Raw genomic sequence first — 72,089 nt, 5'->3', positions numbered from 1 at the left:
CTCACAGGGGTCAGCATGGGCACCCTGACTGGTCTGCGGTTATGCAGCCCCATACGCAATAAACTGTGATGCACTGTGTATTCTGACACCTTTCTATCAGAACCAGCATTAACTTCTTGAGCAATTTGAGCTACAGTGGCTCGTCTGATTGATCGGACCACACGGGCCAGCCTTCGCTCCCCACATGCATCAATGAGCCTTGGCCGCCCATGACCCTGTCGTCGGTTCACCACTGTTCCTTCCTTGGACCACTTTTAATAGATACTGACCACTGCAGACCGGGAACACCCCACAAGAGCTGCAGTTTTGGAGATGCTCTGACCCAGTCGTCTATCCATCACAATTTGGCCCTTGTCAAACTCACTCAAATCCTTACGCTTGCCCATTTTTCCTGCTTCTAACACATCAACTTGGAGGGCAAAATGTTCACTTGCTGCCTAATATAACCCACTAACAGGTGCTGTGATGAAGAGATAATCAGGGTTATTCACTTCACCTAATGTTATGTCATAATGTCATGCCTGACTGGTATGTGAATATTGTATGTGTGTGTGTATACCGTATTTATATATAAAACAGTATATATTTTAGTAAGAAACCATAATACTGTCATTTACTAACTCTACTTGTATGAAGTACTTATTTTTCTTTCTGTGGAACACAAAATTAAAAGTTTAGCAGATTGTCTTGGGCTCTTCCATATAATATCATTAAAAAATAAATTAATAAACAATATTAGCTAGACTTTCTCAGCCTCTCTCAAGTGTTGTAACTGGATGATTGATTTGATCCACTAGAGGGCAGTCAAGTCAAGTCACCTTTATTTATACACTGTGTGCAGAATTATTGGGCACGTTGATTTTCTGATCATATTTCTTTTTCAGGCACATTTGACCAATTCCAAACCACAGTAATCCTAATAACTACTATTAATTTAGTATTTAATAATGTATAAGTGATATATAATTGTTAATGAAGGCTGGAAATGAAAAACACCTTATATTCAGGTGTGCAGAATTATTAGGCATGTTTTCTTTTACAGATAAATTGAGCCAAAAAAGAGACTGAAAAGTAAAAAATTATTAAATGCCCATGAGAAGGATGCAATACTATCAGTATTATCCAGTAAGAATCTGGCAGTACGTTTTGGGAGTTCATTTTAGTCCGTCCTGAAGTCCGTTTTGCACAGATGGACTAAAAATGAACCCCCAAAACGTACTGCCAGATTCTGGAAGATGAATTCTTCAAACAGTGGTACTAGAGGATGTGGTGCTGGTCCTTCAAGAGTCACTCTCAACCTATCTGTCCATAAAGCCTATAAAAAAACCTTCTTCATGTATTTTACAACACTTCAGCTTATGATTCTTATTTAGTGGAGGTCATTTTTTAGGATTCTTTACCTAACTGAAGTCTCTGAGATCCTGACACCTTGCACTTCTGGAGACTCCAGGTAGGTTGCAGCTCTGTAAAATGGTGGCGCTGGAGACTAAAGGGTTCCTGATGGTTTCACACTTAATTCTTCACCTTAATTCTTAATTCTTTTGCAGTTAACATGTGTCTTTTCTCCGCCACATGTTTTTGTCTGACCCTGCTGACCCAACGAGCATTTCACTGTCCAATGGTAATGCCTTAACTGCAATGTTTAGTATTGCATTAGTATTGCATCCTTCTCATGGGCATTTAATTTAAAAGAGTTAAATCTCTTTTTTGGCTCAATTTATCTGTAAAAGAAAACATGCCTAATAATTCTGCACACCTGAATATAAGGTGTTTTTTATTTCCACCCTTCATGAACAATTATATATCACATATACATTATTAAATACTAAATTAATAGTAGTTATTAGGATTACTGTGGTTTGGAATTGGTCAAATGTGCCTGGAAAAAAAATATGATCAGAAAAATCAACGTGCCTAATAATTCTGCACACAGTGTATAGTGCTTTTTTACAACAGATTGTTTCCAAGCAACATCACAGTGATAACAGGAACAGGTTTATTTTGGCTGTACAGCAGCCCTAGAAGAAAATAGTGTCATTGGCCAGCTTTAATTTCCGTTGTAAAAATCATTAGTTATTAATGTAGTTCATTTATCTATACAGCAGCTCTGGAGAAAACAGTGATGCCATCGTCATACAACAGAGTCAGTACAGTCAGATCAATAATATTGTTGAACATCTACACTAAGCAAGCCAAAGGCGACAGTGGCAAGGAACCCAAACTCCATCAGTGACAGAATGGAGAAAGAAAAAACAAAACTTTGGGAGAAACTAGGCTCGGTCGGAAGGCCAGTTCTCCAGGCCAACGAACCAACAGTTCTTGATTATGATTCAGTCTGCATTACAGTTCAGCAGTCTGTGATCAAGTGCATGAAATTCACTCCACAATTCTGTTCAAATTCACAGTGCACTGACTCTGTTGCATCATATCTGTGATTTTTGTTTAATCATTTAGTATATAACATTCAGTTTTTTGAAAGACCATTGCAACTTTCTCCAATAATTGAGTATATCTTTCCTTATAGGCCAGTCTTACATGCAACATGCTTTACAATGTTTCTACAGTCATAAATTATTGCTGGCCTGTGCTGAATGAGTCCAAGAGAACATAGATCAACTGTTTCCCCTAGTGAAATGTGGAAATTAGCAAAGCCTCTCAACAATATTGCTCATTGTTGAAGAGAAGACCGTTGTTCCAGATTGCATTTCTCAAATATGTCACAACTTTGAAGAGATCTTTACGTTTAACATTTTAATAATACTTGGCCTTTTCTGTATGATTTCAGCCCAAGATTCTTGATTCTTGCTTTTGCCTGTTTTCTGTCTCACACACAACATCATTGTCCCAATGAAAGACCTCTTTTGAATGTGCCCACTCTCACATTCTCTAGGCTGGTAAACTACCCACTCTCACAAACATGTGTAATGGCTGCCCAAGTGTGTGAGATTTCGTTCTGCTCTCTCACTTTTCTAATGACTCGATGTATACCTCACTGACAAAACAAAAAGTTCCTTCCAAAAAGAACAAAACCTCCAACTTTGCGATATTTCTGTTTATGATAAATGATTTAAAAGATTTGCATGACCGCTGATGTCAGGATATTTATAAAGAGAAAGAGCTTAAGGTCATAAAAGGCAAAAGAGATATATACTAATTTCAGAAATTAGACAACAAATATATTCCCCTGTAACTGACAGAGAAGTAAAAATCCTCTAAAAATCCCTGTTCCAGCGATGGTGATGTATTGGTGACATAATGCTATTAGTCAGTGTGTTAGAATTAAAACAAAAAAAAAATCTAATTTATGAGACCTTGTCATCTTTAATCAAAAACAGACACTTCTCCCTCTAATAGCAACTTCTCTGATGACGTGCACCAGCATGAACAGGACAATAATCATTCCCTTTTAGAAAGCGGCCACTCACTTGAGATCGCAACAAACGACACTTCAAATAAAGATGCAATAAGCAATTTCTGAAAAACGCTGTTAAAAAAGGGAATCTGACCAATCTTGTAGCCAGTATTGGGGGTATCAGCAGTATGGGGCATAAACACTCATGATGAGGAGGAGAGAGAGTGAGCAAGATGGAGATTTGAAGAAAGACTGCAGAAAGAGTGATGGCTGAGTAGGGCTGGGCGATAAAATGATAACGATATGTATCGCGATAGACACGTAATCGATATCAATAAAAAATATCTTCGTCTGAAGAAAGCAGAGGTTGCGAAGCAAGTTTGGTTGCATGGACAAAGGCACTCACTCTCTGGTAACCTAGCAACGTAGTGAGTGACATGCTAACAGCCAATCATGTAACAGTATCTAGTTTGGTTGCGCCATATCGCTGTCTTGTCTTGGATTCTTCAGTAACAAACCCGGCGTGGAGTGATAAGTGGAAAATGAGTGCCGCAGCGAGCAAGGAAATTATTCATAAAACAGGAAAACAAGTCAGCTCGCCAGTATGGCAGTTTTTTTAACCATAGTCAGACTAAACTTGTTTTACCACCTTAAGCCTTGTTTATACTTTCGTCTGGCTCTGCAGCGCGAGCCTCCGCTGACTGCGTGTGCGCCTCGTCCGTTTGGGGATGTGTTTACACTCGACGCGCTCGCCTTTATGCCATTCATTGAAACTACATGGAGAGGTACTCTGCATCAGTGCCTTATGACAAAGCATCTAAATGGTAGAAATAACGGAGGCACTGCACCTTAATGATAAGAGATACTTGTTAAGTGTTCCATGGTTGTGTTGACATTTCTGCCTTTATAACTGAGGGGATTATAATCAGAGGAAGGTCAAGTTTAAAATAAAAATGTTTAAATGTAATATATTTTTTTCCAGGTCCTTATTTTAAATAGGTCCTAAAACTATCAATAATTATTGATATCGACCGATATGAAACACTTATATCGTAATACAGTTTTCAGCCATATCGCCCAGCCCTATAGCTGAGAGACATTACAAAAGAGAAAAGCTCAGAGGAATATCACTAGAAAAAGAAGGGTTATAATCAGGCAAGAGCTTTAGAACCCGCGTTTCTTCTCCATAAGTGAGTAACATTGGTTTTGAGTATGTGCTGCTGGTGACTTTATGTTGCTTCGCTGCTATGATAAAGAGACATCCACTTTTGCATGTTCGTGCATTTTGGTGGCGGAGCAATGAAGGGAGGGCTGTGTTTGTTTGGGTTGATTTCAAATATCAACAGTGTTTAACAATGATTCTCAGAAATCACTTACTGCCCCTTTAATTCTCGAATCAAGCCCCACCCTACATTTTTTTCACCTTCAAGAAGTCGTTTCACATTTGGATATACATCACAATAGGGAAACAAAAACACCCGATGCTCATTCTTTATTCATCATTTTATAGAAATGCTATAGTCTAAGGCACCTGACGTCACAATTACAACTTTCCAACTTGGACTTGAATTCACCATAAGATACTATGAGTCTACAAGCACCTTTTTTTACCAGTGTTTTTGTTTTTCTTATTAGTGGTGTTTTCTATCCAAACTTTCAAAAAACTTTTGTGATCGCACTAACGATTTCTGCCTGAAGTACTCTAGTAGTTTCACATTTAAGAAGTGGCCTGAGCTATTTACAGTATAGGGGCCAGCATCTCATTCTGAATCTTTTGAGGGCTTTTTGACTAAATCAACCACCTAGCAATACACTTAAATGACTTGGAACACCTCATGAAGTGCATAGCAATAACTTGCGACCAACCAAGACACTCTAGCATTGTGGGGGCTATTACGCTTCTTCAGATAGTATAGTTTATATTTAAATTTGTCATAAGATACTATTTCACAGTTTAACCCTGTAAAGCCTGAAATATGAAGTAATAGTGAGAAAAATCTAAAGGCCCCTTCACGCCAAGAACGTTAACTATAACTATAACTAGCATCCACACCAGCGGACAACATTGTTCTGTTTATTCTAAACACACACAGTTTTGTTGTCTGTCGCTTTTTAAAGCAGGAGGATAGATTCTGATTGTCTGTCAATGTTGATTCTCGGTACCGTTATCGTTGTGGTATGGACTCTGCTATTCTTTTATATTTAAAACAATTTTAGAACAATATCTTTATCGTTATAGTTATCAACCTTGGGGTAAATGGGCCATAACAGGTAATAATATACATTTAGTCAAAATCTTTGAAAAAAAAAAAAAAAAAACGTGTTTTTTGTTGAGAATCATATTTTACACATAAGGCTCATAAAGTATGATATATGAGAATATGGAGCCCATGTTGAAAATAAATATTAGATGTCACGCTGTATCTCCCAATAATATGTCTAAGTTAGATGATATTTAAGACATATACTTCAATGCAACACAATGATGATTGAGAGATATAGAAATAAGTGTTCCTCAAAACCCTGATGTAGCAAATTTGATACTCAAAAAATTATGCATGGATAATCAAATAAATATGTTGCTTCAATCCAGCATGTTCATCTTAAAATATTACTAACAAGAGTTAGTTTTAAAATAAAAAAAAGTGTAACACAACCTGCAAAAATAGTGTAAACTATCAGACAACAAAGCATGCAGTAGATTGTGTACAGCGACATTTTGATCATGTCGATAATTTAGAGGCCATCGAAATTTGTGTATCATATATGACACAATATAGGCTTTACAGGGCTAACTTTTATTATGGGACACTGGGTGTCACTATGGACTTCCAAATGCAGGGAAGCAGAGAGGGGTGGGGGTGCACGTTGTTTGCATTCCCAGAGCTGAACAGGAAAACAGTCAGGAAGCTGCGCTGAGGCTCAAGCCAAAGGCTCAGCCAGGAAAGGAGAGGCGGCAAGTGCTAAGAAGGACGCTGCCTCAGCCAACACCTCTACCATTGTGTCTGATTTCGCTCCAAACCAGGACCAGCGCCATCTATGACTCATTCATGTAGATTTAAGCAGTGTTTTAAAATGTCTCTGTTTTTTTTGTTTTTTTTTGTGTATAGTCCAATATTCATGTTGATGCTCCAAGGAACAGCTCATAGACAGCACAACAGTAATACTCTCAGAGTTTCCTTGATTCACTCAGGGTTGCCGTCGCAAAGTAGATTTTAATAGTGGAAGAAGAAATGGGAGAAAGATGGGGAACGTATTCAATCTTTCTGTGTTTCCTAAGAGACTTATTTTCATCTATAATTAAAGTCAGAATGAATACATGAATGTTTTAGCCCTACAGGAGTATGTGCTCAGAAATGTCGTCCCAGGCCTCAAGACATCATGTCCTGCTCGTTCTGATGTAACTAACCAATGCTGAGGTGACAAACCGCTCCATGTCTAAATCAGACTGGCTGCAGAGATCATGGAGATCTGTCAGCAAACGGAAAACTTGTGGCAACCAATCAGAAACCACAGAACTTCCTCTTGCTCCATAGAACCCAACGCCTACGTGATAACAGCGTGGCGGCTGCTGTTGCATCCGCCATCCATCTGTCTCTTTCGTTGTTGTCATTATTACTTTTTAATTCAGCAGCCTCGTCATTTATACTTTTCATATCTCACACACTGATTAATAACATTATGTCACTAATACATCACCATCGCTGGAACAGGGACTTTTAGAGGTGTTACACTTCTGTCTGTTACAGGGGAATATATTTGTTGTTTAATGTCTAATTTCTGATATTAGTATATCTTGTTTGCCTTTTATGACCTTAAGCTCTTGCTCTTTATAAATATCCTGACATCAGAGGTCATGCAAATATTTTCTTTTTAATCAATGTATGACTAACTGTCACATGAGACAGTCAGTGGGCCATGTGTGTGGGAAGGCCCCCTTTTGGCATTATAAGATAATGAGATTTTTAAAGGGTTACTTCAGTGATTTAGCATTAAGCTTTTTATCAGTAGATACCCGGTAGTATATTCAAATTATCGCACTTTCCCTCCTCATGTCCCCCTGAGACGAGAGAATTATGCATTTTATTTCTGGAAAAAATCCTCAGATGACGCAAATATCATCATTTTGCGTCATCTGAGGATTTTTTGGCCAGAGGCTAAAGACTACAGCCAGTAGAAGGAGCTATTTCTGCATGTTTTCAAGAATGTAAATGCGCTTGGCTCGACCTCGGGCATTCATAACGGAGCGGTGCAGAAAAAAGTGAGTGTTTCAACTTTTCAATGAATTCCTATAAAAGTTTAGTTTCCATATGCGATCTGAAAACGTGCCAGACTGGACACGGGTCGTGAATGACTGCCAGGCTTACCTCAGCTCTGCTCTTCGCTCTCGTGATGAATGAAATATGACTCTTGCTGCGTTTGTGTCGAGACTTTCGTTCGGCTCACTCACACTGTATTGAAAAGACACGTTCAGTTTTTAATTGTAGTGTCTATTCTCTAACTGAACGAAATGATTGTATTACTATGAAAATCAAAACCAAGGTGGGGTGGAGCCGTGGTGGGCAAGTGATAAACCAGTAGCCGTGGCTTTGGGAGTGGCCTCGTTGGGCAGAGAAGGAGTGCATTCTGGGAGTTGTTGTCTTTCATCCACATGAGACAAAAATACATTTTCTGTCTTTTCTCAGTCTAGAAGGCACCAAATTCAAAAATAATTTCACATTTCTACTACATAAATGACCCAGTTTAAATACACATTCATCTTCCCAGCGCCTTTAATGTTTTGGAAATAAGTCTTTTATGCTCACCCAGATTGCATTTATTTATTAAAACAGTAATATTGTAAAATATGAAAGTCATTGAAACTTTCTAAAAAAAAAGGCCAAACAGCTAGGGTACCTTCTTCAATTTAAGTCCATAGGATTTTTATCCATCTTATCAACTGTGGATAAAATATGTGATCCTTGAACGTGAACACTCCAAACATTTTCAGTTTCTGATTGGCTGGTTGAAGCATTAATATTGGGTAACAGCGATAGTTCAGTAAGCGAGAGAGTAAGTAGTGTGATTAGAGGCAGCTGGACAAGATTACCTACTTCATCTGGAATTTACACTGGGAAACACGCGGGAATGATGTACAGTATCTCCAAGTTCCATGCTTTCAGCTCTCTTCCTCTCGGTCTTGGAACGCAACGATGGCATGGCCTCTTGGAAAACCTTGATGAATACATCCCGACCTCCTGATAAACACACTCACCAGTGTTTCAGAATGGACCAGCAGAGCCAAGCTGTTCAAACACACACACACACACACACACACACACACACACACACACACACACACACACACACACACACACACACACACACACACACACACACACACACACACACACAACACACAACACACAACACAATTCAGTTAGTGAGACCTGGCTGGACATTATGTTCCACTTGTGGTGTTTTTGGACAACAGTAGTAGCAACAGGAAAGCATAAAATAATTCCTCACAGCAGAGTTCTAAAACCCATCCACTGAAAGGCAAGGCCATATTATGTTGAAGTATTCTTTCTTTAGTGTTACAGTGTGTGCCTTAGTTTTAGCAAAGACATTTCCTTTCAGTGTTGAGATGGAAAGCTTTTACTACTAATGCATGCGTTCGTTTCTTTTAATAACCAAGTAGAAACGGCACCATTCACGAGGCACAAACAGACGTGCACAAGTACACAATGTCTTCCTTCTGATCTCCACAGGGCGATATGTATCTTTGATCTCTTGCAGAGAAACAATACACAGGACAATACAGAGTCACCAATAAACCCACATCGGGTGCAAATTCTACCAATGTGTAAATTCTATAAAGACTTTCTATAGTATTTCCTTTAATTTTTTGTGTGTGCAATCTGTCGAAGTAGTTTTGGGTGATGCAAATAGTTTTTTGGCACCCTTTTTCACAGTTAGTCTACTATCTTAAAGACTATCTTAAAAACAAAAAAACTTAAAGTTTATGTGAGGTATTTGTGGTTTGTAAATCTATTTTAAAATCAGTAATTTTGATCAGTTTTGATAATGAACATAAGGCGCTGTTGCTATGTGGTTGCCAACTCAAGCGAACAAAAAATGTAAAACTTACATTTCTAGCAACTTTCAATTTGGAATAGCATACTATACTATTTATGCCCAAAAATGGCATGGAAAAACAGAAAGCGTAATATCCTTGTCATAATGAGGACATCAAAATTCAAAGAATAGCAATATTTGCAGCTCCTTTTAGTTTGTGATTTGACCTCCAGCTCCAAAACAATAACATCTACACAATTTTTGCATTTAATGAGGAAGTCTTTAGTCATTTTTTAAAAAGTGAGCTCAAGCTACCTACTTATCAGTGCTGTTATGTCAAAAAGACTTCCTGCAACAAGCTGCTTTCCCTTCCTGCTGTTTCTTTTGGGACTTTCTATAAAAAGCTTTAAGAATTGTTGTGAAATTCCCATCTACGTAACCCAAGAATTGACACATATTTTCCACATAATAGGCCAGATAATAATTACTATTGGTCAGATGGCTTTCCTGTCCCAAAGGCTGTCATGGAAATAGTCCTTGAAATTATATTGGCAATCAATATAATCTTGTAACCAGGTGCACACTGATTTACCAGCACCAAACAAACATTAGTCACAAGATGAGAGGAAAAACGGTTGAAATGGCGGACAGATGGTGTCCACTCGAGAACTGACGTCTATGCTGATAACCACGATCAGAGAGGTTCTGTCATCATAAAACCTCTGAAAATGAGGAACTAAGTCTGTGGCCAAAATACAGGATGGAGTTTAATTTAGATAGTCTTCTGTTTAAAAGCCTGACAACGGCCTCTACATCGTAGCTTCAGTTATTTCACCTGTACACACCCAGACACACAATCCTAAGTGTATTGGCTCACAGCCATAGGGTTTAATGTGAATGGAAGAGCTTCCCATTTTGTTAGCAGGTTGCTCTTAATTCACTGAGAGCGGATGAAGTGCAGCTGTCTATACTTCTCCAGTTCTTAATCTCTGCTATCACCAGACACGTTATAGTCTGACTGACCATTTTGCTTCACTGTTTCAAGAGGAAAGACAGACAGAAAGGCTGGGGAGGTGGAAGGAAGGAGTACCATCCATTAACAAACATTTACACATCTATTACAGCCTGAGTATATGCAAGGAACTGAATAACAGCTTGCGAAAGTGTATGAGAAACATTACCAAACAAGCAATAAAAGAAAACTACATTATTATCCATTACAGTCAACAACAAAAAAACAGAGATGGCTTATTCTCTATTGGCATTAATAACAAAGCTGCACCGAGGCTTGTTTTGTGTTCATTTGTTATGAGGCCATTATTTACTCACCTGCTATGGTAGGCAAAGTCATATTAAACCTTGTAGACAGAGGGAATATTGTCTCATCTAGGCAATAAGCTGGAAGTACTACCCTGACCATGTGTGTGTGGAAAGAGTGAGTCTGCAGAACTTGGATGGTAGTTAGGAAAGTGCTTTATGTTGTCCTCAGGCATGACAGAGGCTTTCAACAACACCTCCTTTACATGTTAATGTGCTCAATGATGTTCACACATTTACTTTTGCAAACTGACAATGAACTAATGCAATCTTTCATTTCAGTTGGCAACTACATTTGGACAGCTTTGCCAAACCTGCCACCATGCTACAATAGTGTTGTAGTGGTTGGCAGAGCATTTAAAACAATGGTTCTCAACCAGGGGGCCTAAAAACTTCCAAGGGGGCCTCAAGATAACTTAAAGGGATAGTTCACCCAAAAATGGAAATTACCCCATGATTTACTCACCCTCAAGCTATCCTAGGTGTATATGACATTCTTCTTTCAGATGAATACAATCAGAGTTATATAAAAAAAATGTCCTGGCTAATCCAAGATTTATAATGGCAGTGAATGGCAGCTCAAAATTTGAAGCCCAAAAAAGTGCATCCATCCATAATAAAAGTAATCGGCTCCGGGGGGTTCATAAAGGCCTTCTGAAGTGAATCGAGAGGTTTGAGTAAGAAAAATATCCATATTTAACACAATATAAAGTAAAATATCTAGCTTCCAGTGGGCCGCATTCTGTATTTAATTTACAGAAAAAGCGTAACTGGCACGACAAGGACATCGGACGCGGCGAAAGCGGTAGGGCTGTGCGATATTGAAGAAAAATGCGATATGCGATATCCTTGTTAAATAATGCGATATGATATTGCTTTAAGTGTGTAAAATCTATTTAAATTATTTACAAACTGAGAAGGATACCATTTATGTGTTTCACATTCTTTCTGGGAACAGAAAGCATCGCTACAACTTCTGAAAGTGACCAGCAGTGTTTTAGCAAAAATTAATGACACAAATCTGACAATATAATTTTAACATCAATGTAAACTAACAAAAAATGTAATGCCAATATTTAAATACCAAAAACTCTTTGCTTGACTTGGTAATATATAGTTATATCAACCTAAAACTTAACATCAAGAACATCCATGTAAACAAAGACACCTGAACTAGGGGTGGACGATTATTGTTGTTATTTTAATTTATCTTTGTTATTAAAAATAAGAACTAAAAACAGTAGCCTTCACATTAATTAAATATACACTGATACATAATAAAGCTACAAAGGTTATTCAGCCAAGAGCAGTGAGTGATTTTCTCTTTTTCTTTTGTTGTTTGACAGACAGTGGCAGGTTTACTGTGTTAGCAGGTTTACTGTATTAGCAGGCTGTCACTTTAAGACATAACGCACAGATCCTATTGACACGCATTCGGTTTCTTTCCCCAACTGATATTGTTCACTTGAAGCATAATCGACTGTGTTTTCATGAATACTCATCAAGACAGCCATTTTGACACAACTGTGTGTGTATTTGACAGTTCGAGTGTGTAACAATACACGAATAAAAGAACGGCTTGTGTGCACGTTTCGGTGTGTGTGTCAGACAGCGCGAGACTGCAAGGAGGTTTTTTTCCCGCAAGTTGTGTTTAATAACTCTTTTTAACGTCAAGCAAGTCACATAAATAACAGTCGTTCATTCAAGTCTATTCTCTGCTATATATGCATCGACCTAGTAGCCTATTAAAATCATTCAGATATTGCGTGCTCTTGCGATATGTACATTTGCGATATTTCCATAATTTCCATATATTGTGCAGCCCTAGAAAGCGGTTTGAACTGCGAGACACTTTCTGTCTAATGCTGGGTACACACCAAAAGATAATCGGGCTGATTTTGGGCCGATTTCCCCCCTTCCGACAATCCTAGCTATGTCCCGATTATCTTGATGGTTCTAAAGATGTCCTGTGGTGTGAAGTCCTGTGGTGTGAAGTGTGTTAAGAGTGTCCGAACCTGCTCGGAAGAACGTTGGAGCCGTCCCAATCGAGAATCAGAAATCCTGATGTGTGGGGGGAACCCCGAGGACAAACGCGCGCACACTCACGAGTTCTGTTTAATTCTAACATATCTTCAAACATTCCCTAATAACATCAAATAGTCATGAACTGTAAGAAACTCAACAATTATAAAAAAAAAAACATAGCAGTGTGATTTTTTTTTACCATTACTCACCTCTAGCTCACTCTGTAACATGTACAGAGTCAGACCATGTTCCCGCCGTCTCCACGACTTCACCCAAACCCTTTTCTTTTTTATGCGAGAATTTTCTGTGATTATCATTCCAAACAAACCAAATCTGTTTGTGTGTTGTGTGCTGTCTTTGTCACATAATGGCACACCACACACTATAGGAACAAAACGGTTAAATCTAGGATTATTTGTCCTCATGATTGTGGTCTATCACATTTTGAAAATCTTATAAGATGTAAAAAATCTTTTGGTGTGTACCCAGCATAAGTTGAATACGGAAGGCGGTCCGCGGGAAGCTAGATTTCCCCTTCGTTCAGTCACTACGACGTACGTTAGTGACTAATGGTTTCGCTTAGAAGCCAATTACCTTCGAGGAATTTAACAGCCCCCAATGGCAGTGCCAATGCCATGGGCATGAGGAATTTGCATGCGTAACTCCGCCCCACCTCGTGGGTATATAAGGAAGTATGCTGGCAACATCGCATTATGTTTCTGCTTTGGAGCCAAGAGCATCTCTTCACTCCTACAAACCTGAATTCTGAAGTCTTCTCTTCAGTCTTCGAGACGAGCGGTTCTCCAGGGTGTTGGTGTGACGGCGCGTTCCAGCGATCTCACATTGCCTGCCTGCTGATCTGTGCAGTGATCTGCAACAGCTGTGTGTGTGTTTCCCTGGGCGCTTCGGCACTCTGCAGAGCTTTCCTCTCACAAAAAGAGTTTGCGCGTGGCACGTCTTTTTCAAGACGGTTCGCCCGTGCACTTCCGGGTGAGATCGATCTCCGTTGCTGTCTATGGGCACATTCACTGCTCGACGTGTTTGGGCTTCAGCACGTTCTGGCAGTGTTTGTGGATGCGTCATGTTCCCACTGTGGGAACGTGACCATCGCGATGTCGCGGTCGAGACTCAGTGATCTCCGTGAGGAGAGAGAGTCCCCTCTGCCACACCCCAATCTACCGTCTCCGAGAGAGGTGGTACTTTGGCTGGTGGCCAGGGTGACCTGAGGGCGGTGCCGTGGTATTAAAGACCCCGACGATCATTCCTCGGGCCACGCCCCCCTCTCGCACATCGCTTGCCGCGACTGTTGGACTGAAACAGCGGCCCGTCTCTGATGCCTCGTTCGTTTCTTTCACACTCCAGATAGCAGTGAGATGTCGATCGCCGCATCCCAAGGTGGGCTGGAGTCCTTTGGGGATGACGATTAGGTTGTGCTCCGCCTCCGGGTGTGTCAGCGCTGCTTGATCCGACCTAAAGTTGACAGCCATTTTATCTCGGGCAGCCGCGGGCCTCGCGCTTGTGTGGAACTCCGCCCTGTCGCGAGCGCTCGTGGTTGCGCGATTGGTTTTTGGGGGCGGCACCCGACAGCTGTTGGGCCCCGCCCCCAATGCCTTTCGCTCCCGAGGTGCATGAGGAGATCACGCGGTCCCGGAAGTCCCCGTGCTTCCCGCGACCGTTTGGTGGCCTCCTCCGCCTTCTCTGCCCTTGATGGGGCCGCGGCCCAGGGTACACTGGGGCCCCATCCCCCCACTGTTGAACTCTCTGTTGCGCACTACGGTGTCCACAGAGGGCTTTGACGTGGCGTGGTGTGTCTGTCCTAAGCACCCTCCCAAGCCTATGGGCTTGTCTACTTCGGTGGCATGGTCCTGCAGAGCTACGGGGCAGGCCGCCGCCCCTTTGTACATGCACAAGGGTGGAGCCGAACCAGGGCTCTTCTATGAGCTGCGTGCCGCCACTGATCCCGCCCCCCGGGCGGTGAAGGTGGCCACACGCTCCCTGGGTCGGGCGATGTCCACAGCTGTGGTCCGGGAGAAACACCTGGCCTTACCTGGTGATGTGGAGGACGTTGAGCGGGCCCGCCTCCTCAACTCGCCCATATCCCAGACTGGCCTCTTCGGCGGTGTGGCTGAGAACTGCGCCCAACGGTTCTCGGCCGCCCGAAAGCAGACTGAGGCTGTAACACGTACTGCCCCGGCGGCCAGCTGCTGCACCGGCCGCCGGCTCAGTCGCCTCAGCCCGCTCACTGCCGAGGGCGCCCTCCCCCCTCCCGCCCGGCCCCAGCAGCAGCCTTCACCTGGGCCGCGCCGTGGCGGTGGTTGCAGGATGGCGCCCAGTCCACTCTACAGCCTGGTTAAACGCCTCTCTCTCGCCAGCCTCCTCTCAGAGCAGACCCCAGTGGAACGTGCGTCCTTCCCTAGTCTCCTCTGTCAGGACGCAGCCGTTAACCGTGCCCCCCCACCGGGACGCCCAAATGCCTCCCCCTTCCCTGGCTTCAGGTTCCGGCACTGTCCCGCTGGGTCGCGAAGACTGTCAGACGTGGCTACGCGATTCAGTTCGCGCAGGCTCCTCCCTGCTTCCGGGGAGTCCGCTGCACTATGGTCGGGGCCAATGCCCCTGTCATGCGTGTGGAGATTGCCACCCTACTGGCGAAGGGTGCGATCGAGCCTGTCCCTCCAGCCGAGATGAAGTCCGGGTTCTACAGCCCCTACTTCATTGTACCCAAGAAAACCGGTGGGTTACGACCGATCCTGGACCTAAGTGATGGAGCAGTAGATCTCTGTGTTAGCAAATCTGCGCCCGAGAGTGACTCATTATGGAGCCAGTCGTCGAGGTAGTTCAGGATGCGAACCCCGTGCTGCCGGAGAGGCGCAAGGGCTGCCCCGACAATCTTCGTAAAGACACGAGGGGACAGAGATAGGCCGAATAGGAGGACCGCGCACTGATATGCCCGCCCCTCGAAAGCAAACCGTAGGAACGGTCTGTGTCGAGGTAGGAGGAGACGTGAAAGTAGGCGTCCTTCAGGTCGATCGCTGCAAACCAATCGGCTGGACGAACGCATTCGAAAAGGCGTTTCGCTGTCAACATCCTGAACGGAAGCCTGTGGTCGAACTCTCTCCCCGTGGTCGAACCTCAGTTTTCTACGGACCGGAGTGTCCGGAGTGTCCAAACATTCCAGGCATATTGTTATGTCAACAGATGCCTCATCCACGGGCTGGGGTGCCATGTGCAATGGACAAGCAGCCGCGGGCTCCTGGACAGGACCCCAGCGCCTTCTGCATTCCCTCAGCGCCTTCCTGAACCGATACCTTCACAGGCTTCCGTTCAGGATGTTGACAGCGAAACGCCTTTTCCAATGCGTTCGTCCAGCCGATTGGTTTGCAGCGATCGACCTGAAGGACGCCTACTTTCATGTCTCCTCCTACCTCGACACAGACCGTTCCTACAGTTTGCTTTCGAGGGGCAGGCATATCAGTACGCGGTCCTCCCATTCGGGCTATCTCTGTCCCCTTGTGTCTGGCAGTCTGGCACGCTATGGGTCCCAGTGACTCGGGCCTGCTTACAGACTCTCTCCCCATGGTCGAACCTCAGTTTTCTACGGACCGGAGTTTCCAGGCATATTGTTGTGTCAACAGTGCCTCATCCACGGGCTGGGGTGCCATGTGCAATGGACAAGCAGCCGCGGGCTCCTGGACAGGACCCCAGCGCCTTCTGCATTTCAATTGCCTCGAGTTGCTGGCAGTACGGTTCGCCCTGCACCGCTTCCGAGCGTTGCTGAGGGGTCAATACATGCTAGTCCGGACAGACAACACGGCCACAGTAGCGTACATCAACCACCAGGGCGGTCTATGCTCCCGCCGTATGTCTCAACTCGCCCGCCATCTCGTTTTATGGAGTCAGAAGCACCTGAGGTCCCTTCGTACTGTCCACATCCGGAGAGACCTGAACCATGCAGCCGACGAGCTCTCACAGGTTCAGCCACTTCCTGGAGAATGGAGACTCCATCCCCAGACGGTCCAGCTGATTTGGGAACAGTTTGGCGACGCACAGGTAGATCTGTTTGCCTCCCACGACTCTTCCCATTGCAGCCTGTATTATTCCCTGACCGAGGGCATGCTCAGCACGGATGCACTGGCGCACAACTGGCGGCGGGGCCTACGCTTATATGCGTTCCCCCCAGTGAGCCTTCTCGCACGGGTACTGTGCAAGATCAGGGAGGACAAGGAGCAGGTCATGTTGGTCGCCCCGAATTGGCACGGCCAGACCTGGTTCTCAGAACTGCTACTCCTTGCGACAGCCCCTCCCTGGCCTATTCCTCTGAGACTGGACCTCCTTACTCAGAGACGGGGCACCCTATGGCACCCACGTCCAGCATTCTGGAAGCTCCACTTATGGCTTCTGGACGGGACGCGGCAGGTTTGAGTGGCTTCACTTCCGCTAGGGCAGAGTCTACTCGACACATCTATGCGTTGAAGTGGAACCTCTTCGTCACCTGGTGCTCTTCCCGCCCAGAAGACCCCTGGAAATGCCCGATCGGGTCCGTGCTATCGTTCCTCCAAGAAGGGTTGGAGCGAAGGCTGTCCCCCTCCACCCTTAAAGTGTATGTGGCTGCAATATCTGCCCATCACGACCTCTTGGGGGACAAAAAGGTAAGTCAGCACGACCTGATCATCAGGTTCCTGAGGGAGGCGAGGAGACTGAATCCTCCTCGCTCTCCTCTCGTTCCCTCTTGGGACCTCTCAGTAGTCTTAAGTGCTCTGCAGAGGCCTCCCCTTGAGCCTTAGCGGTCGGTTGATATTAAGTTCCTGTCGATGAAGACGGCACTTCTGACCGCACTGGCCTCCGTAAAGAGGGTCGAGGACCTGCAGGCATTTTCGGTTGACGAAGCATGCCTAGAATTCGGGCCGGCTAACTCTCACGTGATGGCTGGATATGTGCCCAAGGTTCCTACCACCCCATTCAGAGATCAGGTGGTGAACCTGCAAGCGCTGCCTTTGGAGGAGGCAGACCCAGCCTTGGCATTGCTCTGTCCAGTACGTGCTCTCCGCGCTTACGTAGAGATGACGCAGTGTTTCAGGACCTCAGACCAGCTCTTTGTCTGTTATGGTGGAGAGCGGAAGGGAAGAGCTCTCTCAAAGCAGAGGTTGTCTCACTGGATAGTGGACACCATTGTTTTGGCTTACCAGCAGCAAGGTCGACCATGTCCCCTTGGTGTGAGGGCACACTCCATCCGGAGTGTGGCCTCCTTTTGGGCTCTAGCGCATGGCGCCTCGCTAACAGACATCTGCAGAGCTGCAGGCTGGGCGACACCGAACACATTCGCCAGATTCTACAATCTCAGAGTGGAGCCAGTGTCCGACTATGTACTCGCCTCTACTAGTGGACGGTAATGGACTAGGCTCAGGTGTCTTCGCTTGCTCGCCATTCCACTCCACGGACTGGATACGTGCAATATTCTCCTCAGGTGAGCTCCCTGAGAGCCCTGAGTTCCTCCAGCACTGTCGACGCCGACATCAGTTCCGTCTGCCCTTTCGAGCCCAGACCCTCATGTCCGGCCAGGTGCCCCGTGTGCATGGTTCTCCTCTGGCGACCCCCACACGAATATTTTCACAGTAAGCCTCCTCAGTGAGCAGGTGTCTTTCCCTTGGCAAGTCCCTGCCACCCCTAGGGTTAAAAATCCACCTTCGGCTGGTACCCTAGAGTTTCCCATAAGCAGCCCTTAGCGGGTCATATTTGTACTCTCTAAGTACTCCCCACGGGTAGGCATCTTGGCATTCCCACACTGGGATATGCTCCCAGTGTGCCTTGGTATTCCTGTGATAAGTGGGAGTCCTTCGGCCCTATATGGCGGGATCTCACACTTACGCAGGGCACTAGAAGACAGCTGAGTGGCGTTGTTATATTGGAACCCCCATTCGTTAGTCACTAACATCCGTCTCCGTTCCCTCCTCAGGGAAAGAGGGTTACATACGTAACCGAGACGATTTTACTTTATAAAGTTTTAAATATGGATATTTTTCTCACACAAATGCATTGCTTCGCTTCAGAAGGCCTTTATTAACCCCTCAGAGCCGTGTGGATTACTTTAATAATGGATGGATGCACTTTTTTGGGCTTCAAATTTTGGCCTGCCATTATAAAGCTTGGATTAGCCAGGACATTTGTAATATATAACTACGTTTGTATTTGTCTGAAAGAAGAATGTCATACACCCTCACACCAGTAAACGTATCATCAGATAAGATGGTAATGCAAGAGGGAGGGGGAAGTTATTTCAATTAAAGATTACAAGTGCACATGAATAAAAAGATAATTTATAATAAATACTGCAATATTACATAAAAAAATTCTTTTTTAACTTAATTGAGTTACTATTAACTACATAAATGCAAAAGGATCAGCGTAGGTGAACTGACATTGGAGACAATGGCATTGTTTCAAAAGATTCAAGTGATGTACAGACTTGTTTTATTCTAGGGAACTTTTAACGTGGAAAGGAGTTTTTACTTTGATTTCAATCTCGAAACATTATGTAAATAATGTCCTGTGAATCCCCTTCAAATGGGACTACTAGATAACACACAAAAACTTTTCTTTCTCTGGAAAGAGTCACTGTCTCTTTTTCAGCAGGCAGCTTTGCATTGTGATGCATTTCCTGAATGATCTCTCTGCCACATCCTGTCTGCACATGTGACTTGAGTATCTGTACTCTCTCACTTGTTCATGTGAGCACGCCAAGATGCCACATACATCAATCCATTCAACTTCCTTAGCAACATGCCACAAAATACATCTGTGGACTGCTACAATATTCTTTTGTACTTTTTTGTCAGCAAAGAGTTGTAATGATTGTTACCGTTTCTCAGTTAATATTTAATATTATTTGGAATATTGGTATCCTATAATTGCTAAACAAAAATTAAACTCTTATTATAGGCTACTTATTTTGTGATAATCTTTTTTTAGTCAGTTTACACAGGGTCAAATCAATTTTGAAATATGTTGAAGAAATATTACTAACACAATTATTGACAATGGATGGGGATTAGAAAATCCTCTTTGCTCTTCTATATACTTATGTCTTTAATAATCATATCATTTAGATATTGGCCATTTGGAGGGATGTTGCTGCATAAATCTGTAGCCTACACCCTTGAGACACTTGGCCCCGGCCAAGAAGCTCTAAAAGAGACAGTCTCTGGGTTTCAACCAGACAGACACCCACATTTCATTCACTTCCTGTCAAAATGGACAAATTATTCTCACATCACACTGATCAAGGGTCAGTTTCGTCTATACAGAAGTAGGTTTGCTCTTATAACAGTGTGAAAAAGCTGTTGCATGCAGTCAAGGTATTAGAATAAATTGCTGCAAAAACAAAATAATGTATGCATTCTGGTCTATTTCTCGAGTTATTATATAACACGCTCTAATTAAAAACATGCACATGGACACAAACTGTTTTGTGTGAATGTTGAAAAACACAGAATTCGGCATGCAGTCAGTTCAGAAAACCGGAATATCGTCACTGTCAGTCTCTCGAGTTTTGCATGTCAGTTGTAACGTCTGGGGAGAAAAGACGTTGTGCATAAACTGAAATATGTTGTTTTTACTGTAGGTACTGAATCGCCTCATGACTTTTGGTGGCTACTGACGCCCCCATATTAGCAAGCACACTCTTCAAACACCGCTATATAGTTTAAGATTGACTTTATGGTGACTATTGACCTCATTCATTAATGACCGCAAACAAATAGCGTATTTATGTGCAGAGACTTACGATTCCGTGCAAACTTTCCACCGAACAACAGTGGCATACCCCTCGAGCTACTCTTTTGAAATTAAGGGGCGCGTGCCTGCAGGTAGTAATTTGGATACAACACACACAAACATCTCCAAATAAGGGCATTCCGCACAATTTAATCGGCCTCTCGCTTGCTTATTTTTGCGCACGTGTAGATTGAGATTATTATGATTATTTATTTAATTCAGATTAATTTTGCGAATTTGAATATTAAAATTTATGATTTTCATCACTAGTATGAAAAACATTATAATAGTACGAATTTGAATCATAAAAATGTTAGCACAAATACGTGTATACGCTGGGTAAATTGGATGAGCGTTGCTATGTGGTTGCTAAAGTGTTCTAAATGGTTTTTAGCACATTGCCTTTGTTGGGTGTTTGCTTACTGGCCCAAGTAAAGGAGTCCACTATCAAGTCTCTGACATTGTTTTCTGGCCAATATATGTGCCTCAGGTCAGGTGGCTTCTTTAATGCAAATACTGTATGAGAAGGGGGGGAAAAAAACCACACACACACACACACACACACACACACACACACACACACACACACACACACACACACACACACACACACACACACACACACACACACACACACAATTTCAAGTATCAGTCCACAGCACACATGGAGCAAAACAAGTTACATATCAAAGTTTACTTTTTATATAGTGGTTTATAAAAAAAACCTGAGTAAAAGCAGTAATAATAGTGACGCTTACTTTAGCAAACATCACTAAGATATAAACACACTCTAGTGTGCCATCTCTACCAAGCTCCCATCTCTCTTGCTGTGCTAATTACATGCAACCCACTGTCAGCCCATTGTTTTGCCCAACCATTAAATGGCCCATTCATGGCTTTGCTTTAGGTCCCCTTGTCTTCAAACTAATTATGCATTCACTTTTTTTTTTTTTTTTTTCAGTCGTCATGACTTGAAATGACTTCAGCCTTCGAAATCTGCTCAAAAACCCAATTACGTTTTCAGCTGACAAGTTACCCACACACACCCGTCTCTGTAACTGAAGACAAAACAATAGCTAATCAAGACACAGGGAGTTATGCAGTACTGACACCAGCGACCATCCAAAGAGGCTCTGACGAAACGGGCACCGGCTGTGAAGGCAGACAAAAGGGAAACAACGTAAAGAGAGCCGTAGAAAATAGAAGGGGGTTTATTTTGTGACCTGGAAGGTCAGGCGCTACACTGGGATGGTGATGCGGTTTGTGTCTTGTCAAAGCACCATGGGGGAATGTGTTTGTGTGTGCAGGCAGAGGGCAAGGGTTCAGCTCTGACCTAAAGGAAGAGAATTGATGCTTGGAGGCCTGGAATCCTGGGGTCACTCTTTAGATGCACATTCCAACGCATATTCCTAACGGCGATCCATACATTTCCTACAATGAATTTGTTTGACATCACTGAAGGTCTCAGAGTCCAGCATTAGAGGAATGTAACCAGCCCCTTTATACTACAAAACACAGTCTCTGCCCCATAGGAAGATGTTGTTTTTGAGGTTAGGAAAGCACATTAGGCTGTTGCCGGTATCGTAAGTGCAAAGAAAAACATTCTGGGAAGAAATCAAAGATGTCCACACAATAAGAGCACTTGTGCACAAAATGGCAAGGAATTTGTCGAGTGGACTTCTGGGGAAAATAACCTGAGCAATGTCAATGTGAATTCAACATACAAAAGAACAAAGTAGAGAAATTATAAGGGAAAAATCTTTATTTTCAATCTATATTTTCAAAAAAATAGAAAAGTTATTTACACATGCATGCCAAAAAGGCACGTATTAAATATCCTTCAGGACCAAAGTATTTTCAAATATAAATGAACAAATAATAACAAAAAAAAATCCTTCATTTTGTACATCTTCAAATAACAAACAAAAAACTGAAAATAAACATTAAATAAATAACTTAAACATTAACACAATATGTACAAACATTTGCTTCTTGATTTAGATGAAAATTGTGCACCAGGAAATAAAGTTAGACAATGTTAATAACGTTTAAGGAGTTGACAAAGTGATTAAGACAAATCGGTTGTTTTTTTTTTTAGTCCACATTTTCAGCTCTTGTTAACGGTTAAATTACTGGTTATAGAATTTTAAACAATATTCCAGCAACAAATAGAAATACATCCACATCTACTCAGCATTTTAGACAAACATTTAAGTTGCCTAACCAATCTTGTGTAAATGCTTTGTATTCAGATTTTAAAAGTAAAGACTTTGAAACTTTTGGCACTCAACTTAAATGACTTCTAAACTGTCCAAACATTGGAAATGAACAAGGCTCTCATTAACAGGCTCTCAAAAAACACAAGATAAAAACACTTTTATCATCACTAGATTCTTTGGTTTATCTCGGCCTCCAATTTTGGTCTTCAGTTTGCTTTTTTGTATGCATTTCTCGCTTTAAACCTTTAGTCTTTGGCTAAGTGATTTCAGTTCGTTGTAGTTTCTCACAGTTTGCTTTCCTCCTCTTCCAGTGGTCGGTTTAGTCCGGGAATGTACTTCAGCAGCCTCCGCCTGAAGCTCTTCTGTTTGGGTTTGCGCTGCAGTGTGCTGAACCCTCCGCACTGCTGTTTTTCTCCATTAGGCACTGAGGATGACGACGATGCCGGGCCCCTCATGTAGCTGCGTGTGCTGGCACTGCGGGTCAGGGTTGTCTTGGCAGTAGCGAAGAGCTCGCTGGCAGGTCGGATGAGCCGCGGGCGGCCACTTTGAGTCTTCTCTTGGTTTGAGTCGAGCTCGTCGTTGCTGGCGTTGTTGGCACGTTCCCCCTGGAAGATGCAGGTTTGGTAGAGTGGATCGTCCTCAGCTGTGGCGGCACTGAGGTGGCTTACGCTGCTGCTCGTGCTACCGGTGCCACTTAACGCGCGCATGGCCGCGGGGCTTGGAGCTCCCAGACTACCGTACACGCCGGCCGACTCCAGAGACTCGTACATAGCCACGTCACTCATTACGATGCCTGTGAGATTGAAAACAGAGAGCTAAATTAACCCAGGTGGACAGGGTAAAAACAAAGTTATCACCATACTTCCCCAGTTGACTGATTATAATAAGAATTGCAAACAAGTTTTTCTGACATGTCATGTTTAAATATGCAAATAAGGCATTATCTAATTTATGTACAAATTTGCACAAAAATCTGAACATTGAATAAAGCCAGGTTAAAAATTCTTGATTAAATTTATTGACAGAAGGCCTTTTCTCACAGGGCGTAACCCCAGGAATGAAAACACAATTGGAGTGAAGAGGAGACCATTTAATTCTTACCTTTATAGCATATGAATACCCAGGATTATCGTTAACCCCAGGTCATTTATATTATATATATATATAGTAATTTATGCGATAGAATAAAAGTGTATTTTGCATGTTTTCTTTCCACTAGTCTGAAAAAACACGCTATCGTTAACACGTCTTACGTTAAAGGAAAATGACTCACAGTTTTAAGATTTTATTAATAATTAGTCTTTAAGAGATCCTACATTGTAGTAAAGTATTTAGTTTGAGCTTTGTTCACACCGGAAAAATACTATGTGACCGCTAAATATGTTTCTCTTCATTTACACTCTTTAAGTGTGTAGCGCAACATTGGGCTTACAGGAAGTGTTTAAAATACATGCAGAAGTGCTCAAATGTCACGTCCAACCTTTACACGCTATTAAAACAACCTCATAAGAAATTGGTGGCTTATTCAAAGGCCTGGGTTAGCAAGATTGCTATCATGTGCTAAAACTCACCATGCACGAGCCGCTGTTCTTGCACCATTAGAGATCTGTATTCATCCCATTTCTCATGGAGGGTTTGCTAGAAAGACAATAGACACAGTAAGAGTCATTCCACGTGTCATTTGGCTGGTGTGTTCATTTACTTTTTTCCCATCATCATCATAGAGAATAGGGAAGTGTGGTCAGTGAGGTTAGACTTAGCTCTCAGTTCTCTATCGCTACTTCTCCCATCAACAAGTCATCACATTTGAACGAAATGCAGAGTTCTTTGTTGTCTGTGTCCATTTTTAAATCACAATTCTTTTCGTAAAGCTAATTTGCTGATGGAATGAATGAAAAGATGGTTTGTCATGTTTGAAATTGTGGTTGAGATTGGTTTTATCTGTTATTCTACTGAATCTGGAAAAAAAAAAGGAAAACAACTCATGGAAGGTATTTTACAGGGATGTACCCATATTCAAAGTCAAGAGCAGATCATTATTTTCATGTTATGGGAGATACCATTTTGACTAAATACATAAAATATTAAAAACTGTTTTAAATCGTACAATTCAATTTAGGTAGCACAACATTACAATGTACGGTATAAAAAGTGAATATTAATTTAAAGTTTGCAAAATATTACATTTAACAGTGTTATAAATTATAAAATTAGTGTTTTTAAAAATTAACTTTAAGCGTTATTTATATGCTATTATAGTTTTTATTATTGTTTTGAATTGGCTTTTACATGTTCAGTTTTCATAACAATTTGTTTAATTTATAGTAATTATAATTGCTACAAAATAATTTTGTAATTTTTATATATTTTTAATAATTTTACTGTAAATTCATTTTGTTATGTGAATGTGCAATTTGTATTGTTTTTTATTAGTTATATTAAGCTTAAATTATTTATTTTTTTATCCACAGTTATTCATAGTTTTAGGAATTTTAATACTTCAACTGAAATAAAAAGATTAGGCTTTACAATCTAATATTCATTTTATTTTATTCAAAATGTTTAATCGTTCCTGTTAACAATAACAACACTGAAGCTGAATATACTCTAAAAGTAAAACAAGAAGTAAATTAGCATTCAAAATGAAACATTTAATAAAAATTATTACAATATATTGTGCATCCCTATTATTTTCCCATTAGCCATTTGTTTAATTGTAAGATATCAGACTTATCTACTACTCCACCGGTTGACTTTAAATTCGTTTTTTTTTCAACCATGACAAAGGCATGTGTGCCAAAACATGTTGGTTTTAAGTTCCCCAATCAACTGTAAAACTCTACCCGTCTAGTTACATTAGTTCATCAGCTCAGTTAATATTATAACATTTATGAAAGAGTTTGTGCATGCCTCAAATACAACTGAATTCAAAAGAGCTAATATGTCACGAACATGTTCACCATCACCATGAATTAGCTCCTCTCAAAAACTGCACCAAAATTACACCGTATTCTTTTTGTAGTTAGACTTTATAGCCTAGGCATCTTCTGAGAATGTCCTGAGGAATGTGAAAATGCGCGGTGCTTCTTTTCAGCTGTACCGAGGTATGTGAGGATTAAGACTGGACGGTCATTGGAACAGGTGGGGTGTGAGAGGAAACAGGTGTGATCAACACTAGTGTTCGGTGCCAGACCGGGGCAGCTGTGTTAAAGCTGGGCTTACATTACAACACTTGTAAACGTCTCAGTATACGAGACGACACGCTGCTTGATACATGCATGTCGGTTTGCATGTGGTTCGAGAGACTTACCTTTAGATACTGCAGTCGGGCTTCCAATTCTGCTTTTCTAATAGCGTTGCTGTAGACCGTTTCTAGCCTAGACAGGAACAAAATAACACAGTGTTGCATGACAAAGTCACTTCCTAAACTGTGCAGCATTACATGTCTTCAAACCTTTAATCTAATAAACACACCAATTAAAATCAAAGAGCTCTTTAAAACTGACTTCAGACCACAACGTGTCTGAATATAAACTTAGCGGTAATACAAAACTCCCCTTCCCCCAAATGTATATGATTTCAAGACCGGCATGGTGATATGGATATGAAGTGGGAACCTCTTTTTACTAGGCTGCTGTAAACTCTCTCATTTACAGCATAACCCCATGTTTCAAAGTGGAAATAATTGTGTTAAAAGCCGTGGAGAGGGAAGGCATAAATTGCCATGCATTCATGTGGTTCACATCCACACTTTATAAATGGAGGTTCATTTTCACTGGCCTTTCATCTTTTATTAAACACGAAATAAAAGGGGGAAAGGAAAGTGTGTTTCCAATCACGTAATAGAAGATCTACTTCTTCAAGCTAATCAGAAAACACCACAGGTATGAAATAATTTAGTTTCAATTTAAACTTTATTTGACTATTTTTTGAAAATGTGACTTTTGCTCATTTACAAAATCAGACATGGAAGAACACTGAACATCTACATACCTAATGTTGTTGCCTGATGATTTAATGAGCTGGACGATTTCTTTATGGCGACAGCCTTCCACAGAAGCGTCGTTCACGCTGGCAATCGTGTCTCCTACAAACCCAAGAGAAGAGTGTTCAACGGAGAACAGATTTGATTGGAAACTGTCTACAAAAAAATAATGTGTGTGCTGTGCTGCCTTAAAGTGATAGTTCAACCAAAAAATGTAATTTCAGTCATGATTATTTACTCGCGTATGTATTTTGAAACCTGTATTGACTGACTTTCTTCTAAAGGAACACAAAAGAAGACACTTGTTGCAGAATGTCCCGTTTCAACACAATAATAGTGAATGGTGACCACAGGTGCTACGCAAGAGTTCAGAGGAAACATTTTCAGTGAATACATTCAGTTTTAGTCTGTTACTCACAGAAAGCTATTGTACGGCTTCTGAACACTTAAAATAGTGCACAAGCTACTATTATGGTGCTTTATTTTAAACTTTTTGAAACTTGATGTCACATTCACTTTCATTGTACAGAAAAGAGAAGCGTAATCATTCTGCTAAACACCTCCTTTTGTGTTCCACTAGAATAAATGATGCATCTTCTCACATGACAAATCAACGCAAAATAACACTTGATTTTATTCGATGTAAAAATGTTGCTTTTTCTCCATAATCAACTTTTGGTTGATTTTGGGACACATCTGCCGGGGAGGGGCTGGGCTTCACACATCAATATGTTATGAAACCATTCTTTTTCTCCTAGGAGAGTTTTGGGTTCTCTTGTCTTAGAGCGATGAGGTCATGTGCCTTTGAGACAGGCCAAAGACGACAATAGCGCAAAGCATGCAGGGAATGCAGGAAGCGAAACCAACACACACGCACAGCAACTCTGAGCAGGAGTTCCTCATTACTACTGATCTGACATCAGTTTATCTATGAATCGTAATTGTTATATTTCGGACTTAGAGAAGATCAACTGATCCAAGGACAGAGCAAATAGGTATTTTAGATGCAGAAGTGTTTTTTCTCGTAGAGATTATAGAAAAGAATGCAGATTCTGCATGTATTAAATTTCCAGCAAGTAGTAACATTTCATAAAAGCCTGAATATGGCATTATAAGACAATGACAAAGATGTATTTTTAGAAAAAAACTTCTTGTTTTACTTGTCAATGTGTTATAAATAAACTCAAATACTCTAAATAAAGTTGTTTACAAGTTTCTATAAGGATTAAACTACCACAAAGATGCAAGTTTACATGCGTGACGAACCGGACAACCTTTGTAGCACACAAAGCTTTCAAAATTCATGTTTGAGATATAATTAATTTATTTAATTCAACAAAATTAGTTTCTTTAAGTAATGTTAACCACAGACCTACTGTTCAAAGCAAGTAGGCATTAAAGTGATCAGTGACAATAAAAGACAAATAAATGCAGCCTTGGTGAACAAAAGACTTCTTTCAAACATTTTAACGTAGCTCAAAAAATAAAAAATGGCTCAAAAAATGCTAAAATTATCTTACTGAAACTAATTTATCTAACTAACAGCTCCATTTCCTTTGCCTGGATGAAAGACTTGTGCAAGTACAATAAGAGCTCAAACAAAAAAGTGAACAACAGAAATGTTTAGGGGAAAAAAACTTGCAGATTAAAATAGAGATTGTATATAAACATGCGGCCCACAAAAAGCCACAGTGACTTGACTGTATCCTGTTTTACAGTTTGACAGAATAAAAATCAACCGTCTACGTGGGTGCTGAGCTGTGATATTTGCTCTTGCTTAAACTGTAAGACTGTCCTGCTGTTGACAGATTGACGAGATCTCCGAGTCAGAAACCAAGGCATTTGTAAGCCTTCTGAAATATTACTCCCGTTCACACAGACTCATTTTACTACAAAACAGGATGTTCAAGAGGTGGATGAAGGAAACTGATCCTTGTTATTGCTTTGAAAATGTACTCCCTTTGACCCCAAGGACCACTCTGAATATTCTAGTCTCTGTGTCAAATGCTGGTTTAGAGCGGGACTGAATGAGCAAACATTAAGGGTGGTGTTAATGTGAGCACACTTACCGACTTTAAGGCCTGCGAGTTGGGCAGGACTGTCTTCGTGAACTTTGCAAACAAAGGTGCACATCTCCACCGAGTTCTCACTCTGGTGATGCAGTCCGTATGTCTGCAGGCACACACACACAAAAAAGGGTGGTAAACAAAGCTGTCTACTGTGCAGAGAGTAGCTATTTATAGATATGCATTCAGATTATACTAAAGTAAACAAAGCGGGTCATTGACTAGCTAGCAAAGGTGTGCCATTTTCTTGAATAACGAGGTTTGTTGTTCGACGTAGCATTGCTAAATCAGGTCTGATAGCATTTCCACAGTGGCTTAACACCATCATGTGCTTCACAAAGACTGACTGACAGACTCAATGGTTTAAGGGAAGCCGAACGTGAGGAATGGCTCCAGGTGGTTCACTTGTATGCAAACATCCTTGATAAACAAGGGACACCGAAACTAGGCCATTTGAAACGCCTGTGTTTTGTTGTCATTTCAATGTTTGAACTGTATATGAAGTTCATCACCCCCCAAGCCATCTGGCTTAGGCTAACAAAAAAATTTGGCCAATCAGCATTTTACATTTGTTGACCATTTTTTGAGCGCTAGCAAAAGACACAGGGTGTTTACCCATTACTTCTGTAATGTGGAGCTTCTGTAATGGATAATGTGTGTTTTAAGCTGTAAATGATGTAAATTAAGCAAAAAATAAAAGTTAAAAAGTCATATTTTAGCAATAGCAATAAAATGTAGTTTGCACCAGTAAGATCTTGTTCAGTCGATCTATTCTGCAATAAAACAACTGAAGTCAGCTTCAGTGGACTAGCACTTGGATCGCGGTGTAAACTGTGAAGGATGTTAAGTCTCTGTAACATATCATAGTGGTGTGAGATATTTTAGAGAAATACACTTCAAATTCTATGAGTTAAGAATACAATGCACCTCTACACAGCAAGAGTTTAAAACGGAGCAGGAAGAGACTCAGTGAGATGTCCATAATATGCAAAACATCAGCTTCAGTTTCCACCATAACTGTAATCAGTAGCTCGTGTCAAGACGCAAACGCTGATATACTGATGCCATTTGAAAGGGTCGTTTGCATGTTAGTGCCTCTGGTATCGGTGGTATCTTTGGTTTACTGACGTGCAGATTCAAATGAGCGTCTCAATTTGCTGTTAATTTCCTGGTGTGCAAAGCCATAATTTTTTTTGTGGGGTGCAATGTTTTCACCAGTCACCAAAGAGACGCGCTGTGGCTCTAAGACGCTCTCATGATCTTCACTTTCACAATGAATGATAATTTCTTACGTGTGTAAAATGCGTAGGAACGCTTCATTTGATTGGTTTTGAGGATGACTGATGTTGGTGCTCATTTCCTAAAATGAAACCCAAAAGTGTTGTTGAGGTTAACAGCTTTGTGAGTGGAGGACACTGTTAAACCTCATTTTGTCAAAAGAAAAGGTGATTCTGACTAAACTTTCGATGACTTCATGAAGACTGTTCACCCAAAAACAAATATTCTGTCATCATTTACTCACCCCCTGGCTGTTACAAACCCCTATGATGTTCTTTCTTCAGCAGAGCACAAAAGATGAGGTTTTAAAGAACGCTCACGCTGCTCCTTACCATTACAATGAAAGTGAATGGGGACTGAGGCTGTTAATCTCCAAAAAGGCACCATAAAAGTGGTCCATATGATGGGTGTGCTATAGGGCTGCACAATATATCGAAATATCACAAATGTACACATCGCAAGGGTACAAAAAGATTTTAATAGGCTACTTCAACATTGTGAAAAGTGTACGTTTTAGGTTGACGCATATAGCAGAGAATAGACTGGGTACACGACTGTTACTTGCTTGATGTTAAAAAGTGTTATTAAATGCAATAACTTGCGAAAAACAACAACTTGCAGTCTCACGCTGTCTGACACACACCGAAACGTGCGCACAAGCCGTTCTTTTTTTCGTGTCTTGTTACACACTCAAACTGTCAAATACGCACAGTTATGTCAAAATGGCTGTCTTGATGAGTATTCATATAAACACAGTCGGTTATGCTTTAAGTGAACAATATCAGCTATATTTTAAGTCTTCTAAACGCATGCAACAGATTTATGTGAGACACATACAAATACAAATTCAGCCGATATTCTTGCTTGACAGCTAGTCACATGTCACTTTCATTGTATGGAAAAGAGCATTTCTGACATTCTCGTTCTGCTACAAATAACTTATGTAATATATTACAGAAGAAAGAAGGTAATACAGGTTTCAAATATCATGAGGATGAGTACAGAGAAAAAAACTCTTCCAAAACGATCACTAATTTAGGAGGGAAAAAATGCTAAGTCTATCTCTGAAACGTGAATCATTTGTAAAGTGTTTTCAAATGTTTGGAATCGCCTGCTTCCTTCCTCTTCCCACACGCTCCAAATGATTACACAAGTCTCTGAGACACCAAGCGCCTCAGGAGATGCAAAGTACAGACATATTTACATAGTAGATACGGCCAACCGTATCCCTGCTGCTAAGAGACTCAAACAATGTTGTCTACAGCACGCCATCCCAGAAAACAATTCACTTCTTGATATGTCGCCTATCAGGTGACAGAAACTTGATGTCATATCCTGTACTTGAGGACAAGGCAGGAAAGGAGGGGTCCTCCATCCTGAATCTGAACTATTATATTAATAATAAATTACAAGACAAGCTAAGACAGTCAATTAGGTTCCCACACCGAGATTTTTGATTCTGTCAAAACTAGAACCGGGTTATAGGTGGATAGCTAATACTTGTTTCTGTTGAAATGAGGTGCCATCCACTAAAGTCAAATCACAAGTGAGACCTTAAAGCTGAACTTAACAGCTATTTAACAATTAAGAGATCCTTCATCCAAGCCAGGTCTTGCTTTTATTTAATCCTGAGCAGCCCACCCACATGTACTTTGAGGTGACCAGGCGTCCCCCCCATTTTTGGTGTTCTGTCCCCGACTGGAGCTGTCCCCATAAATGTCCCAGTTCTACAGCTCATTCAAAACAACTCGCAAATACATTGCAAAAAAGCCCGACCAACATACAGCAGCTTGCTGGTTATAGGAGCAATCCTATAGTGATTATTTTCACCAACAGATGGCGCTGTGAGCTATGCTGACTCTACTTGGTCGCGCGCCACTACTTCATCCTTCACAAACTACAAAAACATGAATTTGTGAAAACACTGACATCATGCGCATTATGCGTTCAGTCTATAGACACACAGATTTTCTTTACAAAGTGACGTCGCCAACTACTGGCATGGCATGCATAATACAGCGCATTTAGTCGTTTCCGCGGATCCGTGTGAAAGGGGATCATTTTGACGACCTTGTCATACATACGCGAAAAACACAAAGAAAAAACTTGGCTGTTTTTAGTACATCACTGTCATGTAAACATACCCTAGGTCGCTTTAGAAAGGTTTTACATTATTTTTCACCAGTTCAGATGCTATGAATGAATTCAGATAATATCTCTCACATACAGTGACTGAGTTTCTAAATCCCTCTTACCTGGATTTCAAAGCCAAATGCTTCCTCCTCTTTCTTTTCCAGGATCACCGTTTTCCTGGAAGGAAATTCAGCAAAACAGAGGGTATTCTGTTAATACGAGCAGAGGAAAGGGCTGTTGTACAGAGACAATCTTAGTAAAATGACATTCTGGGTGGTTTGAACTCAATCCATGACCTTGACTAACTGTCAATGCTTACAAGAACAAGGATGATGAAAGATCACAGAGGAAACGCATAATCAACCCCATGATCGTGCTATTTTGGAGAATACGTCTTCATGGCGTAATAGGAAACATGTGAAAAAGAACAAAAAGAAGTCTGGGCGTGACATCTGAACAGCTCACTCTCAAACTATGTTTTCAGTATGCTTTCAGTTTCATACAGTCACACAGGTTATTTTATTTTCTTTAATAACAACGACCTTAGGGCATGAATGACTGTGCACTTAAACTCGAGATGACTTCTGTGTTGATAATAGTTGTTGACAATGAGGCAATCTCAGGATTCAAAATCATGAATACTCTGACATGACAAGACCCCTGTTTTTATGAAAGCACTCATACATCATTAGGCACTCATGAATTATGTATATACTCAACAATAACGCATACATACAGTGAAGCAAAGATCGTATCTGACCATCTGGCCGATCCAACACACACTCCTTTTTATTCACAGGTTCATTCAGGCCTCATTTCATTCATTCAGTCCTCTGAAAAAGGCCATTTTATATAAATCTGTAATTACGTTTGTTCAAAGGGGGTTATTTTTATTCCATGACACCTTAAAGGCGTGAATGACTATGGTCTGACGTTTTCATAACCGTCTAAATAAATGGAGCGTATTTTAGGGAAATAACGATGACGCATGCATGCGCCAATCAAATCTGTGTAGGTGGAAGAAAAGCAGTGGCAATCTTACCTTTGTGGTTCTGGAGACTGTGAAAGGGGCTTCCATTTTTGCAGCCCACCGTTCTGTTCAGCAAGACAGATTGATGAGGAGAAATAGAAAGAGAAGAGGAAGAAAATTAGTGTGTGACTTTTAGAAGATCTGCCATTTTGCACTTGAAATCCCCCCTGATCAACAGGTCTTTTCCCCAACAGTTCAAGCTTTAGGTTGTGCAATGTGTTCATTTCACACATATGTTGTTTAACAGCTCAGATGACAAATCGCAGTCATAACCTGTTGCAGCCTTCTCTGATCTTATTTTACCTCCAGACTACAGGTAAACTAAATCACCATATCACAAGGATGATCTAAGATGTAGCCAGATTGGCAAATACAAGTTCTTTCATGTTCTACAACAACTGCCCTACAGATGTTCTGCCTGATAACTTTGAAAAACCAACCCAAATCGCACAACGGACATAAGAATTCATTCATATTACGCCCGCTCTTACAGACGCCCATTCAATCGGGCTCTACCTCAACCCCAACAACTTCAGCTTTCCACAAAGTGCACTTTGTGCACAAACCCTCCTAAGCTAGTAAAACGTTGCCTTTCTTTATTTTTGTACTCTTTGAGAATTGTCGTAGGGTTCCCTCAATGACTTCATTTATTTCCATGTAACTAAGAGGGTCCCTGGGGGGCAGTTGGAAGGAGAAGCAAAGCTCCCCGTCGCACAATACCCTGTTGTGGCCCGGCATTCACGCAAAGTGTAGGAGTCCAGATACAGAGAGCTGTTCATAAACTTGACCTGCCCTACAATCCAAAAGCTTTAACTGTAAGCTTTGTTCACAGCTAATTTCTGCAAATTAAAATACGTTTTTAAGTAAAAGCAAGCAGCTGTCAAGGAAGAAGCTATTGTTTTTTTACCTTAAAATGAGTCATTCCACCCAATGTATCTAAAAACACAGCAACATAGTCTTAAATGGATAGTTTACCCAAAAATAAAAAAAAAACTGTCATCATTTACTCGCCCTCCAGTCATTCCAAACCTGAATGACAAAGCATTGGAGCTCAAGCCATGGACAAAAAAAAAAAACTCTCTTTTCGACTCTTTTCAAAATATCTTTCCACATAAGAAAGTAAGTCATACAAGTTTTAAACGACATCATGATTTTTGGTTGACCTATACCTTTAAGAATATCATAGCCATAACGAATAGATTATAGATGTTTTGTTTTGATTGCCACCAGACAACTACCCGGAGATATGGAAATCATATCAGACCGATTTGAATTTCAAAAGCCATTTCATTACCCATTTTTCATATCCCCCCCCCCCCCCCCCAAGTTTACTCAAGCTTTTTCAATTCCGCAGTAAATTCAGTTCCACAAAAAAGGTCACAGACAACACGGAGGGGGGCTTCACTGCTCCGGACACTTGGTCAGGTTCCATAAAATGGCTCGGCTGACCACACAGGAGGTGGACTGTAAAAAAGCAGGCCCAAAATTCAGCAGGGACACATACGAGCTGTTTACAGTTGATCAAGAGAGTCAGACCTGCGTGTGGGTGGTCCAAAGACACCGGGAAACGCTTTACACCATGAAACACACTTCAGTGCGTCTAAACCTAAGGGCCAGAACCAAGCAGGCTCGCATCTGTATGGTCAAAGCCCAGGAGAGCAACTGCTTTTGCCAAAGCAAAGTATAGTGTAGAGGCGAGCAGCAGATTAATCTCTCTCTTTGGATTTGGAAGGAAGTGTGGGAGACTTTATACTAGATATTGTCTACCTACCTACCTACCATCCCTCTCTATCCATCCATTACAGATTGGCATAGTAATACAAATAATAGAAACAATACAGGGATTTTTTAATATATGTAAAATAAAAATGTTATTTGCATTAATAATAATAATAAACAGGTGAAACATTTTTAGATATGTAAATGAAAATCAAATTTGCATTACAACAATAATAAATGTTTAATATAAAATAATTCACATAAAAGGATTTATATCTTGTTTGGGTCACTGTTTAGCTTAAAATGCTATGCATTTCTCACTTGAGATTGAATAGTTGCTACCTAAAGTTAAGTTTACAACCTTTGACCATGTGCAAACAATGAATAAAAATAAGTTTACCACTGACCACTGGTGTTTCCTGTTGTATGCACAGTGATGTCATGTCATGGCATTGCAATCTCTACTTTCTATGGCATGATATGAGTGATCGGAGTTGTATGAACAATAATGATTCAGACTCATGCAGAAATGATAAAGTGTAGTCACTAAAGCGTTGCATGACTGCTCACACGCACACATGCAAATGAGTTTGTTCAGAGGAACTGTCACATGCTGATGGTCACAGATGCACACAGATGGACAGGTGTGAATGAGCACAGGTTCTAGAGATTCTTTACATGCCAAACAAAGCGTGACAACTGCTTGAACCATTCAAGGCTCAAACATGGACATCATAGTCTAATTGACTATACTTTAACTACTTAATCCTGTAGTACTCCAGCATTGCACATTTTGAATGTCTCAAACCCAGTTCAGAGCATCAAAAAAATGTGCAGATGATATGAATCAGGTGTGTTAATAAGGGACACAACCAAAATGTGCAGTTCTTACCAATGTTGATGGCATATAAAGAGAAGTGGAGCTCAACTTGTGCGCCTTCAAACTAATCAAACTGCTGGTTCTAATTAAAGCAAACTCATCACAGGACTGTTGTTTCTGTGCTTAATTAAGGCCAGACAACATCATGAAATACATTCAAGATGTTCATGCATAGAGGGCAGATATTAAAAGAGGTTATCAAGTGTAATATTACTTCTAAAGTTCATGAAGTGTGAGTTCAGTATTAACATCTCAGCTCAAACTTGCTGGGGGAAAAAACTGGTGTGTTGGTCTTAACTAAGACCAGCTGAACACCAGTTTGGCTAGACCAGCTCAACCAAGCTAAAATCTTAATAACAGTTTTAAGAGGTTTTAGCAGGATTTCCTTAACAAACATCTGATTTTCATACAATAACTCGACTGCTGTAAAATAAATAGCTTAAACCAGTCTAAAATGGTTTGTTGGTCTTATCTGGTTTAAGATAGTCTTAGCTTGTCTAACCAGCTGAAAGTGCCAAGAACTCTTCTAAAACCACCCAAAATACCAGTTTGACCATAGGGAGGCTAAGGCTGGACTAAAAAGATTATTTTCCAGATGGGAAATTAAAAAGTACACACATATCATAACATAAAATGTATACTTGTGTGTAAACTGCCGGTGTAACTTACATGTAAACACTTGTAATGGGTCAAATGGAGGGTATCGAATCTCTAAACTAATATGAAATGCTCTAACCTTTTTAAAGTTCCTCGGTAGGGTCCCTCCAGAGTAAGCAAGAGTCTTATAATTGTACACCTCAGTGGAGTTTGAGGGTCCACGCTCCACAGCCCCACAGCTGTCCGATTTGGAGGACGTAAAGTAGATATCTCCACTGTCATGACACAACGACCCGCTGTCCGGCTCGTTTGAGTTCAGCTTCTTTACGCGTCGGAAAGTCATATTTTTCATAGTCCGCGTGTCACTCAATAAGCAAGTAACAGTAGATGAAAGAAGAGCGAGAGATGAAAAGTACTGAGTGTGGGTGAGGAGACACCCACTCGGCACCAGCCTACTTTGACTTGTGCAATAATCCACAGCTCTTGCTATTAGTCCCAGAAGCAGCAGCATCTGCGGGCAGACTCGTCGGGTTAAGAAAAGCACATGTCAAGGAAATACTTGAAAAGGGGGAGCGACCTAGCAACGCCGAAATCTTCCAAAGGGGCGGGGACACACAATTGGAGCGATGCGATTGGTCGTAATGCACAGAAGCGATGCTTTGGCACTTTAGGCATGAGTAATACCGTTTTGCAGGTATAAGTAGTATTATTTACGTTTAGTAAACTCTATCATCAAAGGTCAGTTGATAAGTACTGCGGTTTTAAAACCAACTCTCTGGTTTTGCATGCGAGTTGATAAAACTGAAACTGTTACATAATAAATGTATATTTCCAGTACATTTTATTTGTAATATAATTTTGTGTTTTTATATTAAAGTAACTTACATTTAGCCACATCATTTAACTCATTTAACTAACAATTTAACTCGAGAACCACTCGGGCCGATTCAGCCCGAGTCCGACACATGACCCACAAATATTCGACTCAAAAGAGCACGTCTACTAATCACAATCAAATAACTATAAAATGTCATGGTTAGTGAACGTTTATTGAAAATGGTGAACCTTGACTTGAAACCAAACATAATTAAGTCATGTATTCACAACATTTTAGTAAAACTTATTTGAGCTAATTTTAATATGGATATTAATTTAATATTTTAAGAAATTATATGAGTTAGTTAACTAAGTATGAGAATGTTCTCGGTTTAGTATTTTGGTGTAGGCTTATACATAAAAAAAGCCCAGAAATGGTAGGCCTAAATGAGAAAATGAACTTGAACCCGATGCTAGATCAGGCTGGTGTAAAATTATTCAAACTCATGGCGCCCTCTGGTGCTTATACGCGGCAAAACACCTTATGAGTATCAATAACATGACATAATCATCAAACATTGAAATGTTTATTCAGACAAATTCACAAAATTAATAGATCCTCTACATTCTCAGGAACAACATACAATCATAAAGCTTGCCAGAGTGCCATTAATTTTCAGTGTGCAATCTAAAACCTTTAGGATTTTGTCCATTGAGTTATCCGAAGGAAATAGAATGAAGAACTAACACTATGTGAATGTGTGAAATGTTGCATAATCAGTAATTTACACAACTGACTCAATACATTCTTGATACAATGCAATAATAATAAAATCAGTTATACCATGGATTTCGTTTCAATATATTATCTAAATATTACACCTACTACTTTAGGTGTACAATTTAACAGCAAATAAATTAGATGTCTCATAAAAGCTCTTCAGATTTTGATTTGCTAAATCTAGTCATTGTTCTGGCAATGAGCACACTGGCACCTTGGATTAAATCTTGACATTCATGATTAGTAACTGCAGTAGCAACAGAAGATTTAGGCTTAGCTAAGGGGAAAAAATCTAAAGGAAAAACAAAAAGCACTGTGCAGAAAAATCTGTTTCTAATTTTACAGCAAAGTCATTGAGCATCAAACCTTCATAGCTTTGAAATGCACATTTTTATGTATATCTACATAACCTTAAAACAAATATTCAACCAATGTACTTGGAATGACCTGTGCATATGATATATTTATATCACAGCAAAAAAAAGCATGCAAAAAAGCATGACCTACTATGCACTACATTTCTTTAAAGTGAGTGTAATTGATGTTAAGATGGGCGAGTGAAGAGTTTGTACCTCATGTAAGGATAATCTCCTAAAAACACACAAGGATTTGAGCAAGAGCTAAAACCTTAGTAAGCATTTGTTGCTAAATTTACAGTGGTTTTAAACTTTCGTTGGCTTTCGAGTCCTTGTTAATGCACACACAGTTTTGAAGCGATCCGGATCATCCCCAAGCACAGGCAAACTCTATTTCAGGTTGAAAAAGCCAGATTTGGCTTGAGGGCCCATCAGCATACTGGCTTGGTTCTTATGTGTGATTTGAATCTGAGGAAGAAAAATAAAAATGATAAAATAACACAATAATCTCATTTAATGCTGGCATGTTTCTATTTGTCTAAACCAGGGGTGTCCAAACTCTGTCCTGCAGGGTTTAGCTCTTACTTTCCTCAACACCTTTCTGGAAGTTTCTAGTATGCCTAATAAGATCTCGATTAGCTCAGGTTCAGGTGTGTTTAATTGGGGTTGGAGCTAAACTTTGCAGGACAGTGGCCCTCCAGGATCAGGATAGGACACCAATGGTCTAAACTAAAGGTTAATTACAAGTAAAATATGCTTTGTTTAATTTAGGATGACTATTCATCACTTAAATTTAAAGCGGGTCTTTAGTGATTTAGTGAACGATTCAGTATTTTTTAACAAATCCTTATAGTTATTTTTCATTACAAATCTTAATTCAGGCTTTTCAATTATAGTTGTTTTAATAAAAAAAAATGTAATAATTTAGAAACAACACTTATGATGCTTTAACACAATTTATGTCGTTTCGTTTTAGATTTGTAGACACATTTGAATAAGACTTGTTTTGATTGAGTGAATGAATCAAAAAACACTCACTGCAGGAAAGGTTCACTGAACAAATCAGCGTATGAATCTTTTCAGTGAACTGATTCAAAAGAGTCACTGGAATGACTCTTGTGTAGAAACAAAAGGTAGTATTTTTGAAAGAGGTAGACACTTACGGTACAAGGAGGCTGCATCCACGGCTCACCATCAATCTGCATGGGCAAAGGCTTCTTTGTCCTGTAAATGAGTGTGTATTTTTGAATAAAACACTTAGGTAACACTTTTAGAAACTAAAATAATGAGCGAATCATATAATGCACAATTGCTTGGGTGACTAAGCACACATTTACATCATAAGACTCCATAATGGTCGACAATGACAAATGACAAAAGAATGAATGGGATGTAAATTGAATATTTTCCTTTTGAATAAAATGCAATGCAGGGTATGCAGACTGACAGTGATGGACATGTCTGAGCAAGTATTGACTTGTTTGTGCCAGTGTGAGCTTGTTTGAAGACATCCATTGCTGACATTTGTTGGTAACTGTTTTTCTCACCTGATGGTAATCTGAGATGTTTTGGCAAGCCGGACTGCACTCTTCAGCCCTGTGTATATCTGTCCCATCTCCATGGCTCCTTCCAATCCCACCAACTCCACACGTTTATCGCTCATGTCTGTTTGGAGACAGTTTGTTGAGTGCTTTGGATAACCTTCATATCAGCATACCCCTATAATGCTTTTTGGGATATTACCATTCATGTCGTGTGTAATATAGCTTTGTGAATGTAAAAGGTCTGCAAAATTTCAAAGATCAAAATGCGCAATAAATGGAGTTATTGTCTCCCCCAAAAATTGCCTGAAACGAGTTGTCAGTCATTCCAGTTTTACTTCCTGCAGCCTGAAACGTGTTGTCAGTCATTCTAGTCTTACCTCCTGCACAAACCTAGGTAGATTTATAACAAATTTGCATAATACCTATGGACTGTAGCAGAGGGCTGGTGTCCTGACATTTCATCCTACCAGGGCTTACTGCGCATGCGCACATTAATATTGCGTCATTTAAAAAACAACACAAATATATTTTTTGTTTTAATGGTAGGTTTAGGGTAGAGGTAGCTACGGATGGTAAAGGGTTAGTTCACCCAAAATTAAAAAATTATTATCATTAATTACTCACCCTCGTGTTGTTCCAAACTTGTAAGACCTTTGTTCATCTTCAGAACACAAATTAAGATATTTTTGAGATATTTAGAGCTCTCTGACCCCTCCACAGACAGCAATTTAAAACTTTTACACTTTCAAAGCCCAGAAAGGTAGTAAAGACAACGTTAAAATAGTCCATGTGACTACAGTGGTTCAACCTTACTTTTATGAAATGAAGATAATACTTTTTGTGTTCAAAAACAAACAAAAATAACGACTTTATTCAACAATTTCGTTAAATTAAGGTTGAACCACTGTAGTCACATGGACTATTTTAACGATGTCTTTACTACCTTTCTGGGCTTTGAAAGTGTTAATTAAATTGCTGTCTATGGAGGGGTCAGAGAGCTCTCGGATTTCATCAAAAATATCTTAATTTGTGTTCTGAAGACAAACGAAGGTCTTACGTGTTTGGAACGACATGAGGATGAGCAATTAATGACAGAATTTTCATTTTTGGGTGAACTATCCCCCAAATAAAGCCTTTAATAAAGCCTCAAATCACATGAATATGATGCTGGTAGCACAATCTTATAGGTAGCATTTTTCGCTGTTGAATTGTGCTACCTACTGTTTTAATGGGAGGTAGCAAAATCTGACAAGATAGGACAAATCGACAGAACACCGGAAGAGTCTGGTTAGTGTTGTCAACATGTTGTGAAGACGCTGTTTTCTGCGCTGTGAAAGCAAACCTGAACTTCAGATATGGTAATGGTCGTATATTTTCCGACACGTCCTGTAAGCGGTAGACGAATAACAACAGACTTGGCCATCTGATCAATCAGAGCAGAGTAGACTCTCTAAAAGGAGGGGTTTCAAGAGACCGAATCCTTTATTGAACCATTTCAGAAACTGTGAGAAAAGATGTGATGCTGCAGTGTATATTATGAGAAACATTCTAGTGTTTTTTTGCCTTTGAATGCATGTAAACCTATTGTAGGAGACCTTCAAAACAATATTAGGAACTTTTAAAATAGCATTATAGGGGCACTTTAAAAGTTTCTCCCTGTATATAATGAAACGTACCTTGTGGGCTCACTTTTAAGACTTCGGGGTCTACTATGACCTCGGGCAAGTCCTGGTCCGCTTTGTCACTTTTTTTGGCTTCACCCCACAGGTTGGAGCCGCCGTGCATGCTGGGAATGTTGAGGACGGCGATGCCCTCCAGAGAAAGACTACTGAGATCCAACTGGGTCCCGCAACACTGGATAAGGCCAGAGAGAGGTGCTGGGGTCAGTTCCGTTACATTTTCCATATTCAAAATTGTTTAAAGGCAAATACTTCTAACGTGCGCAAGCAGATTTTTAAGTAATGAATTGATTTTTGCTTCATATTCTGAATGAATGCACCTAATCTGGTAGATTGAAATGGCCCTGGCTTGAGCTCTGACAGACGACTAATACCAAAAGCAGGTTAATAACAGGTGTTATCACTCTAATGCCCTCACTGTGCTCATGCTTTTTAGTTGATGCTTTTTGATAAGCTTTCAGCACAAGGGAGGAAGGAACAAGGGCAGCTGGAATGATCAATAACTCTCATGGAAGTGTGATCTTTTTTTTGTTAGGCATTTTTTTCTTACCTCAATAGTGAGACACTCCTTGAGTTTTTTACAAGATGCTGAGATTGTCTCGGACGTGGCAAATTCAAAATACCACAGTTTGTTCTTCATCCTGAAAGAAAGATGTATATGCGTGAAGAGGAAGCCACAAACTCAGGCAAACTTTTTTTTGGTTTATTTTATGTTTTTTTTAATGTTTTTTTGGTCATATGGTTCCACCCAAATCAGAAATGATCATTAAATTGGATGCAGCCAAGGCAAACTGTTTTTCAAAAAATAAATAAATAAATAAAAAAGTAATAATCAAACTATTACATGTATACACTACCATTAAAAAGATTGAAGATTTTTTAAATGTTTTTGACAGAAGTCTCTTATTCTCACCATGGCTGCATTTATTTGATCAAACATGAAATGAAACAGTAAAATTGTGAAATGTTATCACAATTTTAAAGAACTGTTTTCTATTTTAATATATTTTAAAATGTAATTGATTCATGTGATGGCAAAGCTGATTTTTCAGCATCATTACTCCAGTCAGTGTCACATGATCTTTCAAAAATCATTGTAATATACTGATTTGGTGCTAAAGAAACACTTCTTATTTTTATCAATGTTGAAAATGGTTTTGCTAATTAATTATACTTCTGATTAATTATAATGTGCCCTTGATGAATATGTATATGTATGCATGTATGAGTATGTATCCAAAAATGTATAATTTATATAAAATCCACTGTTCAGAATCAATGTGCATTGTAATGGACATTAGACATACGCCCTGTTTATGAACACAGCATAATTATAAAAGGCCAAGACTCCAAGACTAAAATTAGGTGATGGTTTTTGTGAAAATTATTAATATTATTTAAATATTACAATATTGTCAATATTACAAGAAAATATTGTAAAGGATAAGTAGACCTGTTGCCTCTGGAAGGGTTTAGTGTGTGACACGCTCACCTGCTGTTGAACTTCTGTGGATGTTTCTCCCTCATGGTGTGGAAGCGGTGAGCAATGGAGGCATCCTGTTCCAGACACAGCAAACCAGAGAGAATTGAGTAAAATAACATTTTTTGTAGGTGTTTTTTTTTCTTCACATATTATATTGGCAGAAATTAGGGTCTTGAAACTACCTTAAAGGTAATGTATTAGACGAGAGATGAATGCTGAACTGTATGTGTCTTACCACTCCAATGGAGAAGTAGTTGTTGATGATTTCGTAAGGAACAGGATCACCTCTCTCCTGACTGTCCTCCAGGGTCACCTGTATGCTCCAGCGATCCATCTGAACCACAGAACCGCCCTCAATGTCCTTCAGGATCCGGCCCAGATCCATCCCGTCATAACCTACAGCATCATAACCGTGAGAGACACTAAATATAGACATAAAGGCACATGTTCAAGTTTCAAGTTCAGCTTCTGTCCTCACCTCCTCCCCATCGAAGACAGCGTGCAAGATCATTTCCTGTGCCAAGAGGAAGCACGGCCACCGGGGGGCGCACTGGCAGGTTGGCTTTATCTTTGAGGAATTGAAAAGAACAGTTGGTTGAAAGTGAAATGAGAGCATTACAATGCTCTACTATTTTGCTGTGAGTGTCACAGAAAGTATGTTTGATTTAGTTTCTAACCTATAGCGTCAAGGATCCAGCCCACAGTGCCGTCCCCTCCACAAACTAATATTCTAAAGTTAGGCAGATCTCTGAAGAAATATAACCTGGTTTGGAAACAGAAGATCATATAGATTACCACCACAAGCTTCTATGAAAACATAAAATGTGGATGATATCATGCATTTTTCATCTTAAGTCCATTTTTAATAGTTTTGTTTTCCACAAGTTCAACCAAGTGGACGCAGGGCACAAATAAATACTTGTATATGCTGAAATAGTAGGGAATTACTTGCCCTGGACCTGGTCCACCACTGGTAAGGTTATAAACCTGCCGAGGATTCAATAAGTACTGGAATTTCCGAAGGATTCTGTCAAACACAAATGTAGAGATTGAAAACTGATTTAAAATACACATATCTAACACACAATATGCAATTAGATAACAACAGATGGATGAAATGATGGATGGATGGAAGTGTTCTCACCTCTCTCCCTGTTTACCGCCACTTTTAGGATTTACAAACACCAAAAGAGGATGAGTGTCACGAACTGGGTTTATCTGTTTGGGGACAGGAAGCTGTGCTTTAGTTTCACTGCCGTCATTCAGTACCTCTTGTCTCTGCCTGGTAAGATAGCAGAAACATAAAAGACTGTCCAAGATGTGCCTTACCTGTAGTACCTGTCCATCAGGTGTAGTGTTGTGGTCACTGTCATCACCTGAAAATGCGCAGCTGTTCTTTATGCAGTTTTGCCTCTCCTAAGTGAGGAAACAAAGAACAAAATATACAATGGATCTTTCATGTTGTTTTTAGCACAATAAAATGGTGTTGTTGTGCTTTTTTGCAGCCATAGAGCTTTGCTGGCAATATTTATGATCTAAACAAGGGGAAACCTAATATTTTTAATCCATTTGTGGAAATATTTCTTGGAATTACCGTAGATAAAAACAGTCTAGCACAGTGGTTCTCAACCCTTTTGAACCTTTTTGCCCCCTACTGTCCAACACAATATTCAAAGGCCCCATATGTAATAAAATATTATCAGAATTCTATTCTATTCTATTCTATTAATCTATATACACTGATGAGCCAAAACATAATTACGGTAAAGGTGAAGCGAATATCATTGATGATCTCCAAGGCCGCATATTAAGGTCTGGTAGATGGTACACAGCAAACAATCAGTTCTCGTAATCAACGTGTTGGATGCAGGAGAAATGGGCAGGAATAAATATCTGAGCGACTTTGACAAAAGCCAAACTGTTATGGCAAGGCGACTGAATCAGAGTATCTCTGAAATTGCAAGGCTTGTGAGTTGCTCCCGGTCAGCAGTGGTGAGAATTTACCAAAAGTGGTATGAGGAGGGACAAACCCCCACGTGGGCCCCAGGCCCTGGTTGAGAACCATTGGCCTAGCATTAAATTAATTAAATAAATGTAAATGAGTGTATTTTGCTGTATAGTATTTGCTTGTATCCATGAAATGTACTGGGTCTTCCAGAGAGACTTCTGTTTGCATTACCTTGATTATGGGATAAATTGCCCATGGTGGTAAGATATGATCTTTGAAAGGGCCACAATCACATTCGAAGGGGTCCTGGGTTGCACACTCATCATGTCTCTAAATTATGACAGTAAAAAAAAAAAAAAATGATGAACCAGAGTGAATATGACAAACTGACCTGCTTCATTAGGACACACATCCTACTTTTGATATTGAGTGATATTTTATCAGCAGTGTTTAGTTTTTTTTTTTTTACCCAACTGCTACCAAGTATATTTTAATCTCTTATCATATAATGATTCATTAGTTACTGTATAATGTACTGTAGCTTTTCAGAAAGTCCCAGTCTCACCATGGTGTGACACCAGACACAGCGTTTCCCAGTAAGGCCGTGCAAACTCTTGATCTTCTTCTGACACCGGTCACACTTCCCAGAATCACAGTTTCCGCTCACCCAGTCATGGCCCGAAATCTGCATACAAACAAATGAGATGTACATATGCTGTTTACATTTCCAGTGTCCATATGATGGCAGTACTAAAAAAAGAAGCTTATAGGAGATGCTTGAGAAGGGTCCCTTCTCTGCTAGGCCCAATATGTCAGATTTACAATAGAGCACTTTAGTGAGGCACCCTCATCACAGGGCCTGGAAAATGTTCACAGTTGAAAAGAAATAAACAAAAATTTTTAAAGATATGCAGCCCATTTTTACATTATTTAAAAGAGATGTGCTCAGGGCCTAAAACTAACTTTTTGCCCCACCTGTCAATCGCCGGTGACTTGACGAGTTTGTTTGCCCATATAATCTTAAAATATTAGGTTAAACTTATTTGGCTTGCTGTCCACTGATGAGGGGCTCGATGACGCAGCTTCAACTCGAGCTCTGATTGGAAGATTAGATGGGCTCGCTCCTCCCTAAATTCACTAAAGTTATAAAAAGTTACTCAGTCAAGAGCAATGAGTGATTGTGTTTTGTCTTTTGTTGTTTGATTAACATTAAAAACACAGACAACAGCAGAAATATTAGGCTGTTGTCACTTTAAGAGCTAATGCACGGATCCAGTATACTGTTTTGCGTTTTATTTCTCAACTGTTTAGGTTCACTTAAGACACAACTGACTACGTTTACAAGGATAACTGCCAAGACCATATTGTTTGAATATATCTGTTCAAGAGCATGAAGACGGGAAAGAGAGCTCAATTCAGTATTTGTGCGTTGTCTTGAGTTCCCCTTTGCGTCTTCTTGAGCTTGAATATTAAAAATGGCAAGGCTTAAACTTTCGTGACGATGCAGCACTGGCCCCTCAACTGTCCCGAGCGTCATTCACGTTTGTTCATGTTCAAGTTCTCACAATTTTGCATTGTCAGAACTCAGAATTCATAAAAACGTTACCGGCCAACTGGCGATTGTCACCATTTCATATTCTTGCCAACGCCGAATTCTATCTAATTTAATCCCCGGATGTACTTATTAAAATGTATTCTTTTTATTGCTTTTGTTAGTTTTATTTTAGTAAAGGTTTTTCCTTTTTTATATATAATTTTATACAGGTAGCACGAAGGGTTTTGTGCATTTTTTTATGTTGAATGCAAATTACTTTTTATGTTATGTCATACACTCCTTGGATTTCTAACAGTATCGAGTAAAAAAAAATTAATTAAAAAAAAAAGAAAAAAAAGGTGTGCTTACCCCGGTCTCTTTCTTTGACATCACATATGTGCGGGAGCAAGGAGCCGGGTTTTTATTGGCACACCGGCCGTGGACTGTGTATTTGCAGCCTGTGTAAGATAGCAAATGATTGTCATACCAAACAGATCAGAACTAAACATATGGTTCACTAGGAAGACAAACCACAATATACATTGATATATACATTATACATTGGATTTCTGAACTACATCTTGACAATTTTAGCATTTTATTTGTTAAAATTAAACATTTTATCGGCATATTAATAAAAATATATTGATTACATTTGCAAAAACAATCTGTGAACCTTTCTTGCAAATTACCCAGAATTCCACTCACAGGTGCAGCAGAGACCCTGTTTGCGGAGCCCCAGCAGCATATTCTGACAGACGTTGCAGTACACAGGCTTGTTGAAATGTTTCATCCTCCACAGGTGCTGGCCGTCTCTTTGGGTTATCTTGGGAAAGCGGAAAAAATGTCATGTTAGAGAACAGGTCATGTTTTTCTTGAGGCTAACGCTTTAAATTCTTTAATGTGCCTCTAACCAGTGTTAGTTACAAGGTAAAAAAAAGGTAAAGAAACAGCTATGACATATGTAACCTCATGACAAGGAAAAGTTCACTCATTTCAAACCTGCATGACTGACTTTCTTCTGTGAAGCCAATATTTTGATATTTAAAAAAATGTTCACACTGTAAGAGTGTTAAAACGATAGCTCAGTGATAATTCTGATTCAAAAAACGACAAGCACAATAAATGTATTCCATATGACTTTTCTAGGTCCTCCGAATTGAAATCCTCCTCCAGTAAACTGTTAAAGGCACAGTATGTAAGTTTCACTGCTAAAGGGCGCTTATTCAAAACAAAACTGTAGCTTGATGATGCCGTGAATGAGCATGGAATCATGGGAGTTGTAGTCTTGACTCTTCACATCCACAGGAAATGGATGGAAAGGAATCTGAAGGACTCGTGCAGAAATCATGTTCATGAATGAGCGAATGTATTAAAGTTTTATTAACGTTACGTGATAAGAAGCAGGATCGGTCTCGGAGCAGGACCGGTCTCTGAGCTTCTATTATGCTTATGCTGCAGTCGGCCGCTTCGGATGTGCTTCGGATGTATTTTTTAGTAAGTAAAGTAAAAAATAGTGTTGTCTCTGAGGCATGGTAAAAACTTTACCCGCGGTGAATCAAAACGAGTGATTCAAACAATAAGATTAACCGTGTTGTGCTGTGCTGTATAACAATGATTCGTTTTCTGTTGATAAATGTATATCCAAACAGTTGCTTGTCTGTCTAATAAAATACATACTATATTAAAGAGTCTTTGGTTTTTCCATGGTTTCTACGGAAATCAGGGGTGGCACGGATATGATGTCATTGACAGGCAACGCAAGGACACGGTCCATAACACTGGTTAAAATACCTGATTACTCTGGATTTAAACATTGCTGGTAACGTTTGGGATAATGTAAGTACACAGGTCAACAAAATATATAACACTGTTCTAGTGTTTTTTTGGATATTTTAATCTAAAAATCTTCTTACATATTGTGCCTTTGTGTTAAATGTGTGATAGCATTTACCATTGTTACATTTTCGTGAGCAACATCCAAATTCAATAGAAATCCATGCGATTGAGAATTTTGCACAAGGGCGAAAGATTTCCCCAAATGCAAATTTGGCACGTTGAACAAAAAAAATCTGCTTCCTGCTAAATTTAGCTGAAATTTCACTAGAAGTCATGATTCATTAACAATTTGTGATTTGCTTTGTGAACAGGATCAATTGTTTCAATGAAAAGAATCGGCTCTTGAGTTCAACTCACTGATTCAATGAACCGGTCGTAGCTTACTGGATGGAAAATTTTGTAAATCCTCACTTCCGAAGACTTGCAATAAAGCGCATGGTGCTTTTTGGTAGTTTTTTTGCCTTTTTTAATCTTAATGAGATGAAAAGCACTCATCTATAAAAAGAACAGATGACGTTCTAACCGCAAATAAAATGATAATCAGTGGAAAGTGTTTTTTTAACCACTTTCAGTGACTCATGTGTTCAGTGTCGTCTTGTTTATTTCGCTTCCCTATCTTACACCAACTGGCTATTTTTTATGAATTTAACGGCCAGCTGGAGGTGGTTAGGGTGGGCTAAGGACATTGACTCATGCAGTCACATCAGAGAATTATTAATAATTCATAATATTATTGGTTTGGATGACTCAGGCGGGAACTTCAGATGGCTGAACAGGAGGTCAGAAACTGTAGACCACACAGCCATGCTGTAACTGTGCCCAATGGCTCAGCATAGCCCTTGTGCGTCGCTTGGGCAGGTAGAAATAGCACACGGGGAAGTCCCTTGCTTTGAGACATGGTTGAGCATAACCATGCTACAAAGCTCTGGATCACAAATGCAAGACAGTCGGCAATATGAGTTTAAGATGACTAAATGCATGTCAGCCCTGATCTATAAGTAGCCGACTGTGACCGCTGGTCTTAACAAATGCCTCGTAATCATAACGTCTGTATTGACTTTGTGTATGTGGTTTAACTGTGAATTACACTTATATAAATTTCTAGTCTGACAGTGACAGTAGCTTAGCATTTAAGGGTTGAACTCTGGTTTTTATCATATTTAGATGTATTTAGTCATGGAAAAAAGCTGCTGTTAACTCTGTGGCTTGTCTCCAGGTCATGCACTGGCACAGTGCGTACAGACAGAGGAGTTTTGGGAGTTATATTGCTCTCTGGAGAAGTGTGAAGCCAAATACTGCTCTAGCATTACTTGCTGAATTCTAGCTTGAGTTTGCATTTTAAACCTGTCAAGTGCCTTTTGTGGCAAGATGCATGTCAGGGATATTCTGAATGCACGCCTTCTTCAGATGCAAGCTTATTTTAATGAGATGTTACGTAAAGTAGATCCTATGCATGGCGTGCTAATGAGATGCAAGAGATGTCTGTTTTGCATCGCACTGTTGATACGTTTTTTGCTTCCTTCTGGTTAGGGGCCACCACTGACATGTGCTGCAATATTTAGACTAATAGAAAATCAATATGGGTTTATCACTGACAACCCCCAATCGTAAATATATGGCCAAATGTATGTGGACACTTGAACACCATCCATATTTGCTTGTTAAAAAAAATAAAAAATAATAATAATTAAATAATAACATATTATTTGGTTGTGCATTTAAGCATGCATGTACACACATGTTGCACCGGCCAGGGTTTAAATGAATTCATTTGAATTAGTTTAATAAATTAATCAGATTAATCAAATAAATTACACATTTAAATAATACAAATTTAAATAAAATGAAATATTAAAAAATAAAATGAAAAATACTGCTAGTGTTCATTTGGTCGTGTGTATAAGTGTGTGCGTGCATGCAAACAAGCTTGTGTTAGAAGTGTCACTGTTGCTTACACCAGTGCAAAGTCAGCAGGCCTTGTAACTATGGTGAGGCTGAGCGACACAACAGAACTGGATGTGTCCTCAGATAGACAGAGTGCAATAAATACATACATCTACTAAATTTTACATTGTTTTCTCTGTTACTGTCTGCCACTCGGTGTAATCTGAGGTATAGTCTTGTACCCTCCAAAAATAGCACTGCAGCTCTCTGACTTTGCATCTGAAACTGTGTGAGAATCTGTGCTTGTGTGCTTGTCCTACCTTCAGTCCCAGTAAAACCAGTAGCGGGACGTTATTCATTCCCCCCTCCACCCATTCCTGTAATGACACCGTTCCACTGCTATCTGCGTCAATAGCTGTCATCATATCCTTCAGCACCTTAGAACAAGCACAAAGTGCAATGAGATTGTATATTCTCTTGTATTGGTGTGTCTGTGGATTTGTGTTGTAACATGTACATGATGCAACTAAAGGATCACCTCCGGGAATCATTTGAATCACAAGGAGCAACATTACGCAAACATCTTGTCAAATTCTTTATTCCCCTTCCGACAAGTTGATTCATGCCATATGAGGGAGGAATGTCTCTTCAGCATGGCGTGGTTACGATGGAAAATTTCACGTCAAGAGCATAGGCATTTCACTTCTTCCCGGCAAATGTTACGCACGCACAAACAAAATTCAACTCACAGGCCTCAGTTCAGACACATCCCAACCGAGGTAATCTGCTGCATGCATCATCTGGGCAATAATGCGGTCCACTTCCTATTTAACAGAAACATGACTGGTTACAGATATTACCGAAAGATGCAATTTGAGCACGATGATTCAGTTTTGTTACATAATGAGGAATCGGAAGTGGATTATATTTCAGACTAAGACCACCCACCGAACTGTCCAGAACACCATTGCCATCTCTGTCATAGAGTCTAAAGGAAACTGTGAAGGGGAAAAAAGGGGGATGTATTGCAAAGTTGTCAACAGTTATTAGATATCTAAAGTGGCAAAAAATCAATCAATTGAGAATTACATTCAAGTTTGTCCCTGGGCTGCCCATCTTCCAGGAGAGAGAAATAACAAGATACATCCTTCAGAAAAACTTCCCCTTAGAGAGAAAGCACAGACAGGCATATGTTATATATTCACAATGCAAGAAATCCTTTGTTTCACTAGTTTAATTATTTTAAACTGGACTTTTTGAGTGTTGTTAAAAATAAATAATTATTTTCAAAGACGGGAAACTTTGACGGGATTTTGTTGATGTTGTTTTCAGTAACTAAAGGACTAGTCAAAATAAACTGATAGCATTCAAAAATTCATTTAGAAAAAAGAAATTCAAACTATGATAAAAAGTGTTTAAATAAATAAACATGATTCCCAGTAATGTAACCAATATTTTTTGTACATGTACACTATAATTCAAAGGTTTTTTGTCAGTAAGACTTTCTTATTTTCACCAAGGCTGCATTTATTTGATAAAAAGAGTAATATTGTGAAATAATATTACAATTTCAAATAACTGCTTTCTATTTTTAATATATTTTCCTGTGATGGCAAAGCTGAATTACCCCATTACTCCAGTCTTAACTGCTTGATATTTTTGTGGAAACTGTGATACATTTTTCAAGATTATTTTATGAATAGAACGTTTAAAAAAAAAAAGTTTTTTTAATAATAGTGCTGTCAAATTGATTAATCGCATTCAAAATAATAGTTTGTGTTTACATAATATATGTGTACTGTGTATAATTAATATGTATCTATAAATACACACACAAGCATGTATATATTTAAGATTAAATTGTTATAGTTATATATAAAATATTAATATTTAATACCAATTATATATATATATATATATATATATATATATATATATATATATATATATATATATAATTGGTATTAAATATTAATATTTTATATATATATATATATATATATATATATATATATATATATACAGTATATGCATGCAAATATTTCTGAAATATATACATGAATTATACTATTATTTTGGATGCGATTAATCGTGATGAATCGATTTGACAGCACTAATTTATAACATTATAAATATCTTTACAATCACTTTAATTTAATGCATCCTTGCTGAATAAAAGTTATAAACAAAAAAACTGACCCCAAAATGTTTTAACGGTAGTATATATGTGTATGTACATATACATATACAAGCATTTTGTATATACAAGCATTTACATAACCCACTGTTTTCATCTGATTTTGCCGACTCTGAGTTCTGGAAGGATTTGAATAGCCGCTGGCACAGATTTGTTGGGAAGTCCTCCACCTCCAAATATGTCTTCAGGAAGAGCCGGAAACCTTCCTCATCAATGCACTAGGAGAATATGAAGAAGATATATCATTTTGAACAATAAAAGATGAGTGTGCCAGTTTAAAGGCTTTTATGCATTTAAGGAACACAGAACACATACACAAATATGAACAAACAATTCACACACATATTGTTTTGAATATATCATTGGGCTTTTTAATAACTTCTGTTTTGGTGATTCATTCAGAAGGTACACATTATTGGAAACTAATAAAGTCATAAAATGATCTGGAACCCTCTCAAGGGGATGTAATTGAGATCCAATTAGATTCTGCACTACAAACCTAATCCTAGTTCTACTAACAGTGCCTGCTGTTCCTGTCCTAGTTCTTAACAGAGGGGAAAAAACAGCAAGATGTATTCAAACTTCAAAGACCTCAGGATACTGCTGTTCTATCTGGAGTAAAAAGAGGAAAACCGAGGCTGCTACATTCACATACTCGCCCATTTTGATTTCCATGACATAATTCAGTGTTTATTTTGTTTAAGTCACCCAACACAAGCAAAATACAAAGCTCAGAATGAGACGAACACAAAATTCACTGAAACAAATCTCTTGAACGAGAGCCAAGTCAGCACAGTCAGCTGAAAAACTAGTGCACAGATCAGGTATACTGAGCAAATCTTTGGCATATGAGCATTTCTGAATAACAAACCTTTAAGAGCTACAATTTCACACCTTCCTCCTTTACACTGCACTTCCTGTTGTTCATCTATTACAATTGTCATCGGAACCATTAAACATAGGGTTAGGGTGCATAGCTTGAACACTTTCTTACTCCGGACAAGGATGATACCAAAAGGTGTAAAGCCTGACAGATGAAATAATACTTTTTTGAAATGGAACAGTTTATTGAACCAAAAAAAAAAGCATGTAATTTGTGTGTTGTGTCATATTTGATATATCAGGCTTTTATGGCCCATATAGTGAGAATATGGAGCTCACACTTGAGGAAGCCATTTTTTTTTTTATTTACAGGCCCAAACTGAGCAAAAATATGCTATTTGACGCAGATGCAGTTATTTATATGGACTAAATTTGAGATTATTTAATATTCTGCTTGTAATGTAAATTAATGAGATATTTTAAACGGTTTATAAGACTACTTGCAAAAAAAATGCATATAAATAGCAGTTGTCACTCTTTATCTCCCAATAATAGGTTTTAGTAAGATGATATTTTATGATAAAAGCTCTGTAGTTTTTACTGTGAGGAGCAAAACATAAAATTCAATGCAATATTTTTATGATTGAGACAAATAAATGTTCCTCACAAAAACCTGTTGTATCATATTTGCCCTTACAAAAAAGAAGTTTATTCAAGTGTTCTATTAGTATACTTCTTTTAAAATAAAATTAAGAAAGTACTTTTTATACATATCAGAAATATCTATATATAGATATTATAAATAAAAGTATAATGAAGTATTCTAAGTATACTTGGCTTGTAGTTGTGTTCACTCTTTTGATTGAGTAGCTATTTAATATTTTTTTCACATAATCTTATAAATTTGCATTGTTGAAAATATGTTCCTAATTCTGAGTATCTGAATGTTTGTGTATGCTAGTCCACTGGTAGTGTACATGGGAATTTACTTCAAATCTACTTCACTCTTTCCCTGCTATTGACTGATTTTTCCAGCTATCCATGTTTTCACTGTTATACGGAAGGTGTGCTATTACACTCTGGATCAAAACACAGGCGAAGAAGCAGAAACAAGTGATAGAAGATTGCTAACACAAATGTAAAATAACGCGATCATAAAAAATTAAACAGCATGTAAACTGCCTAATGTTACTGAATGAAATGTCGAACCCATGAAAAGGAAACAACTGACAAGCGTTGGAGGTGTTGATGAACTCAATCTACTCCATTTGTGTTTTGATCATCGTTCTGAATCTGATCCGGATGAAGTCTTTGACTAAAATGCAATTTTGTTTAAAATTTTGCTTTTTTAAATGAACATTTCACATTCAAGTGTTGATAAAAAAAGAATGCATGAAGCAACAATAAAATGTTTTTTAAATGGAAAGAGTTAAAGGTATTTCAAGTATAAAAAATTTATACCTAAATAGGAACACAGTAGTATACTTAAAGTGCAAAAATAATATATACATAGTAAACTATAAGTATGATGTTATGTTCACTACTGTGAAAACTTACCAAGTATACTTGCAGTATAAGCTACTAAACTAGGGGTTTACTGAGAGTGTATTTCAAAGTGTACTATCATAAACAAACAAAAAAACATACTAAAAGTATTAAAATATTAAACTACTAGTATACTTATAAGTTCACTTGTAGTACAGATGCAGTACAAATGAGAAACATGGTTGTGTACTTAAAGTTTACTAATGTTAACACTTAAATGTATACTTTTATATACTAAAAGTGGGCCAATTTAGTCCCAAGCTGTATTGAAATAGTACACTTACAAGTTTACTACTAGTACACTGATATTAGTATACTTACTAAATAACGTATACTTAAAAATATACTTGAACATTACTTAAGCATACTTAATAAAATTAACTTGAAGTATACTTCTTTTTCGTAAGGGTGATTCTCACAGTTTAACACGATAAGTTAAAAAAAAAAAAAAATATTGTATGTAATATTTTTTTATATTGTAAAATAAGTATGGATACTCAAGTAAACCCAAGTTGCTTCGGTCCAGTAAATGATCATCATCAAATTTAGAAATTATAGAAAAATCATTAAAGATCACACAAAAAGGCACGTGTACCACAACCTGCGACCTGAAGGACATTTTTGGAATTATAATAAAGGGCCTTTTTCTTACTAAAAAAAATATGAACTATCAATCAGAAGACTGAAGGCATGTAGATGATTGTGTACAACAGTTTTTTAGTAAAGTTTTGACCATGTTACTAATTTAAGGGCCTTAGAAATGCATCATTTTATAGGGTAAAATCATGCAGCTTGCTGATTTTTTTTTTTTTTTTTTTGCGTACGAGTTGAAAAAACTGATGAAAAATTCCTTCAATCTCTAGCATAACAAGCTAATTTTTAAGTAACTGCAGATTTTTTTTTCCTGGCAACCACCCACAACACCTTAACATCATGGCAGCGAGTTTTGTGTGGGTAACACCACTAAAATCAGTACTGAGACACAACACTCACTGACTAAGCAGGTACACCATGAATTGTCCAGCGGATGAGCTCTGATATGCTTAACCAGACGTGAAGTGATTCACATTACAGAGATGGATGGATCTGTTCATGGGTAATTGGACTAAGATGCTGTAAAAGCAAAGTGCTGACAGTTGGCCCCTGGCAGCCTGTTCACTCACCTCTCCGTGTCTGTACTTGGCTAACCTGCCATCTGCATTGAATTCCTTTAACACATCTTTTACTTTTAGACTGCAGTCTGCAGAGAGATAGAAAGGGTGAGTGGGAGGGGGCAGAGAAGGAGAGAAAGAGAAAAAAATGGACAGGATGACATTTTGGCACAATGAACCACAGACATCACACCTTTTAATGAACTCTATCTGCACGACAACTCAGCACGACAAATCAGAGAAGCAGAAACTCAGTTCATACTTAGGCAAATACCTACAACACCTTACACCTACAACACCTTAAAATCTCTCAATCATGTATGAGTCGCATTAGATGGAGCAACCAAGGTTTGGCTGCTTAGCATGACCCTGTTAGCCCCTGCTGGTCAGATGCTGCAGCTACAGGACATGGCTGCAAAAATGATATTACTTTATTGATTGTCATTCAAAAAAATGTCAATATATCTTATTCTATTCCAGGGTCCATTAAAAAGGACCTATTATGCTTTTTTACATTTTCAACTTTCTTTAGTGTGTAATGTTGCTGTTTGAGCACCTGCAAAGATACAAAGCACAAAGTCCACTCTAAAGGGAGTAATTCTCTGTATCAGTAAGTGCTGTTTCTCTCCCTGAAACGCCTTGATTATAGTCTTGAGTTTTCTGCTGGGAACATGCATGTCATAATATCCCTTATTTAAATAATTCCCACCCAGGGTATATGCAAAAACGATCTTTCAGACGAATACAGTTGAGTTATATTAAAAAATGTCCTGGCTAATCCAAGCATTATAATGGCAGTGAATGGGAGCCCAAAATTTGAAGCCCAAAAAAGTGCCTCCATCCATTATAAAAGTAATCCATACGGCTCCGGGGGATTAATAAAGGCCTTCTGAAGCGAAGCAATGCCTTTGTGTAAGAAAAATATCCATATTTAAAACTTTATAAAGTAAAATATCTGGCTTCCACCCGACTGCCGTCCTTATTCAAATCACGCAGTTCAAAATGCTTACGCTACGTCCAACGTCATAGTTACGCCAGTTAGGCTTTTTCCGTAAATTGGAAACAAGTGCAACTTGTTTTGCAACCATGTTAGTAGACCCCAAAAACAAAACCAAGACTCTTTAAATTAGAGATGTCAGTGAGAAAAGTGATTTTCTTTCACAATCACATCCTTTTAGTGACATTATCAATATCTGAATGGTATCAAATCAAATCAGCCTTTTCCACCACTAGTTGCATGTATAAAATATTTAAGCAAGTGTAAAACTGCAAGTAAACCAGGCTCACAGACGTCTTGGATGCACAAGACTGGCATGTTTTTTCGACCCTTAGATTGAAGTGTCATTTCGCACTTAAAGACTGAGAGTGAGTCATGGTTTGTAATGATGCCGAGCATTTAGTGAGAGTGGGAGGGATGTGTGGGCATCACAGACTCACAGTCAATGTACTGCTGAAGCTGGATGAAGTCTATGGGCCTCAGCTCTCTATCATCTGACTCGCCCGGGTCTGACATCACGCCAGAACCTCTGAATAACACTAAAAGAGTGAAAGAGAAAGGTTGGTGAGAGGCAAAAAGACAGATGAAAGCCAAATCCATCTTTACTTTCCATACAGTTTTCATGCACATAAAGCGGTAACGAAAAATGCAAAGAAAATAATTAGGCCTAGACACAATTATGGAAATACAATGCATGCACATTGCTGTCAGTCTCATCCCCTCTGGCACATACCATGAACACTTTGAAAACATTTTTGCATGAATAATGTTACACCGTATGATACTAAAATTCTCCATGAACATGGTGAACTATTTTATAAAAGAAAGTAACAATTCAAAGTTCACCTTTTGCCCTTCTGGTGTCAGAAATTAATGTTTTTCTTTTTTAAGGCTGAGCAAAGACTTTATACATGTCCAAATAATTTGCCATTCAAATCTTACAATGTGTTGTTTCTTTTTTTATATATTATGCAAGGCATTTATAGTGTTGCTAAATAAAGATATCTTGATTTTATTCATGCATGAACAGAGAAAAAGCCTTGTACAGTCACACCATACAAGAATTTGGATTTCATTTTGGATATTATAAAAAAATATATATAATACATTTTTAAATAAAATCTTTTTTTACCCAGCAAAGACATTTGTTTGAAAAAAAATATATATATAGAAAACAGTTATTTTAAATAGTAATAATATTTCACAATATTACTGTTTCAAATAAATGCAGCCTGGGTGAGCATAAGTGACTTCTTTCAAAAACATGAACAAATATTACAGACCCCAAACATATACATCATATACATATATATATATATATATATTTACTTTAAATAAATTAAAAATATTGATTTAAAATGTAATTTTGATTTATATATTTGCAATATTATCTACACATTAATAATACGTTGTTTTTGACAGTTTTTTTTTTACTGTAATGTATGCCAGCCTGCCTATGTAAATCAGCATGTCACATCACTCCCTCATTTACATACCGTCACTGCCTCATGCTCAAGAAAACAAAACTATGTGAACAGAAAGCAACAAATGCACACTGCTCGTGGTCACATGACTACCACAAAGTTGTATTCCCAATTAAAAGATTAATCTTATGTTTTTGTGTATGTCACCAGTAGAACGCTGACAGAAAAAAGTCTGACAGTCATATATTATTATATTTGTTGAAGTACGACTATGCTCAACATTCAAAACATGTTCAAGGCAAAAATTGAAAATGTGTACATAGCATTTGTTCAAGGACCTAAGGCTAAACGAGACACACAATATCTCCCTTTTTGTGTGTGTATTGTACAGAAACACTATGTTTCTGGGTCTTATCTGTAATGGAAAATGGATCAGCACTCTCATTAAGGAAAAAGCCTGTCCAGGGAGATTAGCATGCTAGTGCAAGGCTAAAGTTTTTCTTCCTATGCACATTCATTAAGGTGTCTTCAAACTTTTTTAACAGAAGCCAAACAGCGAGAATAAATGGGTGACCTACTTAAAGCAAGTATTACGATCTTAGTAACTAATAATAGTAGTAAAGTAGTAAAAGTATCATAATAGTGATCCAGCACTTTTCTGTGAACACAGAAAATCAGCCACATATTTAAAGCCAACAAACAAACATATGCAAATCTCTAGTCCGAACATCAGGAGGAGTTCCTCAACCTAACCTCTTATGAAAGTTTGTCAGCATGAAGAGAGAGAAAAAAAAAACAGAGCAAGGCTGCAATCCACTTTAATGGCACTTTATGTTCTTCCTATAATGAAAGAGCTCCAAAACTCAGATACGATAGAAAAGGCAGAGAGAATGAAGCCCATACACCCACTCTTCTCATGTGATGGGAGCTAACAAAGGGTCACACCGTTCTCAGTTAATTCCCTCAAAAGGTTAGTGTCGTTGCCTAGGAACTTTGTTTGTGTGGCCTATTCCGTGTATATATGGGTAGGTGGGTGGGTGTGTGTGAGAGAAAGTTAGGAAAACAGGAGCAATACTTTTCTGTTAACAGTGGAAGCTAGTCGGGGCATGACGGACTGGTATTTTACATACACACTGCAGTCTTATCAATCCTTTCTGAAAGATAAAAGGAAGCATAAATGTTTAATTTTACATTTATTTATGTATTTCAGTCATGACAACTCTCAGGATAGTTTGTTAAACATTTTATTAATGTAAATAGAATGTAGATGTTTGGTCTTGGTAGACTAGATCTCCTACTCTGCTGCTGTTGCTGGAGCTATGGTTGGATGTGTCGTGTTATAAAGGGAAATAGTAATGGACACGTGAAACCTATTGGCTGAGAGCATTACATTGAACGAACCAATTAGAATGTGAGTTTCATGGCTGAACTATTCATTTAAATCAAACATCCTAAATTGATCTTATAAGCTTCTCTAACAGATAATCTTCTAAAAAATGTGAAACGAAAGTACATTTAGACGTGTAATTGAATAGAATGTCCAATAATACCTCATAAATCACATGGCAAATGGAGAGATCTCATGGAGAAATATCAAGCCATTTTTATGTCAGTTATGTATGTTTTCCCTTCACATTCTTATTCTGTGAATCTGTGAAATATTAAAAATATATTTTTCTATAAGAAAATAATTTTGTAAAATCAGCATTAATTAAATTCAGTACAAAAATCATTTTGTGATTACTTACAAATATACTTTATGTTAAATAATACATAATTATTTTTCTATTAGTTAATGCCTTAATTAATATTAATAACAACGAGCAATACGTTTGTTAAAGTATTTATTATTCTCTGATAACCTTAGTTGATAAAAATACAGCTGTTCATTGGTTCATGTCAGCTCGGGTCCATTAAATAATATTATTTATGATGCAATAATAACAGATGCAACTTTTGATTTGAATACTTTTTTAGTAAATGTTGAAATACACATCAACTAATACATGATTTAGAAGTATTTGTCATTGTTAGTTCATGTTAACTAATGTAGTGAGCTAATGTTAATAAATGCAACATTATTGTAAAGTGCTACCATTTTTTCAACATTACTATAATGAGAATAAACCTTTTTATAGGCTATTGGGAGAAGGGGTTTAAATGTGCTTAATTGTCATGAAAATGTCACAATGCAAACACTACTATTGGGCCCAGAAATATGCTTTATTTTCTTTATAAGAAATATAATTTCATATTTTTAGACTTATGATTTTAGGTTGAAATTTTCAAACAAATGACTACGCATAATATAATTCTCTGATGGTCTTGTGTCACATCAGTTTTAACACTCAGTTGACTGTAGCTTACAATGGCTGGTGGCTGTAGGTCTTGGACTCTCTTTCTTTCTCTCTCTCTCTCTCTCGATCTGGACTCTCTCTGAATCTCTAATTGTTTGGGTTGAGCACAGAAGCGTGGTAATTTGATTCTGGCCTTTCTCATCACTTATTTGCATGCATAGCTCTGTTTTATGGAGGGAGACAAATCTCTGCTTCACCAAACACTTAGTGCAGTAAAACACAGCTCCAGGGGCTCGTTGAGGCTCGGCAAAGTACACTTTGAGACCATAACATCACTCTTTTGGACTGTAAATTGTGTTGAAGGCAGTCATTTATACAACAAAGATGCATAATCGTCCAAGCCAATGTGTCCATTTGAGGTGGAAAATCACTTTTTTCCATTATAGATGAGGGTTCAATTGGATACCATTATTGATTAAAATGGATGTCAAATACTTGATTCAATTTGTCAGTAGACCCTTTATGTCCTGTGAGTTGCGAGGTTGGGCCATCCATGGATCGGACTTGTTTGTTCAGCACATCCCACAGATGCTCAATTGGATTGAGATCTGGGAAATTTGGAGGCCACCTGGGAAAGTCAACACCTCAAACTCGTTGTTGTGTGTGTTCACACGCACCCGGCCATCCAGGTAGTGTAACAGAAAACGTGATTCATCAGACCAGGCCACCTTCTTCCATTGCTCCGTGGCCCAGTTCTGATGCTCAGCATGGACATCCTGACTGGTCTGCGGCTATGCAGCCCCATACGCAACAAACTGCGATGCACTGTGTATTCTGACACCTTTCTAACAGAACCAGCCTTCCCTCCCCACGTTCATCAATGAGCCTTGGCCGCCCATGACCCTGTTCACCACTCTTCCTTCGTTGGACCACTTTTGATAGAAACTGACCACTGCAGACCCGGGAACGCCCCACAAGAGCTGCAGTTTTGGAGATGCTCTGTCATCTAGCCATTACAATTTGGCCCTCAAATCCTTACACTTGCCCATTTTTCCTGCTTCTAACACATCAACTTTGAGGACAAAATGTTCACTTGCTGCCTAATATATCCCACCCACAAACAGGTGCCGTGATGAAGAGATAATCAGTGATACTCACTTCACCCGTCAGTTTCTATATAACCGTCCTTTGTCCCATAAAAATAAATAGGCCTATGATATTTATATTAAAAATTATTTAAACTCAAATCAATATGTCTGTTTATATCTTTATTGGGTAATTTGCAGCATAATACGCTGAATGATGTGTCAGGTGCTCCTTATCACAAAATAAATATCTGTTTTAATGTTTGCTCTACAACTCTAATATTATACTTGGCAGCCCCCACAAGTGCATGACAGTCATGTGTTCATGTATCTCTTTAGATCTTTATCCTTATGCCATTCAAAACCACGCAGGTAAAAATGTCAGTAGAATTACAGAAATGTCAGTAGCATTAAGGAAGTAGTGGGTGTCTGTAGTAGTTAGTTTCATGTTGCTGAGAGATTCCCCTGTATTGTGCATTGTGGCATGCGTCTCTCTTCCTGTATTTGTGACTTTGTAGCTGACAATTGTTTTTAATGAAACATCAAGATTTTTAGTTTAAATGTCGATGAATGTATAAGTGAAAGTAATGCTGTAAAAGGTTTTTCCATTGTTTTAATCACATTTCAGATCTGTTGCAGTGCGCTTAAATATTTGAGCGATTTGAGTTGTGACAAACAAATATTTAAATATTCTTCGTACTCTATTTTTAAAACATGAGCTCACAAGAATTAGAAGAATGTTGGATAACATAGCACTGCAAGACTCTGTAGACAAGTCAACTTGGTTCAAGAGAAAATTTGCAAAAATGTAAATAACTGTTACATAAGGCTAACAAACTCAATTACAACAGTAAATTGCCCAACCCGTCTCACTATTGCGCATTAAGTTGCATTTCCAACCCTCATTACCAGAAAAGCTGGACTTAGAACACAACACAGTGTGTACAGAGGGGCGGTGTGTGATTCTCACGTGAAAAAAAAAACATGCCAGTTCTAGTGATCTAATATTAGCACATATTATTTGCCTTAACAATGTCTTTTAAAACTATATTTAGGAACAATACTTTCTAAAGCTTTGTTCTGTTTGTACAAGCTGTCGCTTTGTGTCAAGTCAAACAGCTGCTATGTATCTGCAAGAGTTCATATATTCCCCTTCCTCTCATTTTATTGCTTAAAAGGTTGCTCTTTCATAACTCAGGAGACGTGATAAAAATCTGAGTTGTCTTTATTCCCTTTCCTAGAATTAAAATAAATGAGACGCTACAGTATAGAGTTTTAAAATGAATGCAATTAAAAAATATATATATAGATATAAGACACTAGTAGATAACGAGATCTCAATTGTGTTTAGAGAGAATTCACATTCAATCCAATACTCGCACATAAATATTCAATCTACCGATAAATGGGGCTCTATTGTTTAGACATTCTTATGTACCCAACAACACATTCAGGTGGAAAAACGTGAAAAATAAATTGGAAAGCATTTAAGGTACGTTTACACGACAACAATGTACTAAAATTGGAAAAAGTTTTTCCTTCGCGTTTTTTGCGTACAGACTACAACGTTGTCAAAACGATCCCACTCACACGTAGCCTGGATGCCAGCCGAACTTAGCCCCGCCCACAACATTTTAGTTCGGGAAGTTCGGTCTGGACTTGTAATGTAACGTAAGCATCCACGTCACCAAAGAGCGCTTGGGTTGAATTTGTTCTAATCCTAAAAGGAGAACTTGTTTGTATATGCATTCACCTACACTATTTCTCTCAGAAATGATGATCGTGTTGGTAAGTACTCTGTGTATCCTTAAATTATTTTTACAACACCGGCAAACATCGTTTACACTTACTCCTTTCGTGCAGACAGGGTTGCCAAGTTTTCACAACGAAACCCGCCCAATTGCTCCTCAAAACTAGCCCAAAACAAGCCCAATAGCTTTTTTTTTTTAGGGTTGCCTGGGGTCGCTTCAACCCGCGGACATGGAAAAACATCCCGCGGCAAAACCGCAGACTTGGTAACACTGCAGTTGAGTTCTGTTGATATTTGACAACTAACGTTATGCATCACTCCGTTGCTCTGATTGGTTGTAGGTCTATCCAATTGAGGTCTTTCCTGGTTCGGTTGAAACACGCCCCATAATCACAGCCCAACGGAGCAGTATCAGACTCATATTCTGACTAGAATTGAGTATGACAACGTCAGGCTAACTCACACGGATCCGTGAAAACAACTTAAAACGCTGTATTATGCATGCCAGGGGCCCGTTCTTCGTACGTTGCTTATTACATCTGAGATGATTTGACAGATCCCAGATCTTTTAATCGTGATAACTGATCTCTGGCTAATTTGGTTCTTCAAACGAATTTGCGGATTGGATTAAAATATCTGGATTAAATGATCTAAGATCACTGCGCGTTCTTGTTTTCCCTGAAGAGGGCAGATGCATCGATACTCGAAACCACGATCAGCAATGCAGCGATTGGCTGGCGTCAAGACAGCAACGTAATGACATCATATAATTAAAAAAGCCACCTGGCAAAAAACTTGACAAATTATACAATAAAAACCCCACGAATTTCTGGACCTTTATAAGGAAACAGCCAAACCACCAAACCAACATAAAAGTTATTATAGATAAATGATAAATGTTTTTTTAACATGATTACCAATTATTTATATTCACGATTTTATACAGTATTTGTACACCCTTTACATTTTTATTTCAATGTTGTAATTTAATTTTTAATTCAATTTGGAGCAGATTTGTAACGTGACAGTATTAAAGTTTCTTAAGGGTCAAGATCAAATTATCTGCATCTCTTGCGCTGCATCAAGCCATCCCATAATATCCGTCATCACTTAAATTAATGCACGGCTCAGAGTAACTGTACAACATGTGTGTAAACCTCCAATAAAATTATAAAGTAATTATTCCATCACAAATAAATCGCTCAATCAAGTGGCTGTGTCTATATTATTATACAACATTATATACATTCTCATATGCATATAAAATATAACATTTTTTATATTATTATTATTATTTAAAATTATTATTATTGCCCCTGTTCAGTAATGAACTATTGTAATAAAGTAGCAGTGGCTGGGACAGATTTTAAGTATGACCTCAGATGCAATCTAATCCTGTTTACATGAAATAAGCCGCTCGCGAGCAGGTTTAAGCTTACGGACCTGTTACTATGACAGCAAGTCCAGGATGAGCTTTGAAGAACCAAACAATCCGAGATCATGTCAAATCGTCAACAATCAAATCCAGCTAACTGAGTTAGCGACGTACGAAGAACGGGCCCCAGGCCAGTAAATGGCGTTGTTACGTACTACGCACCTATACACTGAACACGTGATACGCATATACATGACATCACTGTTTTAACAAATTAGCATTTTTGTAGTTTACACGGAGACAATAACAGTATTGTTTCAAAAACGTGCACTTTGAAACCCGTTTTCAAAAGTTTGTGTTTTCAGCATAGACTGTAAAAAAATATGGACGTAGTGTCCGTGACTTCACCCATAGTGTTCTGAAGAGCTGCTTTGAAGCGCAAAGTAGGGACGAGCTGGCCGTTGCCATCTTGTCATCGCTTCATTGCGCGTCACTCCCGGATAACAGAAAATGGGCAAAGAGGCGGGACGTGGGCGGAGCTGAGGTGATGCGATGACTAACAGACAGCAGATAAATTATGCAGAACTTTAAAGCTTTATATAATGTAAACAAATGAGTTATAAAAAAAATTCACCCCCCTCACAGTTGTCATGAAGGGCAAAATTAGCCGTATAGACCAAAACCCCAATTTGTACCAGGCTGTAAACATGTGTTTTTCTGCTGTAAAGTTGGCCATTTTAACATTGAGCTCAATGAGATTCTGCTCCCTTCTGACCCTAGTGGCCAGTCGATGAATTGTAGTTTAAGTCACTTCCGTATTGGCTTCAAGAGAAACTGCAGGAGGTTGCCGCTTGGTTTTCAGGCCCCAAAACGCCATTGTCGTGTAAATGAACGGCCAAAACGCAGAACATTGTTTACATTTTAGTTGTGTAAACACCCTCTTATGCCCCGATCAGACAGAATGCGTTTCTTTGCAGTAAGAAGTGAATTTTTAAAATAGTTTTCAATTGGCAGTGAGCACTTTACGCGCTGTTTATGCACCTGGCGCCTCACATTTTAACCGCCTGTTGCGCCTCGTGTTTTTGTAGTGCCAAAAGTTGAAAAAAACCCCCAACTCTGAGCAGAAAACCGCCCGACGTCATTCGTGTTTTTTCCCCATTGTCCAATCAAATGAATGGAGAGGCGGGCCATTGTGATGACGGTTACCTTGATTAGACTGACAGCACAGCTGATTCGGGCGTTGCCTAGATCGGAAAATATTTGGCTTAAAATAAATAAATAAATAAATAATATTATTACTGTTGTTGATATTTTTTGATATTATTGTTTTTATTATATTCATAATACATTTTTATATTTGTAGTTTAATGATTTAGAAATTGTGTCAAAACTATAACAAATAGAACCAATAATAGAAATAATACAATAGTAAAAAGGTTCTGCATATTGGTAATCAGAATTTTTTTATAATAATTGACTTCACTATCTATCGGTTGTGACAAAAATGATAATTGTCATTTTTCTTTCCTATGGGTGTTACCCTTCTGGTTCTAATGGGAAATGTTTGTTTAGCTGGTTATGAGCTGCTTTATTAGATTAAATCAAATCAAATCAAATCAAATCAAGTCATTTCAGCTTTTCCAAGGAAACACAATGTGCATCTGGTCAATAAGAAGGACTGCCAAATGCTGGTCAGAGTTTCCCCATCAGCTGTGCTTCCTCAGACCGTTGCCAGGGGTGACTGACAGGACTAGAATGAGGAAGGGAGGAGGGGAGAGACGGATGAGGGGGAGGAAACCCGGACAGCATTCACGGGTCTTCCCCTGCTGGTCTGCTCCACCTACGCAAGCTTCTCGGAGCACACAACCTTCAAACAGACTGCTTTGCATTCCACCTGCTGATGTAAGGGTGAATAATTCACAACAACAAAAGGGAATGATTTTTGTCTAAAAATGTGCACCCTTTGGGACAATGCAACATGCACTGTGAAACAACAACTGGAAAAGTGGAAATAATCGGCCCCTTCTCTGTCTGAGTGGCTCAAGATCACTTTGTTCACTAAATGAAACAGATTTAGCTTTAAACACACTGAAACAGCTTACAAAACAAATGACAGGCCAATTTGTAAACTGTAAAGCAGCACGAGTCACACCTCATCTGAGAGCGGCTGCTGTGCTCGTCTCTCTCAGCTTCTTTTTTTATTGCATTTTGATGGTAAAAGGCATCACTGACTGTTTAAGTTGTGGCAGGACAAGTTTTCCGTAAAACTAAAGGGGCCTCAGCGGTGCGCAGGAAACCCTTACAAAGTAACTGCCTAGCCACAGGCACGTCTGAGCTTGCACAGCAGCCGTGCACGCCGTCCTCCTCCAGAAAAGCCTGCTGCGCGGTCTGTGCAAAGGCACAGGCTCGAGGAGACACATGTTATAAACGTACTAACACCCACGCTGAGAGAACACTACAGACAGCAGACATGCAGCAACTGTTGCGCTAGTCTCCTTCCTACACAGAGCAATATCAAGAGTTGAAGTCATGAGCGAATTAGATTTAGACTGCATTACCATGCGCAAGAGAGGGCATGAGAAATCATAGACTCAAAATTAGAGCACAGATCATTTTTTCATTTATACAATCTAAACTAACCCTGAACACTTCACAATGAAAACAACCACTAGAAAACAATTATCTCCAAAAGGTTTCACTGTACAATGAACAGACTCAGGGCTCAAGACAGGGACGATTTGGGAGAAAAATTGTGAATTTTCCGATAAAATTGCGATCAAAATTTCAAATGTTATTTAAAAAACTAAATGTTTGCTGAGTTTGTTTGTAGGGCTGCACAATTTGGTCAAAATTTGTGGGATTATATGACTATAAAATAAAAATAATCACAATTTAATAATAATAATTATTGTTGAAAAAATATTAAATGTTAAACAATATTATATATATATATATATATATATATATATATATATATATATATATATATATATATATATATATATATATATATATATATATATATATATATATATATATATATATATATATATATCACTATTTTAATGTATAATTTCACAGTAAAAATCCTGTATTTTAGAAAAATAATAATATACACAACTGTAGAACTGTAAAATTACAATGCAAATATTTATGGCTGCCTAAATTGCATAATTTTTAAACATTATGTGACAAAAAATGTAAATCTAGTCAGGAAAGCTTTGCGATTTCATCATATATATTCTCATTTGGTGGCGTGTGTTTCATGACACAACGAACACAGTAGCAATGCAAGGCCATGTCTTGAACATTGAGGAACAAAGTGTGCGCGTGTGTGTGTGTGTGTGTGGGTGTTATTGAATTATTGATTTTTTTTATTTAAACCAATCCAAAAATGTAAGGATTGCAAGGGATTTAAGTGAATGACGGAAAAAAACTGTAAAAGTTCCAGGTCTATTGTAGTTATAAACTATTTGCAAATAATATATATATACATATATATATATATATATATATATATATATATATATATATATATATATATATATATATATATATATATATATATATATATATATATATATATATATATATATATATATATATATATATATATATATTAAATATGCACACTCTTATTCGTATGTCTAATATGTAAAAAAATGCAAAGCGTTTTTTGTCTCATCAAATTCAGTTATGAATTACATGAATCATGTAAATATAAGTGTATTTTTCAACTTAAAACTGTGAACTTTCAGTTGAGTATTTTACTGTCAGTCGCTGAACCTTTCTATAAAATCGTAAAACAGTCGTCAAATATTAAAGGTTTAGCTACTTATATCTCACCATGCAGTCTTTCACTGCTTAAAATAAAGCACTGAAATTAGTCAACACTTTGACTCACGCACTCAGTGAATCATTTAAAGTTCGAACTGAGTTCACAAATGACTCCCTGACTGAACCAAGAATCACTTTTTTGTTATGTTGAAAAACATTGTTCATTACATTATTCTCATGTGTACGCTGTATAAGTACATTTTGTGAGATATCATTTGGCTCCCAAATGTTTAATTTCCTCATAATTTTTTATTTGCGGTCCTGATACTCTTGGGAATCTACACTACTCTGGTTTCCAACTATTCAAACTAGAGAAGATGGAGGTGTTTTACCAACCACTGAATGGAAATATGGGAAAACAAGCTCGTATTTACCACTCACCTGGTGAAAGTGAGGAAATCTGTGGTGAAAAGAATATTGACCCACATTCCATTAACAAAGCTAGACCTTCATCTGTCTCTGTTTCGTAAGTGCAGTTAGATCCTGATTGGGGTTAAGGAAAGACAAGCTACTCCTGAATCTAGTTTTTCACTACTTGGCTCATGAATCATAAAAGCAGGAGATTGCTGAGAAGACAGTAAACCAACCCTGTGATTTTCTAGCCAAGCCCATAAGGCTCTAGATTCCTCAGAGAATGAGTTACCATTATCAGGTAAACTAAGCCAAGAGCTCCAGAGAGAATGTGGGACTAAATTAGGACTTTTAATTTCTTTAGGGACATCCACAAATTTAGTTTGGGGTTTCAAATGAGTCAGAGATACAAAACCGCAAACTAAAATATCAGCATGTTGCACTGAGATGGATACGTTTTGGTCACGACAGCAGAAACAAGAGTGGAAAAACAAGAATGACTGGCTGTAAGTAGTTTGGTGTAAAAAAGGTGTAAAATGCAGGGGAGCAGACAAAGAATGTCAAAACCCTTTCTCTGTCAAAACTGACATGACTCATATTGCCCGGTCAGCTAAAACTGGAAATATGTGACAAAATAGTCTGTGCCTGTCTAACTGGAAGAGTTGAAATCTCTTATGATGATGAAATGAGATGAACCTAATGACATAATCGGTCCAGTTATTGTAAACCGTTAAACTTTTAAACAGAAGAAGGTTGCAATTAATATTTAGATAAAATATGTATTATTAAGGCAGCGTGAGTAATGCAGTCATTAAGATATATTAATCAAACTAGTAAAGAGATAACAGTAAAATAAACAACTCAGGGGAAAAATCCAGAGAATGCAACAGTTACTTAACCAGTTCAGATAAATGTGTCAAATAACATCATGATAAGAAGAACAAAATGTAATTGCTAAACCAAGCCAGGGTCTGTTTTGATGGTTTTGACTGGGTTTGGGGGACTTTTAGGCTGGTCAGATTGGGAGACCACCTAAACCCAGATCAGCATGGTATTCGATCGTTGAAGTATGTTGGGTAACCATTTGTATTTTTACACAGTAAAAAAAAAAACTTCCCCCCAAAAAAACTGTCTCTAGGACCTTTATTTATTTTTAAGTGTATTTTACGTTTCCAAGCACTTCACATAACAGTATGACTCACTCAGGCTCCACAAACTATAGTTTTGTGAAAGAGTATAACAAAACATCTGACAAAACAACCAGACGAAGCCAACAAACAAAGAGGAAAACCACCAAAATGCAGTTAACTGGTACAATTAAAAATAGACTGAACTGTGCATGACATAAATGGCTGAATCTCGCACAGGCTGCGTTTCAAAATCTAGTGAGCTGTTTATGTTTAGCTCGCTAAAATATCTAAACAGAACGATTTTCCTGAGATTCGGATCAGTTAACATATATTTATACGGAAGGCATGCTAAAAAAATACGGTGACGTTTCCTGCACTGCTAGTAACCGCAATAGGCCTACTACTAATAATGATGATTTTACAGTCAGAAACGCACAGCAAACAGTGTAGTCCGATTCCCAAACAAATGACTCATTTGAGTCGGTTCTTTTAAAGAATCATAAAAATACAGCGCAAACAATGTAGAATGATTCTCGAATGAGTGGAACCCGGTTTTTTGTGAATCAAAAACACTTAAGAATCGATTACTGAATTTATCTGACTTACCGCAATCATCATCCATCACGACTCGAAAATAACTTTTGTCTTTTATGTTGTACTTATGGCTCGTGAGTTACTGACTGGTTGTTCATATTACAATTGTATTTGAGATACACATGATGAGTTTATTTTATTACAAAAAAATAAACAATTGAAATATGATAGGCTACATTTCGTTCGTTTAGTATTTGTATTTATTATTTTAAAAAGTCTGTGTAAATACCTTTGGCAAGAAAATGGTCAATTATTACATTTTGTTCAAAATTGTTATTCTTTGTGCATTGTATGGTAGGCTACATGATATATTCTATATATGTTCACTTGCTAACAATCGCCGAGGGCAATAGATTTTTAAAAATATATTTATCGTTTAAGTACTTAAAGAATGACATTCTAGATGGAACCGTTAAGGAACCGAACTCGTTAAGACGAATCAAAGAATCATTAAATTCCTTACTATTCCCATCGTTAACTAAACAACATTCTGGGCATCGATATATCGTTCGAAGTCGCATATGGACACGCCGTTTGGACCGTCAGAGATTTTGAGTCGCTGCCGTGAGAAATGATGCATGAAACCTACATGCAGCACAGTATCAAATCCCTGCTAGCCTGCTGTTTTAAAGGTAGTCAACTCTCTAAAACTCGCTCGTCTCACCATAATAATAAAAACACATTTGCGTTACCTTAGTCTTGAGGTCTACAGCACCCGGTTAGTAGTTCTGTCGTGTCTTTGAAACAGACGCCAAGAGCAAAATCACTCAGATGCACTCAAAAACAAAAATTATTAAATGAGTGGCGAGGGAGGCAGAACCAGCTTCGTCTGTGAGAAAGCGTTTAGCTGTTTTTGTCCGGCTGAGAACTGACAGTAAAGTGAACACGCCTAACTGTGAGTGACACTCCCATAGAGTCACAGCACCGCCCGCACTCATGTGTCTGAGCTGAGCGATGCACTTTGATCAGATGTGTGTGTGTGTGTGTGTGTGTGTGTGTGTGTGTGTGTGCGTGTTCGCGCGCGCGCGCGTGTGTGTGTGTGTGTGTGCGCGCGTGTGTGTGTGTGTGTATGTATGTATGTACTCTTGTGCTTCTCATCAAGAAGATAGATAGATAGATAGATAGATAGATAGATAGATAGATAGATAGATAGATAGATAGATAGATAGATAGATAGATAGATAGATAGATAGATAGATAGATAGATAGATAGATAGATAGATAGATAGATAGATAGATATGCAG

At 38.7% G+C, this 72,089-nt stretch overlaps 2 protein-coding genes across 2 annotated transcripts; both read right to left on the bottom strand.

Annotated features, from left to right (window-relative positions):
* Positions 1-22,258: 22,258 nt before the first annotated feature.
* Positions 22,259-36,968, bottom strand: tamalin (trafficking regulator and scaffold protein tamalin). Its single transcript, XM_079802714.1, has 8 exons — positions 36,565-36,968; positions 33,242-33,294; positions 32,322-32,376; positions 28,792-28,894; positions 26,731-26,824; positions 26,048-26,114; positions 24,309-24,375; positions 22,259-23,530 (listed from the first exon to the last, which is right to left on the bottom strand). The coding sequence occupies exons 1-8, from the start codon at positions 36,934-36,936 to the stop codon at positions 23,022-23,024; spliced, it is 1,320 nt and encodes a 439-aa protein (XP_079658840.1). The 5' UTR covers positions 36,937-36,968; the 3' UTR covers positions 22,259-23,021.
* Positions 36,969-37,814: 846 nt separating this feature from the next.
* On the bottom strand, positions 37,815-71,725 carry dgkaa (diacylglycerol kinase, alpha a). Its single transcript, XM_079802713.1, has 24 exons — positions 71,537-71,725; positions 57,442-57,540; positions 56,017-56,093; positions 52,575-52,704; positions 51,379-51,453; positions 51,238-51,287; positions 51,039-51,113; positions 50,610-50,726; positions 47,275-47,392; positions 46,936-47,024; positions 45,598-45,717; positions 45,264-45,362; positions 44,414-44,500; positions 44,229-44,302; positions 44,037-44,111; positions 43,762-43,847; positions 43,563-43,652; positions 43,320-43,480; positions 43,094-43,158; positions 42,152-42,242; positions 41,599-41,776; positions 39,926-40,043; positions 39,542-39,602; positions 37,815-38,846 (listed from the first exon to the last, which is right to left on the bottom strand). The coding sequence occupies exons 2-24, from the start codon at positions 57,515-57,517 to the stop codon at positions 38,769-38,771; spliced, it is 2,190 nt and encodes a 729-aa protein (XP_079658839.1). The 5' UTR covers positions 57,518-57,540; positions 71,537-71,725; the 3' UTR covers positions 37,815-38,768.
* Positions 71,726-72,089: the final 364 nt, after the last annotated feature.

This window comes from Gobio gobio (assembly GCF_949357685.1).
Source record: "Gobio gobio genome assembly, chromosome: 21".
Lineage (NCBI taxonomy): Eukaryota > Metazoa > Chordata > Actinopteri > Cypriniformes > Gobionidae > Gobio > Gobio gobio.
Note: the sequence above shows the minus strand (reverse complement) of the source record. Positions and strands in the feature narration are given on the sequence as shown.

Excerpts from the sequence above, each read along its gene's own strand:
- tamalin (XM_079802714.1), bottom strand. The coding sequence starts at position 36,936 with ATGCTGCTGCTTCTGGGACTAATAGCAAGAGCTGTGGATTATTGCACA. Across the intron at positions 26,115-26,730 it reads TCATCAGGCAACAACATTAG|GCTAGAAACGGTCTACAGCA; the intron begins GTATGTAGATGT and ends GTTCCTGTCTAG. Across the intron at positions 23,531-24,308 it reads AGAACAGCGGCTCGTGCATG|GCATCGTAATGAGTGACGTG; the intron begins GTGAGTTTTAGC and ends TCAATCTCACAG.
- dgkaa (XM_079802713.1), bottom strand. The coding sequence starts at position 57,517 with ATGTCAGACCCGGGCGAGTCAGATGATAGAGAGCTGAGGCCCATAGAC. Across the intron at positions 56,094-57,441 it reads GCTTCAGCAGTACATTGACT|ACTGCAGTCTAAAAGTAAAA; the intron begins GTGAGTCTGTGA and ends ATCTCTCTGCAG. Across the intron at positions 43,481-43,562 it reads CTGTCTTCGATGGGGAGGAG|GTTATGACGGGATGGATCTG; the intron begins GTGAGGACAGAA and ends ATGATGCTGTAG.